General features: G+C 36.4%; 5 protein-coding genes and 3 long non-coding RNA genes across 8 annotated transcripts; 2 read left to right on the forward strand and 6 right to left on the reverse strand.

Moving 5' to 3' along the window:
• Positions 1 to 15,279: 15,279 nt before the first annotated feature.
• LOC110944831 (protein FAR1-RELATED SEQUENCE 5-like) lies at positions 15,280 to 17,597 on the forward strand. The gene is made up of 6 exons (XM_035974175.1): positions 15,280 to 15,478; positions 15,645 to 15,725; positions 16,349 to 16,562; positions 16,644 to 17,150; positions 17,228 to 17,486; positions 17,571 to 17,597. The coding sequence occupies exons 1-6, from the start codon at positions 15,280 to 15,282 to the stop codon at positions 17,595 to 17,597; spliced, it is 1,287 nt and encodes a 428-aa protein (XP_035830068.1).
• An 8-nt stretch (positions 17,598 to 17,605) lies between these two features.
• Positions 17,606 to 18,908, forward strand: LOC110944830 (protein FAR1-RELATED SEQUENCE 5-like). Its single transcript, XM_022186474.2, has 2 exons — positions 17,606 to 18,133; positions 18,246 to 18,908. The coding sequence occupies exons 1-2, from the start codon at positions 17,606 to 17,608 to the stop codon at positions 18,906 to 18,908; spliced, it is 1,191 nt and encodes a 396-aa protein (XP_022042166.1).
• Positions 18,909 to 23,848: 4,940 nt separating this feature from the next.
• Positions 23,849 to 24,506, reverse strand: LOC110864039. Its single transcript, XM_022113184.2, has 2 exons — positions 24,286 to 24,506; positions 23,849 to 24,199 (listed from the first exon to the last, which is right to left on the reverse strand). Exons 1-2 carry the CDS (start codon positions 24,484 to 24,486, stop codon positions 23,888 to 23,890), a joined length of 513 nt encoding a protein of 170 aa, XP_021968876.2. The 5' UTR covers positions 24,487 to 24,506; the 3' UTR covers positions 23,849 to 23,887.
• A 173-nt stretch (positions 24,507 to 24,679) lies between these two features.
• Positions 24,680 to 25,303, reverse strand: LOC110944829. The gene is made up of 3 exons (XM_022186473.2): positions 25,216 to 25,303; positions 24,989 to 25,051; positions 24,680 to 24,893 (listed from the first exon to the last, which is right to left on the reverse strand). Exons 1-3 carry the CDS (start codon positions 25,281 to 25,283, stop codon positions 24,680 to 24,682), a joined length of 345 nt encoding a protein of 114 aa, XP_022042165.1. The 5' UTR covers positions 25,284 to 25,303.
• A 45-nt stretch (positions 25,304 to 25,348) lies between these two features.
• Positions 25,349 to 25,967, reverse strand: LOC110864038. Its single transcript, XR_002549566.2, has 4 exons — positions 25,822 to 25,967; positions 25,623 to 25,703; positions 25,495 to 25,533; positions 25,349 to 25,399 (listed from the first exon to the last, which is right to left on the reverse strand). It is a non-coding gene; the product is annotated as an uncharacterized LOC110864038 (long non-coding RNA).
• Positions 25,968 to 26,250: 283 nt separating this feature from the next.
• LOC118479918 lies at positions 26,251 to 26,610 on the reverse strand. Its single transcript, XR_004861519.1, has 3 exons — positions 26,546 to 26,610; positions 26,393 to 26,455; positions 26,251 to 26,313 (listed from the first exon to the last, which is right to left on the reverse strand). It is a non-coding gene; the product is annotated as an uncharacterized LOC118479918 (long non-coding RNA).
• An 883-nt stretch (positions 26,611 to 27,493) lies between these two features.
• LOC110944828 lies at positions 27,494 to 28,850 on the reverse strand. Its single transcript, XM_022186472.1, has 4 exons — positions 28,798 to 28,850; positions 27,962 to 28,722; positions 27,658 to 27,867; positions 27,494 to 27,571 (listed from the first exon to the last, which is right to left on the reverse strand). The coding sequence occupies exons 2-4, from the start codon at positions 28,697 to 28,699 to the stop codon at positions 27,494 to 27,496; spliced, it is 1,026 nt and encodes a 341-aa protein (XP_022042164.1). The 5' UTR covers positions 28,700 to 28,722; positions 28,798 to 28,850.
• Positions 28,851 to 29,237: 387 nt separating this feature from the next.
• Positions 29,238 to 29,560, reverse strand: LOC110864037. The gene is made up of 3 exons (XR_002549565.2): positions 29,506 to 29,560; positions 29,374 to 29,430; positions 29,238 to 29,285 (listed from the first exon to the last, which is right to left on the reverse strand). It is a non-coding gene; the product is annotated as an uncharacterized LOC110864037 (long non-coding RNA).
• Positions 29,561 to 72,089: the final 42,529 nt, after the last annotated feature.

Raw genomic sequence — 72,089 nt, forward strand, 5'->3', positions numbered from 1 at the left:
ATATAACAGAGTAACCCTCACTCTCAGTCATATCTATAGAGAGAGTTGGGTTTTCAACAAATCTTTGTGATATAGTAATTTTCAATAATGTAGGAAAGATTGTAGTTATAGAACCCGATAAACCAACAAAATCTGAATACTTCAAACATTCTAAACCCTAACTGTGTATGTGTTTGTACTGTAGAAACCGGTGATGAATTTGTGTATCTAAATCAAGTTCTCAAACAAACACTACTAAAGAAGAGTTGGTATTGAACCAACATTCCTTCAACTGAAGGTTCAGTGCACGAAAAGTTTCTTACGAAATGTACGTGACAAAACAAGGATGTTGGGAATTAAACGCATGTACGTGACAAAACAAGGATCGTTCTAATAGATTAAAGAAAATAAACCACGTACAAATCATCTGCTTCCTGAATCTGAATCTGAATGTTAACTTTGATTCATAAACCCTTGAATCCCAATGCTTCTATAAAAAAATTTGTTTCTTTCCTTTTCATGAGGTAAAACCGGTTTCAACATCAAGGGTTGTTTTACACCCTGTGTGAGCATTGGAAGCCCGACAAACAGTCTTGCAATTACGTCTTTGATGAAGACAACATTGTTAATTTTAATGATGATTCGAAACATTCTGAATAACTAGCAGAAGAACCCGACACGTCTTCTATGATGATTCGAAACATTCAAGAACCACAATGGACTCAGACTCATACTACTCACCCTCCCCTGAGAAAAAGTTTTCCCGACGACTCAAGATAAAGCAGTTGGTTTGTGTTCATATCAGCGTTGTTTATCACCCTGTGTGAACATTGGAAGCCCGACCACTAGCAGAAGAACCCGACACGTCTTCTACGATGCAGTTGATGAAACCGAAGCTGTTATTTCAGTTGTTCAGTACTTCCGAGACGATTCAAGTGAATCCTATGAAGCAAGTGTCTGTCTATTCAATTGAGAGGAATCATTGCATTACATCCCCGTTGAAAACAAGTGGTTGTAATGACGGGACCCTTGATTTGAAACGAAATCGTTTGTGACTATGGGAAACACAAGTTTCCTTCAAACATTCTAAACCCTACCTAGAAACAAACCAACAAAATCCTGATAGTGAAAAATATCAGCAACCATTTTTTCTTTTCCTTCAATTTTGAGAACATTATCCCTGTGTATGTGCTTGTGCTATAGAAACTGGTGATGAATTTGTGTACACAACTGAACGTTCATTACTAATCTGGAATTGGAGAACCATTGTGTATTTGCTTACTCTGGAATTGGAGAACCATTGTTTATCTGAATCAGGTTCTCAAACAAACACTACTAAAGATGAGTTGGTATTGAACCAACATTCCTTCAAATATTCTAAACCCTTCCTGGAAACCGGTGTATGTGCTTGTGCTGTAGAAACCAGTGGTGAATTTACGTACACAACTGATTTTAGGTTCAATGCACGAAAATTTTATTACAAAATGTACGTGACAAAACAAGGATGTTGGGAATTAAACGCATGTACATGACAAAACAAGGATTGTTCTAATAGATTAAAGAGAATAAACCAAGTACAAATCATGTGCTTTCTGAATCTGAATCTGAATGTTAACTTTGACTCATAAACCCTTGAATCCCAACGCTTCTCTAAAAAAAATTGTTTCTTTCCTTTTCATGAGGTAAAACCGGTTTCAACATCAAGGGTTGTTTTTCACCCTGTGTGAGCATTGGAAACCCGACAAACAGTCTTGCAATTACGTCTTCAATGAAGACCGCATTGTTAATTTTAATGATGATTCAAAACATTCCGAATAACTAGCAGAAGAACTCGACACGTCTTCTATGATGATTAGAAACATTCACAAACCACAATGGACTCAGACTCATACTACTTACCCTCCCTTAAGGAAAAGTTTTCCCGACGACTCAAGATAAAACAATGGACTCAGACTCATTGTTGCGAATTTGGTTTCTTCGGTACAGGCTGATGAAACCGAAGCTGTTAGTTCGGTTGTTCAGTACTTTCGAGACGATTCAATTGAGACCTATGAAGCAAGTGTCTGTCTATTCAATTGAGAGGGAAACACAAGTTTTCTTTTTGAGCTTGATGGATGTCCGTTATCTCAACACTTCTCCTTACAACTCTCATCAAATACCTCACCCTTCCTTCTATTCTGTAAATATTAAATAAAGAATAACACCATGCCCGTAATCCCGCGTTGATAGCTTCCGTTTTATTACAGTCATACGATGCGACTTTTTGTTCTTCAATCTTTGTTACTTGTTAATGGTTTATTTTTTTTACTTTTAGAAAGGTTTGACCACCTCACGACTGTAAAATGTCTCATGTGATTGGCACCTTAAATCCCTTAAATACTTTGAGAAAAATCTAATTTTCGAAGAATACGGGCCGTATAACAGTATACGGCCCGTATACAGCGTTCGTATACATTGTATATGACCAGGTAAATTATTTACGCATGGTGTATACGGGCCGTATAATGTTATACGGCCCGTATGGAATTAAAAAAACTGACAAAGTCTGCTGGCACAGACTTTGTTAGTTTTTTAAATTCTATACGGGTCGTATAACATTATACAACCCATATACACCATGTGTAAATAAGTTTTTTCCATGTGTTAATATTAGGTCCCTTATTTAAACTAGTAGGGACGAAAGAGAAGATACGATGAAAAGAGCCAAAATATGCATGACACCTTTTCCAAGTGAAAAGTATATGAACATATGAACCTCCTCAAGTCACCCTTCTATTGTTAACACTTTATTCCAACTAAAATAGGAGTGTGAATTTCTGAAACGACCTGAAAACATGACACAAACCTAATATAAAATTCGTGGGTTTAGTTTAGTCTATATAGATTCGGGTCAGATTCAGGTTAAACCCGTTTAGCTAAACGGATTCAAGTCAACCCGATCGGGTTGACCCATTTAGCCCATTTATTATATATATATATATTACAATATGGTTATGTTATAAATTTTAAGTTAGGTGTGTATTTTATACATAACTATAACTTAAAAAGAAAGATTAACATTAAGTTTTATAATTAAAATGCAATTGTATTATATACATTTGTGTTTTTTTTAGTAAAATTTTAATTGTAATACATTAATTTGCGAAAAATTTTTTTTTGAAAATCCGGGTTGAATGGGTCATGTTCGATTCATATGTATGACAAGATTTTCATGTTCGGGTCGGATTTAGGTTCGTATAAATTTTTTGGATTTTGGTCATGTTAGACACGCCAACCCACGAACACGACCCGTGTAGCACCCCTAAACCAAATTCCTCCCTCAGCCTTATATAAGTTTTTATACAAAGTAATAATTTATTTATAAAAACGTGAGAAGCTGGTCCATAAACTTTTTTCAGTGGGTCTTTTTGATAGATTCTCACTATTTTTTTTAAATCATACAAGGTTCTTACAAATTTTTTTTTATTTTTTTCCAAATCAAGTGGGTTCATGTGAACCCACAAAATAGGATTGGACCCGCCACTAAGCTACAGCCTACAAAGAGCCAATACGCGTATATGCTTAAATTTAATGGACGAAGGGTATTAATGAATGATTTCTTTTCTTTTTAAATATTTAATGTGGTTACATGGTTTGAATGGTAAAAATACAATATGTTAAAGAATAAAATAAAAATATGTGATATTAAAATAAAAAAAAAAGTTTTAGCTCTTAAATTTTATATGTGTAACTAAACTTTAAGCTAACTTAAATGTGGTAAAAGAATATTTAAAGGACTAGATACACCTTAATTGAATTTAGATATATAAGTGACATAAAAACTTAATATCTAGTTAAAAAATATTGTAAAAGTTATTTTGGAAGAATTTATAATTGTCATGTTAAAATTCATTTTTTAATGCATATTTTGAGGGTTGTATGTGTTAACAAATTATATTACATTTTAGTCAGTATGAGTACTACACGGGTTTTATAAAAACATAAATTTTTCAAAACGTGTAATACATTGTATTCTAGCCTAATTATATATATATATATATATATAGGAAAAGTGTAAAATACATTACGGTTTAACGTACATCACGTACGACAACGTGCGTGATTATGTGTATAACGTGTGTGATTAATGTTTTCATCATGCGTGATTAATGTTTTCCAACATGCGTGATTTTGGTCTTTTAGTTTATAACATGCGTGATTTTCAAATGAACGTGCGTAATTACCTATCGTACGTGATGTACGTTAAGTCGTATTGTACGTTAACTGGCCTATATATATGGGGGCCGGTAAAATGAAAACCACCCCCAGTTGCGAGAATCGCGAGAACCACTCTCTACCAATCAGATAATGACAACTAAAAGGGTAATATAGTCATTTAATCAGAACCATCAAATCATTTATTTCTCCTTTTTAAAGTCTTTTCAATTTCTCTCTTCACATTTCTCTCTCCTCTTTTTGTTATTTTATAAAAAAGTGTTTGTAAAAAAAAGTTTAAAACCGTAAAAAAAATTCGTAAAAAATGTAAAAAAGTTTAAAAACGTGTGTGTAAAAAAAGGTTTTTGTAAAAAAAAAAGGTTAAAACCAACCAAGGAGCCGCTCAGTGATAAAGGAGGTAGGGGTGCAGAGACAGCCAGGAGGTTTGCCTGCATAGAGGAACTCCCGAACATTTGTCAGATGTGTCGATATCAATGGTGACTATATCCATGCCAACTAATCAAATTCCATTCCTTGTTATTTTTCTCTCATTTTTGAGATTCAGAAATAGTAACCGATTCGATAAATCTATGAAGGTTCCGTAAAGATTTTTGGCATGGGGATAGCTACTCCACCCATTTCAAGTTTTCGTATAAATTTTTGTCTATTGTGAAAAAAGTTTTTATAAAAAATTTGTAAAAAATTTTTGTTAAAAAAGTTTTTGTAAAAAAATGTTTAAAACTGTAAAAAAAGTTTTCGTAAAAAAAAAACGTAAAAAAGTTTAAAAAACGTGTGTAAAAAAAGTTTTTGTAAAAAAAGATTAAAACCGTAAAAAAATTTTCGTATAAATTTTTGTTCTTTGTTAAAAAGTTTTTGTAAAAAAAGTTTTTTTTGTAAAAAAATTTTTTATAAAAAAAAGTTTAAAACCGTAAAAAAAGTTTTCGTAAAAAAAAGTTTAAAACCGTAGAAAAAGTTTAAAAACATGTGTGTAAAAAAACGGCGCGTAAATACGGGGCGTAAAAAGCGTCGCGTAAAAAAACAGCACGTAAAAACGGGGTGTAAAAAACGGCGAGTAAAAACGGGTCGTAAAAAAACCGGGTGATAAAACGACGCGTAAAGACGGGGGCGTAAAACGGCGCGTAAAAACGGGGCGTAAAAAAGGCGCATAAAACGGGGCGTAAAAAATGGTTCGTGAAAAAACCGGCTCGTAAAAACGTTTTTTGTAAAAAAAAAATCCTGATAAAAATTGTTTTTTGTAAAAAAAAATCAGATTTTGAAATGTTTTTAATTAAAAAAATCTGATTTTAATAAAAAACAATTAATTTAATCAGACAAAAAAGTAATAAAAAACAATCTTTACTTTCTATAAAAGAAGAAATCCCAATGACATAAGAAAAGCTGATGTGTCAGCCAGAGAGGCTGTCCAACAATGCTTTTCTTATGTCATTACTGCATCATAAAGCCTAATATATAAAATCATTTTAAAATCTGTCTAAACGTCTGCCTCATCCAAAACCTCTGCCCATATATTTCCTTTGAAGCCAGCGTATAACTTAGCAGATGTTTCCTTTGGCAAACGTATACATTAGCAGATATTTGGAAATTGCCAGTAATTTCAAATTCAAAATGCCTGGGGATATGTAATTTGCAATTAATACATGTCACTCACTCACTTCTGTCAATCATCTTCTTATATAAAGGTTTTTTCTCTCATTTCACTCTTCATATTTATACACTTCCAATGTATCTCTCCCTAAAATCCTTTCTTCTCAATAGTCGACATTTGTTCATAAAGGATAAGAGAAAACGGAAGCTCTCTCTGACCCAATTTCAGAACAAATTTTGGGGATATGTGGTTTGCCTTGATGATGGTAATGTCATATATATAATTATGTTTGCTTTGGTTTTTTATTTTTACTAATTCTTTTTTATCTGAGTTATGACTTAATGATAATTGTGAATGATCTGAGCAGATGATTGTTCTATAGTTGTTTCCGGCATCATTGTTCCAACATCGTTTAAAGTATGTTTTTTTTTTGCTACTCTAATTTTGAAATCTTGAATTTTTAGTTTTAAAGTGATCTACTCTAATTTTCGCTTTATATTTCAGTCTAATCACAGTTGTTTGAAATTCATACAATTATCAGCGGGTTATTTTAGGTTTGTGGATTTTAAACTATTGATATATTCCAGCTCTGTTTTCTTCGAGCGACCAGTGGTAGAAGTATTTATGGAGTCATAATGGTTTTAGAATATGTTAATATGGATATTGATGGAATAAAATTAAACACGAAGAAAGATTATTAAATGTACAGTTAAAATAATTTTTGCTTATGACTAAATGATTATTATAATTGACTTGGGCAGAAGATGATGATGTAGAACCCACAGTGGTTCCTACTAAACGCAAGAAAGGATCTGCTACTGCTGTAAGATAAGATTTTATTTAATAAGATATACAAGTAGATTCAGTTTGTTCCTTCCTGCCTTTTTTTGTATTAAAAGAAGCATAAAGTTTGGAATTTTGATGTATAGAATGTATACACTTCAGCAGGCTCCGATGATTTAAAGCAGCTCTTTATCAAGCAAGTTGATGATTAAGTATATGAGGATAGGGCTACTCTTCAACAGCTGAAGAAGTGTTTTGATGTACAGCATCTTGGTCTGTTCACGAGAGAGCAGGTTTCCAGAAACCTGATGGTGATGCCTTCAATACTTCCGTGGAGTTCATGGCGATTGCTAAAGATATACATTGAGAAGTTCAGTACTCGATAGAGTTGAAGCTAAAAGCATTTAATTTTTGCTGTTAGATTCCTAAATTTCTTGGTGTTGTTGTTAGATTTTAAAGTTTCGTTGTTATACTGCATGATCATCCAACTTGTGATTCTATGTTTGCGGTATTTTTTTTTTAAAAAAAAACATTGTTTTTAGATTAATCTTCCATTTTTTTCTCTTTTTTTACAATTCAGTGGATGTTCGTGTATGGGGTGGATCGACCCACCCATGTGCCCCCATCTGTTATGATTATTCGGGACTGTTGAGGACTATTAACAAGTTACAAGTTGAGGTTAGAGCTCGTGAATATGAAGTTAGAAAGAAGAAAACCATTGAATGGTTTATGATTTATCATTTCCGCTGTTGTAACTTCCACAATGTTGTTTGTACTCCTAGATTGATTTCAAAGTTTGTATCTTTTATATGTAATTTTCCTTTGGCCCATTTTCCTTTATGTTTTACAAAGTACATTGGACATGCAAATTGTGTAACACAATGCAACATCATATGCAACAATTTTTTTACATTATTCTAACACTTTACAAGCTCTCATAGTTTTACCTAACATACTTTTTCTTAAAAGGCTATGAAACAAATTACAACTCATGCACAGTCCATAGTATTTATGCCGACTTTTTGTGTACATTGGGAATGCACAAAAAAAATAGTTCTCACTATGTTTATGGGGCCAAGAAGTTTACATGGTTGATATGATGTAACTGTATGTCTACGTGTTACAGTTTACATGTTTCACTGTGTCCTTTTTTTAGCCACTTTTCGAAAATACCCTTGTCCTAACTTTATTCAGCTTTTAAAAAACAACTAATCACTTTTATATTTTCAAAAATTGGGAGCCATAGATCTTACACAATCAAGGGTTATGATGGAGTTTTCAAGGTTTACTTAACCATATGGGTTTTTTTATGATAGGTCAAGATGAAACCCTCTTGAGTTATGAGAACTCCAACTTTCTGTGCGAGTTTTGCCACTATTTTAGGCACACACATAAATTAAAATGTTACAAACACAGTTGTAAAAAAATCCGAAGCGGTATTCACAGTCTTTTTTACGTTGTTGTAAAAAGCTGCTAGCATTAGCATGAATCTGCATTTACACCAACTGTAAAGGTTTTTTATGATGGTGTAAATCAACAAAAACTATTTTTTTACAACTCTGTGAAGTTTTCTGATATTCATTAAATTACACACACTTTATTCCCCTATTTTACCCCCATTTTACGAGTTTTGGTGTATTTGTGTTTACAGGCCTAAAACAGCGTGCCAAACAAGAAGATGATGAAAACGAGGATTTTTCGGGCGAAACGGCAGAGCTGCGGACTTTCTGTGAAGAATTATGACCTGGGGGAGTTGCACGGTCGTGCAATTGGTGGCACCACTGTGCGGATCCGACAACTGAGCTCATCCCGGCATTGCACAGCCAGTGCGATCAGGAGTGCAAACCCATCTCGGAACCGAACGACCATGCAGTCTGGTGACACTCGTGCGGATTCGATGGCTCACCCCAGCTCGAAAATGCACTTCCCGTTCAGATGTTCGTGCCAGCCTATTCTCGGCAATGCACGCTAATGCAGTCTGTGGAACGACCGTGCGGATACGAAGACCGGACCAAGACTTGATGATGTCACTCGGTATGGTGAACATGATTTTAAAAGTGAACGGTCGTGTATTTTAATGGCACGACCGTGCGATCTAAAAAAGTTATAAAAAATAGACAGCAACATTCTATTCGCAATTCTGGACTTTTGGGAGCTTCACAGGCGATTTTCAGGCTCCGGAGGCTTTGCTTTTTACCCGGATTCAAGCCATCTTGTGCCGTTTAGCTCCGTTATCATCCGGATTCTCAATCTTGTGCTTGTTTATGGTTTGATTCTTCAATCTTTCCATGTTTTTGTTCTTGTTTCAAGCATTTAAGATTGATGATTATGTATTATTGTAAGCCTAAGGGCAAAAACACTAGTATCCCTTGCTTAATTACAACCATTACTATGTTAATTATGTTTGTAATGACACTTTGAAGCATTTTCTATGTTATCCTTGATGATTAGTTTGCAACCTTGTTTATTGATGTTGATTTCTTGATTATAAGTAATTATCTTGGATGATTAGTATATGGTTTAGTTGAGATATTTGTAAGAAGATGCTTAATTAATCATGTATTAGTAGACTTTGAACATGTTTAACTTGTCTAACTTGTTTAAAATGTGTAAACCATGATACTAGAAATGGTTAGTGGTTTAATAAGGGGTAATTATTGTTAATCAAGGAAGCTTTCCCTCACGTAAGGGCCTTAACAGGTTAAATGGTGTTGTTATGAATTCTTGACAGGAATTGTTAGCTTAGTTAGTAGTTTAGGCCAAAATTGCTATCTTGGTGAATTTATGTTCAAGATTTGTAAAATGAACTCGGTTGTGATTTAATCTAGTTTGTGCTTGTCTCGGTGGTTGCATTGTGTTTATCGGTGTCACTTTCCTTGATTAAGTGAGGTTAGAAAACTCCTAACGGATGACTAACTTATTTTTAGGGGATTTTCATAGACATTTATCAATTGCACGTTAAAGAACAATCTTAGATGGTTAAAGTGTGTTTATCGTTTTAGCTTTCCGAATGATTGTCATGTTAGGATTCCCGAAAGGGATACTAATTGTCTTGAAAATGGAAAATTAACCAAATGTTTCAAGTGACAAACCGACTTAGTTTATATACTTTGGTTGTGTAAAAAGCAAGGCTATATACTTATTTTCTTATTTGGAGTCTATTATGTTTTTATAAATATTTGTTTATGCTTATTTTAGTTTTTAGAAAAATCACCCACTTATCTTCCTACCGGTAGTTTAATGAAAAAGGTCTAGTATTATTTCTCTGCCCAAATCCTTGGATCGGCACTTGGTTTTTACCGATACTTTACTACATATATGATAGGGTACACTTTCCCTTTCGTGTGTGTTTTATTGTTGAAGTATAAATCATTTTTATAAATTTAAAACCGAATCCTGTGTTAGATTCTTTGTAAAAACATGTATATACGTGCACACGTCATTTTCATTTTACCCTAACCCTATATATATAGGCTTCAAATCAATATGACCCCCCCCCCCCCCCCGAGTTGTGATTAAGTATACGAGGATAGGGCTACTCTTCAACTGCTGAAGAAGTGTTTTGATGTACTGCATCTTGGTCTGTTCACGAGAGAGCAGGTTTCCAGAAACCTGATGGTGATGCCTTCAATACTTCCGTGGAGTTCATAGAGATTGTCAAAGATATACATTGAGAAGTTCAGTACTCGATGGAGTTGAAGCTAAAAGCACTTAATTTTTGCTGTTAGATTCCTAAGTTTCTTGGTGTTGTTGTTAGATTTTAAAGTTTCGTTGTTCAGTACTCGATGTAATTGTTTATCTTTTAATTCTCATAATTAAATTTTAATCCTATTAATGTGTGTGGAGCATTTTATTTTTGCTAATTTTAAGGTGCATAAGTATTATTATGTAATTTTAAATATCATATGATTATTGCAGATTGATGTAGATGTGAAATTGTCTCTGAGTTTGATTTAGATTATGCTGATGTTGAATTGTGCTTGAACAATTTTTTGAAGAATTGCAAAGAATCAATTTCTGTTACTGTATAGATCTGTCAAAGTTAAATTTTGCCAAAAGAGAACATCTGCTCGAAATCATCATCTGCTGATCTAACTGCTGTTTGACTTGCTACTGTTGTCAACATCTGTTGTTGCCTAACGGTGCTTCTCAACATCCGTGTGCGCTGAAGTGGTAGAAGTATGTGTTTAAGATTATTAAGAGTTTTTTTTTTGTTGTTGTTTTCTTATGCCATAGTTTTGAAATTTTATTATTTTTTTATGATTTGGTAAGTCAACAGTTTTTTGAAGAATTTCCTCCTCTCAATTGCAAATACTCAACATCTGTTACTTTAAATCTCTGTCAAAGGTAAAGTCTGCCTAAAGAGAACATCTATTTAGTTGTAATCCTCTGTTAATCTAACGGTTGTTTGACTTGCTACTGTTACCAACATCTGTTTTTTCCTAACAGAAGTTCTCAACATCCGTGTCTGCTGAAGTTGTAGAAGCATGTGTTTACTATGTAGAGTATTGTTGGTCTTTAAATGAAGAGTACTATTGGCAACATCTGTTGTTGCCTAACAGAGGTTCGCAACAACTGCCCATATCTATCCTTTAAAGCCAGCAGAGGTTGAAAGTCCTTCCTTTGGCAAACGTGTAACTTAGCAGATGTTTTGAAATTGCCGGTAATTTCAAATTCAAAATGCCTGGGTATATGTAATTTGCAATTAATGCATGCACTCACTCACTTCTGTCTTATGGTAAAGGCGTCTTATGGTAAACGCGGAGGTTAAGTGTAATTATGATAACCTTTTTTTTTGAAGGTTTAAAATTTGTCCTTTGGATTTCTTGATATGTAATTTTATACTTTTCCCATGGAAACACAGTATTGAAATGTTTTGCATTAAAAGCCTAACCATCGTCGCATCATATTCTTTACACACTAAGTTAGTTTGACGATGTATTTAATCATAACCGCCTTCATTGGGTATATAAAATACATTGGGAAACTGCTTTCATCATTACCGCTTTCATCCATCTACTCAATCATCTTCAAAGTTTTTTGTTTATCAGTATCTTTACAATTTCTTTGGCTTTCAAACACGCATTTCTTCACTGCAAAATGGAAAACATTATGTTTCAAATTATTGTTGACGAAATTTTCACAAGGCTCCTTGCATAAGATATTGGTCGTTTGAAATGTCTTTCCAAAATTTTTTTATAGGGAACTGTCAAGTCATGCATTTGAGATGATCCATGCTCTCTGAAGTGGAGATTCACTACAAAAGAAACTACTCTCCTTTAAAGACACGTCAATTGTCGTTAACAGCATAGTAGCTGGTAATTTGCATGTCGGGACAAGCAAAACCTTAAGTTTTCATAACAATGTCCACCCTACCTTCTTACGTATTCTATCGTCATTTAATGGATTGATGTTAGTTTGCAATGAAGGGATTTGTTGTGAGCTGATACTTTGGAATCCAACTACTAGGCGCTATAAGTTTTTGTCTGACGACTATTTAAATTATATTCATGATCGAAATTTTGATACAGGTGGAATTTATTTTGATCAATCCAATGATCTGAAAGTGCTTCACATCAGTTGTTACGGTAATGTGGCTACTGCTCGTGTTTACTCACGACGTCGTGAGTCATGGAGAACAATAAATTTCGGTAGCGTAAATAATTATGGTTCAAGCGGTTATTCATGGTCTCCAGGAATTCATGCTGATAAAACCATATATTTCATGGTTTCAAATTATTGGTATCCACTAGGTGAGAGGAACGTCATTGCTTTCGATGTTCTTTCTGAGACTTTCAGAATGCTTCATTTTCCCGAGAGCATTGTAGTGAATCCTTGCCAAGGGAATTTTTTCACCATCGCAAACAGACTGCATTTGATTGTTATTGGAAAGTGTGATGAGCTAACTGTTGGTTTGCTCAGATATGAAGAAGAAGGCTAGATCAAGGTGTTTGCTTTCGATAATCCTTGTGTAGTCGATTATGAAGATAAGCGCCGAAGGACTAATATAATTGAAAACAACAAGTGGCTGATAACAAACATTTGCGGGGATATGGTTGAAGTTGATCTGAACAATGAAGTTTTGAAATACCTCCAACATGTTGACAACTACAATGGTCCGAAAGGAGCTTTATTTACTGTTTCCCTCATTGATTAGAAATTATTATGCTGTATTTTACTGAATGTTGTTTGCTGTTTTGAACTTTGTTTATTATATAGTTACCTCTGTTTGATACTTGTAGTTTTTATATAATTAGTTGTGTTAAAATTATTAACTATGTTTGTTATTTAAATTAATTAAATGAATATTTAGGTTTGAGAGTTTAAAAGCTTGTAAATTGGCAAATGTCTGTTTAAATGATGAAAGCTCTGTTGTTGTGAACAGATATTTGAAAATAAAACAGTGGTTGATGCATAGTCAACAGATGGATGAAAACAGATGTTTGAAACCACTGTTGGGTTAAAGCAGAGTGTTGTGGAGAAAACTGTGGTTGAAACTGCTGTTGGGTTAAAACGGTGGTTTAAAACCGCTGTTGGGTTAAAATAGTGTTTTGTGGAGGTTGAAGGGGATTGAAACGACTGTTGAGTTAAAATATTGTTTTTTGGAGAAGGTACATGCTTGAATACAAATGTTATTTTGTTTACAAAAGATTAATAAGTTGTATATTTTTGTATTTTTCATACTCTAAACGTTAAGTATTTAAGGTTGAAGTTGAAGTTGGGGGGATATGGTTGAAGTTGATCTGAGCAATCAAGTTTTGAAATACCTCCAACATGTTTATAACTACAATGGTCCGAAAGAAGCTTTATTTATCGAGACTACTGTTTCGTCTATTGATTAGAAATTATTATGTTGTATTTTACTGAATGTTGTTTGCTGTTTTGAACTTTGTTTATTATATAGTAATCTCTATTTGACACTTTCATGTTTTATATAATTAGTTGTGTTAAAAATTATTAACCATGTTTGTTATTTAAATTAATTAATGAATATTCGGGTTTGAGGGTTTAAAAGCTTGTAATATTGGAAAAGGTGTGTTTAAATGATGAAAGCTCTGTTGTCGTGGACAGATGTTTGAAAATAAAACAGTGGTTGATACATCTGTTGACTTTGGTCAACAGATGGATGAAAACAGATGTTTGAAACCACTGTTGGGTTAAAGCAGAGTGTTCCGGAGAAAACTGTTGTTAGAACCGCTGTTGGGTTAAAACGATGGTTTAAAACCACTGTTGGGTTAAAACAGTGTTTTGTTGTGGACAGATGTTTGAAAATAAAACAGTTGTTGATACATCTGTTGATTTTGGTCAACAAATGGAAACAGATGTTTGAAACCACTGTTGGGTTAAAGCAGAGTGTTGTGGAGAAAGTTGTTGTTGAAACCGCTGTTGGATTAAAACGGTGGTTTAAAACCACTGTTGGGTTAAAATAGTGTTTTGTGGAGGTTGAAGGGGATTGAAACGACTGCTGATTTAAAATATTGTTTTTTTTTTTGGAGAAGGAACATGAATGAATGCAAATGTTATTTCCTTTACAAAAGATTAATAAATTGTATATTTTTGTATTTTTATACTCTAAACTTTAAGTATTTACCGACTGACTTATCTATTTCTAAGTGTATAAATATAACCATATTCATCATTTATATGTGTTATGCATGGTTTTCTACGAAACCACCCGTGTTTGCACACGAGTCTTACCGCTAGTATATATAATAAGACAAAACAAGCAAATTTACTAACCTGCCCTTTTGACATTAAATATTAAAAACATAATAAGACAAAAAGAATTTAATATTGTTTTTATAACTTTTAATCTCATCCATCCATCTCCAAAGATCAATGGTTGGAAAGTGGTTCTCGTGGTTCTCTTAACTAGGGGTGGTTTTCATTTTAGCGACGCCCGGGTAAGGTTCATGCGAGAACCACCTTTATTGCGAGAACCGCGAGAACCAATGTGAACACAATCAAAAATACCTAAAAAAACCTACCCCCCACCCCCACCCAAGCTAAAATGCGAAAAACTAAACCCCAAAAAAACCCAAAAAAATCTAAAAAAATAAAAAAAAAAACCCAAATTTTTTTTAATGTTTTTTACATTAAAATCGCTACTTTTAGTAGCCAAAAAAAATTTTAAATATTTTTTTTGTAACGAAATCCAACGATTTTTTTATAAAAAAAATTATTAAAAAAAATTGGTGTGTTTTTAGCTATTTTTAGGTATTTTTGGTTGTGTTCACATTGGTTCTCGCAGTTCTCGCAATAAAGGGTGGTTCCTAACTGATCCTTCTCATATATATATATATATATATATATATATATATATATATATATAGGCTAATTATAATGAGAAAACTCAGTCCAGTTGACTAAACCCTGAAAACTCTAATATGTGGCTAGGATTGATCCACGTTTAATTTGTTATTTGAAAGAAGCAAGGGCATGATAGTCATTTTATATGTTTCATTTTTGACATCTATTGATGGGGATGGTGATGTCTGCCCACGCAGACTTCTTCCTTGTTTCTAACCTCCTTCTTGTCATGCTTTTTAATAAATGCTTATAGTACTTGGGAGACTTTCTTCTTCTCTCCCTTGTTACTCTCACAACCTTCCAATATCATATCTTCTCATCAGCTTTTTCATTTCATTTATTCACACCATAGAGAATGTGTTAAAGAGAGAATCCTTACTCACCATTGAAGAGACTTTGCATTTAACATGGCTGATTCGAACAACCAACAACATCTAACTGTTGCCGGCGGTACGGAGGTACCCAACCTCAATGATGATCCCGGTTCACCCTTAAATGTTGTCCCACATAATCTTTCACTTCATTTTGCATTTAATGAAGATGAAGATGCTTTGGGTGAGGGTAGAGTTTCTTCAGATCCTGAACCTATTTCTTCAGAGATTCCACGTGAGTGATGTTATTTTCTGTTTCATTAAATGTACAGCTTTAAATGCTTGTGTAGATTTTCGTTCGATTCATGCTGGTTCCTTTCTTTTTTCTGTTGTGTAAATTAAGGATTTCTTTGTTTAGATGTACATTGGATTCTTGTTGCTTATTTTTTTTTTATGTGTAGCCTCTCTTCTGAATCAAAATGGACAAAATGATGATGAAGATGGTGTTCAAGATTGTACTTTTACTCAGTTGCTATCCACAGGTCATTGTTTTTATCTATAGTTTTATTGTAACACCCCATTTTTTTTAATGTTTGTAGTTTATTATTATTATTATTATTATTATTATTATTATTATTATTATTATTATTATTATTATTATTATTATTATTATTATTATTATTATTATTAAACAGATGATTTTTTTGGGTAGTTTGGTTGAAAATGTGGTATTTTTTTTCCAAGGCAAAAACAAGTGTAACCATTTTTTTTTTAAGAAACAAGCTTTTAGAAAACATGTCGTTACACTTGTATTAAGTTTTTATATTTTTTTGGAAACAAAGGTCTTGAACTTGGTACTATGGTTAGGTTATATATGATAGTATGTATTGAAAAGGGGACACTATCGCATACCATAATAATAATTTAGTAAGGATACGTTAACAAAGTATGACATATGGTCACCATTAAAAAAATGCAATAGCATCTACACTTTTTTCGTCATCAATAAAATGTACTTCCACGTTTTATTTGAATTTTTTGGAAAACGTGTTAATGTTGTATTTTTGGAAACTACAGTATCAGTTTGTTACGTTTTCATGTTACAAGTAAATTTGTTTTTTAACCTATACGTGTTATAATTTATTAATCAATACATTTTTTCTAGGTGTTCATGCGGACGAGGAATTTTATGTTCACCACACACCCAATGGGACTAGAATGTGGTGTCCTAATGTTCCTATTGTTTTAAAGCCTGTTGTTGGTTCTGTTTATGAAACGTGGAAGGATGTGTTCAGTATGTACAAGGACTATGCTGTGTATTCTGGGTTTTCTATTCGTAAGGGTCAAACCAAGAGATGGAAGGGGGTTGTCACTCACCAGTACATAAGGTGTACTAAATATTCAAAACCATAGATTAAGCGTAAAACTGATACTTTGGAGCATTCAAGCTTGACTATTAGGCAAAGTAATTTCACAGTGACAGATTGCAAGGCTAGTATACTGGTTAAGTTTTGTGAAGGCAGCTCTACGTGCACAGTGGTAGGGTTCAATGAGCACCATAATCATCCGTTTGTTGAGCGTTTCAATCGTGACCTAAGTAGGACTTCAAGGAAACTACCATTTGCATCGAAACAGTTTATCCATAACATGAGTTTGAACAGAATTGGTCCGATTGTTTCTCACAGAGTTTTAGTGTCCCTGATGGGTGGACATCACAATGTACGTGGCACGCCAACTGATTTTAAGAACTGGAGCCAGTCGGTTAGGCTTTATATTGGCGATCGTGATGCGCAACTTGTTATAGATCGTCTCAAAGAAAGATCTGAGAGCTTACCAGACTTTTACTATGAGTTTGTTGTTGAGAAAGGGCAATTGAGATCGATTTTTTGGGCAGACGAAATTTCCAAGATAAACTACGAGGTGTTTGGGGATGTGTTAGCTTTTGATGCGACTTATCACACTAACAAGTAAGGTTTTTGATAGTTGCACTTTTTTTCCCTTTAACATATTATTTACCTTTTGTTTTTTTTTCTTTGTCGCACAGGTACAACATGATTTTTGTTCCTTTCACAGGCGTTGATAATCATAAACAATGTGTGACATTCGGTGCTGGCTTGTTATTCAATGAAACCACTGAGTCTTACAAGTGGTTACTTGAATCATTTCTGAAGGCACACAAGAAGCAACCAAAGTTAGTTCTGACGGACCAGGATCCTTCAATGAAAGCTGCCATTTCAGAGGTTTTCACAGACTCTCGGCACCGCCTTTGCATGTGGCATATTATGAAGAAACTTCCCACCAAGGTTTTATTAATTTATGAATCTATTTTGAGAAGTTTTTTTTTTGTTTCATTTATTTTAACAGTTTTTGTGTTTTCATATGTATAGATTGCTTGTTATAAAACTCTGAGCTAAGAGCATTGATGCATCGTTTGGTGTGGAGTATTCACATGAAGCCATCTACATTTGAGACGCGTTGGCAACTTTTGATGGAGGAATATGGGTTACAAGATCACGACTGGTTGAAGGACATGTACTCAATTAGGGACCAATGGGTACCTGCCTACTTCCGTGACATCCCAATGTGTTGTCTGATGAAGACTACATCAAGATGTGAAAGCTCTAACTCAAGCTTCAAGGTCAACTCTTCTAGCGCTAACACACTAGTTCAGTTCATGCTATGTTACGAGACTAGGATAGACAATCAGCGTTACAGGCAACGTGTTGCAGAGTTTAAAACTTCATCTAGTGTATTCATGGACAGTACTGACCTAGCTATTGAGAAGCATGCTTTTGAGTTGTATACACATGCAATTTCTACAGAAGTAAGAAAAGAGATATACAAGGGGAAGCTGTTTTGTTACATTGTAAACACGGAGGATTGTGATGATGGTTGTGTTTACTATGTGAATCAATTGGACAAACGTAACAATGCAACCAACACATTTACGGTAACTTTGCTGGGCTACTTTGCTGTATCCTTATAGTTGCATTTTTTGTTTTAAGCTATTCATTATGCTTTTTTTCATAGAAGCTTAATTATGTGTTTTGGTGTTTTTATAGGTTATACTTGAGTTGAGTAACCAGTCGGTATCTTGTTCATGCAACAACTTCATCCGTATTGGATATCTGTGTAGGCACATTTTTTGTGTTTACCGGGTAAACAATATTGAAAGAATCCCGGCCCAGTATGTTGTTAAGCGTTGGTCTAAGGACGTGCTTCCTAAAAGTTTATTTTCTATTGAGAGTCGATATGGCGTTGACACTCGTCCACAAGCTGCTGCGAGAAGTCAGATTCTTGAGATCGTAACTGAATGTGTGGACGCATTAAGAAGTGATGTTGGAGGACTTTCCTCTTTCACTGAGCAGATAAAGGAACTGAAATGCAAGTTACTAAATGGAGGACCAGTTGATGACGAAGCCAACAATGATAACTATGCTGCTGTTGAAGAATTGCTTGGTGTTTCTTTAGATGGGGACGTAACTCTCGACAATCCAGACGGGATCAGGAACAAAGGACGCGGCAAACGTCGGCGATTGTCTAGAGCACCTCAGGATGCAACGAGCAACTCTGCTGTCAAACCTCCCAAAACACCCAGGCTTTGCCGAACCTGTATGAAGTACGTGACTGGGCATGATTCAAGAAATTGCAAGAAAAAGAAGAACAAGAATAAATCGGGTAACGAGGACGAGGACTCAAGCTCTGCGAGTCAGGAGTCCACTTGATTTGGTATTTTTATGTTGATGTGTGTGATGTGCGTGTTTTGAAAACTTTTATGACGCCAGCTTTTTGGTCTCCATTTTAGTGGAGCGCAAGTAAACTTTGATCACCCCTTTTGGACATGCACATGTTTGCATGTGTAGATTATCTGAAAATCGATGCACATGCATATGTTTGCATGTTAGGATGTATGTGGTTTTGGTATGTCGTATGGTTTTAAGTTTAATGACTATGGTTTAACTGATCAGTTGCATTATGAAATGATATCCCTAATGTTGTGTTAGAAGTAAACGTTGCATTGTTTGTTGAGATTAAGAAATGGGTGGTACTTAGTTGGATTTATCCTTTGTTAGTATGCTAATGATATTTTCGTTAGTATGTACTTGTTGATGTTTCGTTGAAGCTGATACCTTTTTATGCTATGTATTTTTTAGTTTTTTTTTTTTTTTACTATGTTACATTTTTTTTACCATGAGTATTTTTGTAGATTCTTTGCTGTGTTTGAATCTGAGATTTTTCAATCTTATGGATTTTTTGTTTTTTTTATACCATGTTACATATTTTGGTCGTTACATCCATTTTACGTATATAATTAGTTAGAAAATGACCCTTTTCGTTACAAAAGCCAGTAACAAAAAAAAATTATATGCACATAGAGTAGTTTGTGTTTTTTTTTCTGTTTGTATTTTTTTTACAAAACACTAGCCGTAGATACATTTTTACATAATACATACAACAAGATGTATCTTTTTGTTAATTTTTCCTTTTTTTACCTGGCGATACATTTAATTTGTCATTTACTTTCATATCTAATCACCACCATCCTTTTTCATTATAAATAAGTTTCAGCACCCCCCAATGTGTATATCCCCAAAGCATTGTTACCTACTTATCACACACAAAGCATAACAATGCACAAGAGGCCATGTTTGGTTTCCAAAGTTCCGGATGTTGAGGCGATCGATCTCAAGCCTGAAAAAAATGAGTTCATTAATGTTGGCAAGAGACTTCGAAAGTATGCATCGACTCCAGTCGGCGTTGGCGATATTCCTGAAACAACCCCTCTACCCGCTATGCCCATACGTACGCTTAAGGAGATTTTTACCAGTGATGGGCACCCCCGCGGGAAGAGAACTAGTTTTTCGACCCCCAAGGTTGAACCCGATGTGAAGCCTACGTCGCGAGCAATACCGAAAAACGAGCCTACTGTTAACGCTACAGTCAAGATGGAGCCAAGAGTAGTGCCCAAGGGTGAGCCTACAATATACCCAAAAAAAAGAGATGTTGAAGATCCCACAACCAGCGATTGGGTTGATGATGTCTCATGGATGAGTGAAATTGAGTGGGATTCATATTTCCCAATAAACATATCAGTTTCCCCTGTGCCAGCAAACCCATGCAAGTGCAAAAAATGGTTCACATGAACAAGCTCAAGTAGAAATTAGGTGTTGTTGGTGTGTTTTATTAATTATGTTGTTTTTTAAGATGTATGTATGTTTTTAGGTTAATAAGAAATTAGGTGTAGTATCAGGTGTATCAGGTTATCAACATTATCTAAGGAGTAATTTATGTGTCTAATGTTTTTGTAATCTTTTTATGGTGTAATATCTAATGGAAAAAAAAAACTATCTAGTTTGTGTGTTGTTACTTTCTTTGTTGGGATGTATTATTATTTTTTTTATTATGTTTTGGTTTATTCAAGTAGATATGTGGTAAACTTTTTCCTAGGGGGGGGGGGGGTAAGCCCCATTTGTTAAAAAAAGTAATGAAAAGTAAAAAAAGTAGGAAGTACATGGACGTGAGTAATGACAAAAGGATATATTTACAATGGGACCCACAAATGGTTGGTTCATATCTTTATATTAGATCCATCATTTCAACTACAAGCTTCCAACTATCTCCATCTCCAACTACCCAAACTATATTTAAATATATGATTTTCTCATCTCTCATTTTCGTATACAATTCATCTATCTCTCAAAAAAGATGAAAAGGTGTTCATGTGGGAGGATTGCTGTTATCCGGACATCATGGACCGACGATAACCCAGGAAGAAGGTTCTATTCATGTCCATTTAAGGTAAAAAATTCGAACCCTGGTTTTAATAAGTAAACGTGTGTTCTAATCGTGTTTTTTGCCCATTATTTTTAATGTAGCCTAGCAACTGCCCTTTCATTGGTTGGGTCGACCCACCGATGTGCTTACGGTCAACTAGGATCATACCAGGTCTTTTGAGGAACATCAACAACCTGCAAGCTGAACTGTTTACCCGCGAACAAGAAATTCGGAAGAAGAATAGGGTTATATGGTTACTGATATTAGCGTTAGTGTTTGGCAGCTTACTTGTTAGGATTGTTTGTTATGATTAAGAATTAGTTAGTACTTAGTTGGATTATGCTTATTAGTATGTTTAATGACATTTTCTAGTATGTACTTGTTGATGTTTGGTTGAATCTGAGATTTTTCTATGTTATGGGTTTTTGGGTTTTGTTTTTACCATATTACATTTTTCCCCCCTAAGATTTTATGTAGACTTTTGATGTTTTGAATCTGAGAATTTTTTATGTTGTTTTTTTGGTTTGTCTTTACCATGTTACATTTTTTTTTGCCTCTGATTTTTGTACTTTTTTGGTGTATCCGAGATACATTTTTTTTCAGCGAGATTTTTTTGTACATTTTTGTTCTATGTGTGTTTGATCATGTGCCTTTGTTTGAACGTTCCTTGAATATATTTTTTTCCCCAACAACGTTGTATGTTTTTTTAGATTTGATCACGTGACTCTTTTTTATTTATTTATTTTTTTCCCTAAAGTGTGTAACCTATGTATGTCCCTTTTTTAAGATATCATTTTTTTTTAAATCATATAATAATGACACGAATTATTGAATAAGATACACTGGAAAAAACATAGATTTATCTCAATAGTTGAGTACATAATAACTTCAACACTAGATATGGTAAACAACATAGGATAAGTAAAGTAGCCCCTATATTGCACGAGAGAGGGAAAATTGGGGCACATTTTTTTTCACACCGATAATAGCAACTTGATGTAAACACCACTATTTAGTCAAGAAACGATCTTGGTGTGCCATACTCAATTTCAGTGCTAAGTGGTTCTGGGCTAAGCTCACTCTCCCACGGGTTGTGGTTGGCCCACGAGATAAGGGTGTTTTGAGAGTAACAAGAGTAATCATCATCTATAGGATCATCTTCAGGATCATCGATAGTTTTTTGATCAACTGCCGGTGAGGTCTCCTGGGTGCCGTTGACTGGTTTTGGTTGGTCTGCGAGCACCACAGATGAAGATTTTTTGACGGGGGTAACTTGTGTGGTGAAGTAAAATGATCCCCAGTCAACATCCAAAAGTTCATCATCTGGCGACATCTCATCATGTGTTGTTACTTCAGGTTTAGTGTTAGTAAGGAGATCACTTATAAGCTTAGCATCGATATCCAGATTTTCTTCAACAGTGTGCGGCGTTGACGGAATGGAAGGGGTTTTTGTGATTTGAGAACACTCTGGGTTGCAATCCGATTTTGGAGTTTGGAGTTCGAATGAAAGAGTTCTCCGTAATCGTTTGGTAACCCGTTTTGAGTTCGCCGGTGATGATGGACTAGACATAATAAGCTGTTTTTTTTAGTTCTTTATGGTGAACAAGTGATGAAACTAATGTTTACATTTCACCTTATTTTATAGACAATCAAATGATGTTAGGTGGAAAAATTAATTAGATTGTTTACATCAGTTTACATCAACATTAAATGTACTACACTGACCAACATAGAAGATAATTATTTTTTTTTTTATTTAAGGAGTTACAATTTTCTTTAAAGATTTGAACTTTTGATTTTTCCATCGTTTTTTGTTTACCCAAATGTGATAGGTGTATATATATATTTTATATTTTTATTATTACACGCAAAGAGTCAATTTGGAATTTATTAGATGTGTGTACTATAGTTATGAAATCATGACAGAGATACATTAACAATGAATATAGTTAGAGATAGAAGTAGTGATTTATAGTGATTTATTCCTTTTTTAATTGGACATAAGATAGAGATAGAAGTACACATATTTTTCCTTTTTATTATTTATGCCTTTTCATTGGTGTAAGTTTTCTTTTTGTCCAATTTAGATTCCCCATAATGGGGCAATTTATGAGACTGTACTTTTATATATTTCTTGGATATAGTGTTCGATATGTATGTACTTCTTATACAGATTAGTCACTTCCAAGTTGGCACAACTACTTTGTAAGACTTCACTTTTTTTTCTTTATAAAAATACTATAATAGTATTACAATTGAGATAAGATATAAGTACAACGTTTCCCATAAGTACAATTTGAGAACTATCCTGGCTTTTTGTCCATCTTAGATTCCCCATAACAACTACTTTGTAAGACTTCACTTTTTGTTTCTTTATAAAAATACTATAAGAGTATTCCCCATAACGTGGCATTTATATGAGATTGTACTTTATATATATTATTATAATAATGGGTACTATCATATATTTCTTGGATATGGTTTGGGTACATGCGTGTACTTTTTTTTGCAGATTTGACAATTCAAAGCTGGCATTTATGAAAATATATTATAATGAGTAGTTAGGTTTGCATAGCAGGTAACTCGCCCCTCAATTTAATATATCTTGTGACATTATTTTTTGGTACTGTTTGTTGTACAAAGAAAGGTATTTTTTTGTAACAAAGCAATTTGTAATGATAGTTATTGCCGCTTGACTAACGCTAATTATTATAGCAAAGAACACACATATTGATAGTTATGGTCGCTTGTCAAACTTTCCAGTAGTTTACTTATGCTTCCCCAAAATGTTTAAGATGTCCGGATCAACGACAGACATTAATAGTTAGATACATATAGGCAACTGACAAAGTACGAGTTTAAATTGTTTAAGTTGTACACCATAGTCCCATCCAAAAAAAAACATAACATTACCATACGGAGCAGCAACTTACACTGATAATGCAGCATCACGAACCTTTCCCTTCATCACATTCACATCACAGAGTAGTATGCGTGTAGCGAATTTTTTTCGGAGGGTAAGAATCTGTTTTTGCTTTTGCTTCCAGTTGCTACTAAAACCACATTCAAAGTATTTACCAACGCCGTTAAAATTCTGCATGTGGTACATAAGGAATACTGCACTATCCATTGGATGTGCACTTGTCGCCCAATGGATATCACACCTCTTAATCTTGGCTGGTGCAATTTTATCCTTTAACGGATGTTTGCAATGCTCCAAATAATTGTCCAGCATATGCTTCTGTAAAAAAAAAGATAAACTAATCAGTTTTTGTATGAGTTCTTGTTTTTCATCCTAATGTTTTATGGGAAAAGAAAATGACTAACCACTTTGTATGGTGTATCTTTTTTGTAGTAGTCTTGATGATCCCTAATGCCAGCTAAGGGTGTGCGATCAGGCTTGTGGTCTATGACGGTTATTTCACCGTTTTCCAGATCGAAAACAAGCATGTAATATTCATCATTCTCGAGGATTGGAAAGAAACCCATTTTGATCCCAATGAAATCATATGCGCCGCCTACGACCATCCTTTCGCCGAACGTTTGCATACGTTCATCATCATCACAAGTAGAATCCATCAAAAGCCAGCTGTCCTGTTTTTTTTCCAAATAAGTTGTGTCAATAAGGTGGTGCAAGCCCCGAATTACCATAATTCAAAAGATGCATTTAGATAGACATACTTACAACGTTCCCAAAGACTTAATAAATCCAAAATCACAGTCAAAGATCAAGTAATATAGTATGAATACTTACTATCACAGTTGTGCTAAAATAAACCCGCGTCGGGCAGCCGTCGGTTCTGTCAAGTTCTTCAAAATTCATCACATCTACCCAAGCATCAACTACATCAGAGCAGACCTTCACTTCCTCCCTCAAAGTGCGCATCAGCGTTTTTGTGAGTTCTAAGCCGTATATACTCTCGAAGATAACATCTCTGCGCAAGACAATGTTAGATATGTAAATTAGATTCTGGATATCAAGAAACTAGGACTATTATGTTTTATGTATATCTTTTATAGCTGAACTTACCCAGCAGATTGACCAAATTTTTTTGTTACCCCGCTAGACAAGGAGATGACCATTCCCCGTGTCCTGTTTTGTGAAAAATCATATGCAGTTATACATTTAAAACATAATAGACTATTTAAAAAAAAAACATACTATTTGGAGCAAAAACATTCCATAATCTATCATAGGACCAAAGTTTTGCATAATGTAACAAGTAATATTTTTAATATTTTTAAACTGAAGCTTACATTGAGTACTTCACATCGAATAGAAAATCCCAAATACGCTGTTCTTCCGTTGTAATGTCTATTCCCATTTCGTGTTCATGGTCATCACATGAGCGGTTGAACCTACCAACTGGTTTTCTTCGTCTTGATTCAAATTCCTTTATCCAAGCATTACGTGTGATATCATTTTCAGCCGTTCCCTTCCCTGCTCAATTTTAGTTTTTGTTTGTTATTATTTAATAAAAAAATGCCAAGTTTATTATAATCTTCGAAAGAAGTAAAAAAACATGTAGAACTCACCTTCTTGATTTTTGTCATGCGTATCATCGACATCATCACCTGCAATTTTTTTTCGTTTTGATAAGTCGGATTATCCGTTGTGTACAGAAATAACACATGTTCATTTTTTTGGGGGAATCATGAGTCACCTAATTCGGTGTCTTGTGTGAGCAGGTGAAAGGTAGGCGCATCAAACAATCCTTGCATGTTTTGTGTTTCGTTGTTCTTGTCTATTTATATTCATTCACATGTACACAGACACATATGTGTTAGTTTGTTTTGTGTATGATTTGGTTTTCTTGATTTTTCTACACTTGTGACGGGTTATATGTAAGATGTAAAACTTACTTGTTGTAGTTATCGTCTCTTGATCTTTTGCCTCATTTTCTTTGTTGCCTATGTCTCCACATGTAGCATTTTTTTTGTAGTGGCATCTCCGCACCTTTCTCCATCTATCATCTCTGGTGTTTTGTCAGCCTTACCCCGATCTATTTATTTTTATGTGGCCACATACACACATGTTACGCTTAGTTTGCAATTTTAGGACATACATTTGGTGGTTTACTTTATTGTTAGTTAAACATTTTACATTTTTTCATCTGTAGAGAAATGTAACATTGATGTCATTATTTTTTTTATTATTTTTCTATGTACAATTACTGCACGTGTATGTTGTCGTGTAGGAAATTAAAGTGGAGTTTCTATTTCAAATAAAGAAATTAAAGTTAGCTTTTCCTCACATAACGTTTTTGTTAGGATTGTCATCACTAAAGTTACCTTTTGCCGACACATCATTCTTCATTTGCTTACCATCGCCATTCCCCCGATCATTGCCAGATGCTATATACGTTTAAAAAAAATAGTATCAGTTTATTATCACACAAGACGTTTTTGTTAGGATTGTCATCACTAAAGTTACCTTTTGCCGACACATCATTCTTCATTCGCTTACCATCGCCATTCCCCCGATCATTGCCAGATGCTATATACGTTTAAAAAAATAGTATCAGTTTATTATTGTTAGCTTTTCCTCACATAACGTTTTTGTTAGGATTGTCATCACTAAAGTTACCTTTTGCCGACACATCATTCTTCATTCGCTTACCATCGCCATTCCCCCGATCATTGCCAGATGCTATATACGTTTTAAAAAAATAGTATCAGTTTATTATCACACGCGCGTGTATTATATTTTTTTTGCACCTTAGCTTTTTTCAGTAAATTATCAGTCGCTGCACTGCGTTTTTTATTTCGCACATCCACATGATTCTGTTTATTCGAATCTGTCAATTATCATTATTTTTGTGTTAGAAATGATTGGGTTTAAAGAGTCAGTACATGACCACGATACATTAAATGTACCCTAAGTTTTTGAACTACTATACATAGGCGTTTTTAATGGTACTGTTATTTTTTTCGGGAAAATGTAATCAAAATGGAGCTTGTTAATCCATCTTTTAAATAAATTTTTAACGTGTAGGAGTAAATTGATTGTACGAAGAACGTAAAAAGCAGTTTATGGCTCAACGAATCTGAACGAAGTACGATAAGTATATTCTTGTTCCAGTAAGTCTTACCAAAAAAGTTATCTCGCACTCTATTTTTTTTGAGCTACAAATACATATGAATACTTTTTTCGTGTAAACGATTATTTGCAAATAAAAAAAGATAAATATGTTTTGTAAAAAAGGTCATACCATTGATCTTTGCCACTGCAGCCGCGTTTAGCACATCATCTTCAGGGTCTGCATTTAAAAAAAATATTCAAATTAGTAACAGCTTGTAGAAAAAACTGAGTACATATTCAATGAAGTGATATATATCCGTTTTCCCGTTGTACCTTCTGTGTAATCATTATCTGGGTTTTGGACTGTCTTGTTAAGAGACATGAGGACCCCAGCAATTTTTTTCCTTGGGGAATCAGGCCACAGCGATATCCTTGTTTTTTTTGAGTGTACAATTTTCTCAAATCGTTGTATCAATTTTTTAACTTGCTCGTTGTCTGGATGAGCATTGAACACTACTTCCAATTTTTTTCCACCGTAACTCTTTTCGCCTCCATCACGTCCGAATGTTTTTCTATCAATGCAATCTCATTCTACAAACAAAGTTATAAAATACATTTTTAACTAATTTTCGAAAGAACATAATTATTTTGTAATTGGTTATAATTATTAATCTTACACTCAGAACTTCATCATTAGCATGTAACTCTGTTTTTCTTGGATCCCGTCTAACCACACCAACTTCATGCAAATCCTCTCCACCAAAGCCACCTCTTTTTATCTCAAACCGTTCTCTTTTTTTCAGTTCGTATTTGTTCCAGAATACGATTGGGTATATTGTCCGGTCAACTGGAAATCCTGTGCATTTAACTCTGTCGACATATAGCAACTGTGTAACGGCGAAAAAAAAACAAGCGGTAAGATAACAAAACAAATGTTGTATGCCTATATTGTTAGTAAGTTTTGTTAAACAGGACACTTACAGCTAAAAGTGTGAGTGGTCTAGAAAATGGAGATTCAGGATCACAACTCTTCCAGCCATCTTTACATGATTTGATTTTTTGGATCAGATAGGCACACCAATTGATTTTACTGAAATCCGTGTCTCCAGTAAAAGTTTTCAAAATCCACTCTTTCATTCGCCCATTTTTGTTACACTCAACCATGACGGTTAAGAATAACATCAGGAAGTCCAGTCGGAAATGAAAACTGTTGGCTTCATCACTTGTGAGTATAGATCGTGCCAGGTTCGTTGGTGCCACAAATCGTTTACGATATCGTTTTCTCCATGCTTCAACAGCAACATCAAGCTTTGAATATGTTCGTACATTTTGCATGTCTATGCCCTTCTTAGGAATCCCTAGAAGGTCATGGACAGACTCAACATCAACATCTATTGACCCACATGGCATTTCAATAGCCATTTCTTCTGGGTTAAAGTGGTCCACAACATAGTGGGCAATTTTTAGAGGTATCCCACTGATGTTGAATGACAACATTTTTCCAAAACCCATCCTATTAACGTCTTCTTGTTGGTTCCTCGTTAGAGACTTGATGCATTTGAACAACTGCATAGGTGACGAACGTGTTTTTAATTTAGGCCACTTATGCGTCGTTTTTGCGTGTTTGCCACTTCGGGTTTCCACCCGATCATGTTTTACTTTTTTTGTTTTTTTTACAGCAATTGCATCCTGTTTTGGTAGAGCTGTATCTGCAGTCATCTGTGAGTCACCATCTGCTGAAACTAAGATAACAACTTTTGGTTACGATTTTCATATTTCATAAAGAAGGAAAGTAGTAGTGGGGTGTGTTTACGTACTTATTAGTTTCCTTTTGACATTTTTCTTTGGTTTGCTATCCTCACGCCATCGCTGAGCTGTAAATATACATTTTTTTGTAAACAATTAGCATTAAAGTACCTAAGCCAAGTATTGAAACATATATTCATTTTATTTAGACTCTCAAAGATCATGTCTAGTACAGTTTTGTACCTCCTCTTGTACGTGTTGCCGGCCCGTCCTGATCGCCCTCGCCTTACAAATGTTTTACAAAGTCATGTACACATAAATATTAGATTCAAGAAGAATGTAACCAAAGCTTTCCATACATTAAAAAATGTACCTTTATTTCTTTTCTCAATGTTTTCCATCGGAGTGTCCAAGTCACTGTCTGGTAAAACTGTGGCACCATATTTGTTTTATTATTTATATAAAGCATTACTATTAGACAATGGAAAGAAAAAAAATGCTTTTTACGTACTTATTAGCTTTCTTCTGCGTACCTTCTCCTCACAATGTGCTTCCTTAACTGCATTTGTACAAGTTTTATATAGATCACGAACTACTAACAACCTTTACCAAAATATTTATTAAAAAAATAAAGACTAAATTTAAACCTTTTTTAGCCCCCCTTGTCCGCATTGCTGGTCCGCATGTATTAGTATCCGGTGTCACTGTTTTTAGAAAGCTTATGGAAATTAGACATAACATGACAACAAACATGTAATGAATTAAAAGTAGTTACGTACATATTTGTTGCCTGTTTTTGCGCTTCTCAAGCACCGGGGTATCACGAACCTTTTTAGCTGCATTTTTTATTTGTAGTCAACATCAATAAAGACAAAATGGTTTTTAATCTGTAAGCATAATTGATCATAGTTTTTGTAATTTATAAGCACCTGTGGTCATTTTTTTGGTTGGATTTGTTTTGCTATTCTTAGCTGTTACAACGCATTCCTACAAAAGTATGAGATAAAGAGGCAGTCAATATATGGACCACATGACTTTTCTAACAGACACATATCACCAGTAGATAACAAATATAGGACTCCAATTAACAGTAGATCACTATGGCCCAGATCAGTTTATAGCAAGCAGAGTTTTGTTTCCTTAGAATGAACAAGTACACACTATCAGTGTATTTTTTTTTTCTGAATCAAAATTAACCCACAAACCACACCCCCCACCCCCCCCCCCAAATTGATCATGTGTTCATCCCCAAAAACCCCTAAAGTTACCCCTGTCATTAACAGAAAACCAGATGTATGAAGAAACCGAGCACTTTGAAAACTGTTTAATAGTTTATATTTTTTATTTTCATAACTACCTAAATTTTTCAACTTTCTTTTTTAACAAGTGAGATTATTTAAAACCAACAAAAACCCCTAATGGTACCTGTAATTAAGAAAAACCCAAATGGGTATAAAGCAATCCAGCATTTTCAAAAGTCATAAAAAACCCTATAATCTCTATTATAAAACACCCTAATTCTGAATAGCTAAAACAAAGTTGATGATTTCAGTCAACCAAGAGAGCGACGCACCTGAACCCCTCTCGTTTTTAGCCTGATTTTTTTCTTCCGGTGACCGTTGAAATTCTACGGTGATTTGTTGAATATCTTCGTCGATGAAGTTATACGCTTGATGAAGATGATGAGAGAGGGTGACTCTCCGGTGATTTTGGGGTTAATTTGAGAGGGGTTGTTGAAGAGTATGAGAGAGTTATGTGAGTCTCTGGTAATATTTTGTGGTTTTTGAAATTGTAGACTGATGTAGGTTTTTTAGGATTAGGGGTGTAATGATGCAGCTGTTTGATGTTTGATGTAAAGCTTCTTACACTCATGCAGACTTTTGTCTGTTCTACGAGAGTATATTAAGCTTTTCCCATATTGCCCCTCTAGGTACATGATTTATATTAAAAAATAGTCACAAAGGAATTCATATTTCACTGGTGCCCAAAATGAATCTCAACCATCCATCAAGCTTAATCAATGGTGGTTAATGGGTTTTCAGGGTTTAGTCAACTCAACCGGGTTTTCGATTTATCCTTGCCCTATATATATATATATATATATATATATATATATATATATATATATAGGGTCAAGATTTAGAGAAAACGGTAGAAAGTGTGAGAACGGTGAGAACGCTTATGGATCGTCCGATCAAAACAATCTAAGGACTAGATTGGCGCGGTGGCATTTTCGTAAATAACATCAATTTTATTACGTGGACGCGCTTCATTAAGGGTAAAAAAAGTAAAACATCATTTCTCACATAAAACGCCATTGAAAAATAAAACGCCAAATAAATACAAAACCCCAATTTTATCACTGCGTACTTTTTTCTGTATTTTTATTTAAACTCTCTGGCTACAAAAACGCCACAAAATATGAAACGCCATAATATATAACGCCAAACCTTACATCCGGATAAATGTTAATGACATTTTTTGTTATAAAAATAATACCCCGCCTAAACTACGCGCCAAAAAAATTTTATAAATAGAAACTTCTCACCACCTTCCGTTTATCACACCAAAAAAACCCACAAAAAACACAGTGGTTCCTAAAAAAATACAACTCAATGTAAAACGCCAAAAAATACAACGATGGCAAACATCTTTTCTTTGATACTCAGTAATGTTCTGCATGAAGTTTCACTGAATGATTTGCTACGTGAGTGTAGTAAGATTTTTGCTGCATGAGATGGACAAAATTCAAAAAAGAGGGACTGATGACACCCATATGTCATTCTCTCATCTTTGTTTTTGAAGAAGGTTTGGATGATAAGAAGAGACCTATACCAGTGTAAATGCAACTTTGGACTCGATAATTATAATGAAGACGGCGGGCAGATAGCATCCACCCACAAAGGGTTGATCTATATCTCCAACATCCACAAAGACACTTCAACACATGAACAAAGAAAATAAACAGCGCCAAAACCAAAACGCCATTTATTTGTCACAGTTATCATAGTTTCAAAAGAAAAAAGAGACTGATGACACTGAAGATTTAAATCATAAATTGCTTCTACTTTGTTTTTTTTTTAATTTTCTTTATCTGTTGTTTGTTTTGTAATTTCAGTTAATAAACAACAAAAGTACATTAATACTATAATGAAATATATAATAAAATGCCAAAATGAGCAATTGCTTGTAAAACGCCATGATGCCATAAAAACGCCCCCAAAAAACTACCAAACTATAATAAAATTACTTTGAACAACTATTATTATAAAAAAAAGCGTGAAACAATGTGCAAAGAATATAAAACAAAAAAAAGTCCAATCGTTATCTAACCGCCGTTGGAAAACAAAACGCCATAATTACAGCCGTCAAGATTAGACGTTATAACAACCCTCCTAAATTTTTCGACACCTAAAAATATTTAACATACCCCAATATGTCCTAAAATACACCCCATACACGAAAACGGACCCCGAATATCTTTATTTTTATTAAAATTAAATAAAAACGAAATTTGAGGGGTTGTCGCGGGGCGCGTAGCCCTTGGCTACTTCTTACGCGGGGCGCGACAGCCAGTCATCGAGACGCAGCCCTGAGCTGCCATGTGGCAGCAACGTGTTGGACCTATACTCGTGACCGGAAAAGGCTACGGCCTAGACACCCTATGTCGCGGGCCGCGTAAGACTCCCTCTAAGTCTACGAGGGCCGCGAGAGACCCCAAATCTGCTCCTATAAATTGGGAGCTCAGGCCTTCAGTTCTGATCGCTCATTTCCTTTTACTCTCTCGAATTTCTTAAGTGTAGAAGCTATTCTCAGGTATAATACCCCCCTAAATAACGAAGTTCTGCTCCGTTGTAAGTATCATAACCCCGGTTACGTATTAGATACGCTGCCCGATTGATCCAGGGTTCCATAACGGCTGTCGTGGTTCTGCCCGACGTAGTCGTTGGAATGCCGTCTCGGGGAGGGTATTACTGATGTAAATATTAAGGGTTATTATACTAACACGTGTGCATTTGTGTAAATTATAGATAATCTCCAGGAAACCCTTAAAGAAAACCTAAGACAGCAATGTGAGTAATCTCGTTTTTACAAATTGTTTTACAAAAACTTAAATCTTTTACAATGTGATTAAGCAGTGATTGAGTCTTTCTAATTCTTCAATTACTGCCGGTATTATGGGGTTTTGTATACATTACTTGATAATCTTCACAATTGGACAACGGGTTAGCCAATGTGTGATATGACCATAGCCACAGATACGGTCGAGGGGGAAGTACTAAATGAGTAATTATGTAGATATAAACATTGTAATCGCTCTCAATACTGCAAATCAATAAAACTCTTCTTGATTAAACTGGATTCACTCACCGGTATTTCCCACTGACAAAATGTTTTTAAACACGTTTCAGGTAATAAAATGTGAAAGCCAAATAGAAGCCAGATGGACAGCACTGAAGGTTTGGAAAAGTGGCTATAAAAGTTACCTAAATAAAGGAGATGTTTTATTTTAATAAATGGGATTTATTCCTATAAATCAGTTTGTAATGAAAACTTGGATTTTATCCCAATATGTTTATTTATATAAAATATGGTGTTTTACTCTGATAAAATATTTCCTAACTACGGTCCTGATGTAATTTCCGCTGCCAAATTGATAAACACCGATACCATCGAAACTGAGTCTCGCGGCCGCCCGTTCCCGGGATAGATAGGGGCGGGGGTTGCGACAGAAGGTGCCATCCAACACATAGTGGCACAAGGAATTATAGACGCAATGCCATTTATTATCCAAACAGTTAGGGAAGCGGATAATAAAAGTAAACATAGCAGTAAACGACCAACTGAACTTGAACACAGCGTAAACAATGGACCTTTACTTCAAGTGCCCATTCCTAAAAGAAGAAGAACCATATCTTATGGTTGTTCTTATAAAGAATTCTGGTTCTGCAAACCAATAGAATTCTCGGGCAATGAAGGACCCATTGCAGCTCTACGCTGGATAGAAAAGACTGAGGTAGTCTTAAAAATAAGCAAATGTGTAGAAGAGGATAAGATAATGTTTACTTCCAATCAGTTTAAGAACTCAGCACTAGAATGGTGGAACACTATCCTCCAGTCAAGGGGAAGTGACAGGGTGTATAATATGGAATGGGAAGAATTTAAGAATATAGTAGAAAGGAAATTGTGTCCTCCCAATGAAAAAGAACAGATAGCAAATAAATTCCTGAACCTTAGAATGATTGGAGTGGATAGTAAGGGTTATACTACTACGTTCTTTGAATATGCTAGAATAGTGCCAACCCTTGCATCACCTGAACCAGTATTAATCTCCCGTTACATCTGGGGATTAATCGGGGAAATTAGACATGTAGTCAAGGCAACTAGACCTCAAACCATAGAAGAAGCTGTAGAACTAGCAAATACCTTGACAGATGAATTAGTGCGTACACGGAAAGAGGATCAAAGGAAGAATCTAGCTCAAAGGCTTACCCAAGAATTTCGATCTGGAAATTCCAATCGGGGGAAAAATATAGGTTCTACCTCTGCACCTTATTGCAAATATTGCAAAAGGAAGCATTCTGGAAGATGCTCCATATACTGCAATTTTTGAAAAATATCTGGGCACAAGGAAGAAGACTGCAGGAAGAAACTTAACAACAGGATATGCTACAACTGCAGAGAACAAGGCCACATCAAGCCAAACTGTCTGAAACTAGCTCCAGCTACAAACAACAAGAACACTAAAAATGCTAGAGCATTTGTTCTGACTGTAGTTGAAGCTAAAATGATTCCAGACGTGATAGCCGGTACGTTTTTAGTTAATGATGTTTTTGCTAAAGTATTATTTGACTCTGGTGCGAACCAAAGTTTTATTAATACTTCGTTTTGCAAACTTCTTAATCAATCATTAACTAAACTCCCACAAGAATGTTTAGTAGAAACAGCGAATGGGGAAACCGTTAGGATTTATGAAATCTTGCAGGAAGCAAGAATAGAAATTTTAAACCAAAAGTTTATTGCAACCCTTTATCCAATGAATCTGGCAGGATTCGATGTTGTATTAGGAATGGATTGGTTAATAGTCAATAAAGCCAGTATTTTATGTGATCAAAAGTCAATCCAAGTAAACTCACCAAGGGGTGAAAAGATCACAATTAAAGGAGACAAGCCATCTAAATCCACAAAATTCATCTCTGTGATGAAAACAGCAAGCTATATAAGAAAAAGATCTTTAGTATATTTGATTTCTATAATCACTAACACTAAAGGATTAGAATTAAAAGATATTCCAGTAGTATCTCAGTTTCCAGACGTGTTTCCAGAAGAATTACCAGGACTACCGCCAGCCAGAGAAGTTGAATTCAGAATCCATCAGCTACCAGGGACAGCAGCAATTGCCAAAGCACCTTACCGTTTGGCACCCGCCGAAATGCAGGAGTTGAAGAAACAATTAGACGAATTATTGGAGAAAGGATTCATACAGCCCAGTTCATCACCGTGGTGAGCACCGATTTTATTCGTTAAAAAGAAAGACGGATCGATGCTTATGTGCATTGACTACCGTGAATTGAACAAGGTCACGATTAAGAATCTGTATCCATTACCAAGAATCGATGATCTGTTCGATCAATTGCAAGGAGCTCGATTTTTCTCTAAAATCGATTTAGTATCATGATATCATCAACTAAAGGTACAATAAGAGGACATTCCTAAGACTGCATTCAGAACAAGGTATGGCCATTATGAATTTACTGTCATGCCATTTGGTTTAATCAATGCCCCAGCTGCATTTATGGACATGATGAACCGAATAAGTAAGCCATATTTGGATAAATTCATAATCGATTTTATAGATGATATTCTCATTTACTCTAAGAGTAAAGAGGAACATGCAAAGCATTTGCACTCACTTTTAAGTTTACTAAGAAAGGAAAAGCTTTATGCTAAGTTTTCAAAGTGCGAATTCTGGTTAGAACAAGTACAGTTTCTTGGACATTTAGTCAATCATGAAGGAATTCATGTGGATCCTACCAATATCGAGGCGATTACCAAATGGAAAACCCCTGAGTCACCAACCGAGGTTAGAAGTTTCTTAGGATTGGCCGGTTATTATAGAAGATTTATTCGAGATTTTTCCAGAATAGCCATTCCCTTAACTAAGCTAACCTGTAATCTGTTAAGTTTGAATGGGGACAAAAACAAGAAGAAGCCTTTAGAATTCTTAAGCAAAGATTAACCAACGCACCCATACTAGCGTTACCAGAAGGAACTGAAGATTTTGTAGTCTATTGTGACGCTTCTAAGTTAGGTTATGGATGTGTGTTAATGCAACGCCAACAGGTTATAGCTTACGCATCTAGATAACTTAAGAATCATGAAGAGAATTATTCAACCCATGATTTAGAATTAGGAGCCATAATTTTTGCCCTAAATATTTGGAGACATTACCTTTGTGGTAGTAAGTTTACCATTTTCACAGACCATAAGAGTTTAAGGTATGTTTTCGGGTAAAAAGAGTTGAATATGAGGCAAAGACGCTGGATGGAAATACTTAGTGATTATGATTGTAATATCCAGTATCATGCAGGAAAGGCAAATATAGTGGCTAATGCTTTAAGCCGAAAGTATCATGAAAAGACAAAAAGGGTACGTTCTCTTAAATTAAATCTGCAAGTAGATTTAAATGAGCAAATTAGAAAAGCACAAGAATCAGTTATCAAGGATGATACTGAAAAATTAAAAGGAATGATCAAGGAATTAGAACAAGGAACAGATGGAATTTGGAGATTCCATAAGAAAAGAATGTGGATACCTAAATTAGGAAACCTACGCCACCGTATATTAGAAGAAGCCCATAAGTCTAAGCATACGATGCATCCTGGAAGTGATAAGATGTATCAGGATTTAAGAAAGAATTTTTGGTGGATAGGAATGAAGAAGGATATAGCAGCTTATGTTTCTAAATGTTTAACCTGTTCACAAGTTAAAGCTGAACACCAGAAACCCTCAGGTTTGCTGCTGCAATTAGAAATGCTAGTTTGGAAATGGGAATTAATAACAATGGATTTTGTTACTAAATTACCCAAAACAAGGAAAGGTAATGATACAATCTGGGTGATTGTAGACAGGCTAACTAAGTCAGCTCATTTCCTACCAATGAAGGAAACTTTCAATATGGAACAGTTAGTTAAGTTGTATGTAAATGAAATAGTTTACATGGAATTCCATTATCGATTGTTTCTGATAGGGATAACTGTTTTACCTCTCATTTTTGGACAAGTTTCCAAAAAGCAATGGGAACCAAGTTATATCTAAGCACAGCTTATCATCCTCAAACGGACGGACAAAGTGAAAGGACAATCCAAACAATGGAAGACATGCTTAGAGCTTGTGTAATTGATTTCATAGGTAATTGGGACGATCACTTACCATTAATTAAATTTTCTTATAATAACAGTTATCACACAAGTATCAATGCTGCATCATTCGAAGCACTTTATGGACGAAAGTGCCGAACCCCAGTTGGGCATAAATTGGGGAAAAGCAACTATCTGGACCTGAGATAGTGCAAGAAACGACCAACAAGATTTTTCAAGTCAAAGAACGATTGAAAGCAGCATGTGATTGACAAAAGAGTTATGCTGATAACAGACGCAAGCCGTAATAATTTTAGGTAGGTGATAAGGCATTATTGAAAGTTTCTCCTTGGAAGGGAGTGGTACGATTCATAAAAAAGGGAAAGCTAAGCCCCGGGTATGTCGGACCTTTTAAGATTATAAGAAGAATAGGAACTGTAGCCTATCAGCTACAACTGCCAGAGGAAATGGCAGGAATACATGATATATTTCATGTATCTAATCTCAAGAAATGCTTAGCTGAAGAATCACTGGTAGTACCTCTTAAGTACATAGAGGTAAATGAACAGTTAAAATTTGTAGAGAGGCCTCTACAGATTGAAGACAGGAAAGTTAAGAACCTCAAGCACAAGAGATTAGTTCTGGTCAAAGTGAAGTGGGACTCCAAAAGAGGACCAAAGTACACATGGGAGCTTGAATCAGAAATGCAAAGGAAATATCCACACTTATTCCAGTAGATCTCGAGGACGAGCTCTAAAACAAGGCGGGGAGGATATAACAACCCTCCTAAATTTTTCGACACCCTAAAAATATTTAACATACCCTAATATGTCCTAAAATACACCCCATACGCGAAAACATACCCGAATATCTTTATTTTTATTCAAATTAATTAAAAACGAAATTTGAGGGGTTGTCGCGGGGCGCGTAGCCCTTGGCTACTTCTTACGCGGGGCGCAACAGTCAGTCATCGAGACGCAGCCCTGAGCTGCCACGTGGCAGCAACGTGTTGGACCTATACTCGTGACCGGACAAGGCTACGCCCTAGACACCCTATGTCGCGGGTCGCGTAAGACTCCCTCCAAGTCTACACGGGCCGAGAGAGACCCCAAATCTGCTCCTATAAATTGGGAGCTTAGGCCTTCAGTTCCGATCGCTCATTTCCTTTTTCTCTCTCGAATTTCTTAAGTGTAGAAGCTATTCTCGAGTATAATACCCCCCTAAATAACGAAGTTCTGCTCCGTTGTAAGTATCATAACCCCGGTTACGTATTAGATACGCTGCCCGATTGATCCAGGGTTCCGTAACGGCTGTCGTGGTTCGTCCGACGTAGTCGTTGGAATGCCGTCTCGGGGAGGGTATTACTAATGTAAATATTAAGGGTTATTATACTAACACGTGTGCATTTGTGTAAATTATAGATAATCTCCAGGAAACCCTTAAAGAAAACCTAAGACAGCAATGTGAGTAATCTCCTTTTTACAAATTGTTTTACAAAACCTTAAATCTTTTACAATGTGATTAAGCAGTGATTGAGTCTTTGTAATTCTTCAATTACTGCCGGTATTATGGGGTTTCGTATACATTACTTGATAATCTTCACAATTGGACAACGGGTTAGCCAATGTGTGATATGACCATAGCCACATATACGGTCGAGTGGCAAGTACTGAATGAATAATTGTGTAGATATAAACATTGTAATCGCTCTCAATACTGCAAATCAAAAAACTCTTCTTGATTAAACTGGGATTCACTCACCAGTATTTCCCACTGACAAAATGTTTTTAAACGCGTTTCAGGTAACAAAATGTGAAAGTCAAATAGAAGCCAGCGGGACAGCACTGAAGGCTTGGAAAAGTGGCTATAAAAGTTACCTAAATAAATGTGATGTTTTATTTAAATAAAATGGAATTTATTCCTATAAATCAGTTTGTAATGAAAACTTGGATTTTATCCCAATATGTTTATTTATATAAAATATGGTGTTTTACTCTGATAAAATATTTCCTAACTACGGTCCTGATGTAATTTCCGCTGCCAAATTGATAAACACCGATACCACCGAAACTGAGTCTCGCGGCCGCCCGTTCCCGTACAGATAGGGGGCGGGGGTTGCGACAGACATGTTACATCATAAAAACAGTTGAGTCTGAAAACAAAACACGGTAATTGCAAAAAATAGTAAAATGAAACGAGAGAAAACATAATTACTAACATTTATTATATTGAAAGCAAAATACTTGGGGAATTAAATTTATTTATCTTTTTCAAAACGCCATAATTACCTGTCATACGCGGGAAAAAAAGTCAATATAAAAGAAGACCATGAGAACACAGGCTCAAACACGCCAAAAACATTGACTAAAAGGCCACATATTGTCCAAAATGCCAAAAACTATAAAAATGTCTAAGGTTATTGCATGGAGGTTTGAAAGGAAAGAGAAACAATTCATCATAAAGTTCTCTGATAGGAGAAGGTAAAGGTAAGGACAATCAAAGCCATGCTTGGAACGAACAAAGGGGTTCATAGGGATATCCTGGCCCTTGGGGTTCCAATGGCCAACGATAGTGAAAGAACCCGAACTGTAATAAACAGACTGAAGAGAAAATTTCCGGCAGAAGATGATGAAGATGATGATGATATTGACGATACTCCTCTACCAAAACTTAGCAATTAGGTGATGCATGAGGAAGAAGGAACGCTTGAAGTGACTTATAAAAACGGGGTGCAATATTCATTGCCAATGGAAGAAATGTTGAAGACAGGGTTGCTATCTATCATTGAACAACTCTGTGATTTAGCACCTTCAAACTGTCCAAAATCCAAGGATGCAGTGATATTCAAGAATAGGCTACAGCAAAAAAGAGAAGAGCTAATGGCGTTATACGCAAATCTAAAATTTGATGATGATGACTCTGAAGAAAGTGATGAACAAAGCGATGGGTACATCTCTGTTGTAATCCCACCCACAGAAGACTATTAGTTTATTATGATTTCGTATTATTGTAATTTTATAAAATATTAATCTATGGTAATCAATTATTAACAAAAAGTCCCAAAACGCCAAAAAATGACATGGGAAAAGCCATAACGCCAAATTATTAACTATGTGACACAAAAAGAATTAATTCAATGAGAAGAAATCTGAGAAAAACAGTAAAACGCCAAGTAATTAATGATTCTAGACAACGCCAAAATTATCTTGCACGCAAAAAAAAAAACAACATGTCAAACGCGAAAATAGGGAAAGGAGAAGAATACTAAAAAGACAAAAAAAACCCCTCGGACCCTGATCATGTCCCCCGCCACATGTTGGGCCAGGATGCGTTCTCACCGTTCTCACACTTTTTGCCGTTTTCTCCTGAACCCGTTTATATATATATATATATATATATATATATATATATATATATATATATATATATATATATATATATATATATATATATATATATATAGGATTAGGTTCAAACGTGAACAAATTTCCTAGCGTGAACTGATCTGAACCATTGATTTCATATACATTTGACAAGGGTAAGATTGTAACTTTATATAAATATTCAATTTAAATTATTTTGTTATTAATTTCAAAATCTTAACAACAAAGAAATAATCAGTTTCACAATCTCTACAACAATTGTCGACAATTTTGACAATTTCAAAATCATAACTTATTTTTAATTTATTAAGCAAATCTTAACATATTTTATATTTATCAACATTATCTTTCATAATATCTTCAACAAACCTCCATATCTTCTTCATATTGGATCCACAATTCTCGTCTTAACAAGTTTTCAATTCCAGAAGTTTGAACTTCCGTCGTTCATCACGTCCCGCCATTCATCAGTTACCTCGTTCATCCAGTTTTCAAAACCTGAAAATTATCTCGCCGGATATATGTTGTTGTCTTTAACATTGCCGTCGCCATCAGCCGCCGGACTTTGAAAGTTAAGCCGGACTAACATTCCGGCGAATATTTATTGTATTACATTGGTTGCTTTTTGCCGCTCATTGATCATCGTAGTGACTGTTTTCTGCTGCTGATTAATCATTGTAGCCCAGGTTGTATAATTAAATAGTTATTCATTTTTTGAGTGTGTTCCAATTTCAACTTTAATATTCTCTTAGAACTTGATTTTTTGTGTTTTAACGGTATGACTTTGTATTATATCGATGAAAAAAAGGTCCACAAAGAAATAATAAACATTCCTGTTTATTGTAAAAATCTGAAAACGGATACCGTACATTAGTGTACTTATCTTGCAAGTACGTCTGTACACCTGTGTACTTGGATGTTTACATCACAAATACTCATGTGTAACTACTATACTAAGTGATAACTATGCTCATTAATATATTATGAAAACGTTTAATTCAATTAAATACACAACACCTACATTACGTACATAAACAACCTGTGTAGTAGTTTGAAATACATAAAATCCATACTAATACCATTTTAACGGTATGACTTTGTATTATATCGATGATAAAAGGTCCACAAAAAAATAAACAACATTCCTGTTTATTGTAAAAACCTGAAAACGGATACCGTACATTAGCGTACTTATCTGCTAGTATGTCTGTACACCGGTGTACTTGGATGTAACAACTGTCACTAAAATCAATAATTAGAACAATAATTAGTCAATAAGAAAACCCTAATTGAGACACCCAATTAATTCTGCACTAGCCCTAAAATTTTCAGAACAATCGGAATTAGGATCAGGACCCCTAAAACTCAAGGGGGGCAAACCCTAGTTGAATAATTATCTAAATAAAACGTTGCAAAGTTCTGATTTGTCCAAATTGTTGATTCACCCAAGCTATACCCGAGCTAGGCAGCCTATGAATTAGACTGCTTAGCTTACGGACCGCAAGGGAAAGGGCTTACGGTCCGTAAGCATGTCCCCAAAATTACTATAAATAGCAGACATTGGGACTTGCACAGAGGAGTTGAAACGACGTAAATAGCTTCTGTGTACGTCGAGTTAAGGCTGTTATATCACAATTAAACACACACGATCACGAGGTGCTGCCGCAATCAGGGTAATAACTCGATCACTATTACGATTCAACGTCCGATCGATTATAACTATCCAACGATTGTCCGAGTGCTGCTCAAATTGAGCTTATACTTTGTTATTCATTGTGATTTCGACTTGAATGTTTGAGTGCTGTTCGAATTCGGACTATGCTCTGTCATTCGTTGTGAATCCATTGAATTGTTAAGTATCGCACTTGATAATAGTTGTGAGGGTATAATCTCGTGAATTGACGTAACTGCTGAATTAGTTACTAATCCCGTTTGTGTGTGCATTGTTATTTAAATTAGGTTAGAAGGCTAATCAGTAAAGCTTATACTCTGCTCGTAAATCTGCAATGTGAGTCATTCTCTTTTTATCAACTGTTTTACAAAACTCCAAATTATTTTCCAAAGTTATAATTACAGGGATTAAGTCTATGTAATCACCAAATTACAGCCGGTATGTGGGGTTTTGTATACATTACTTGATAACCGTCACTATTGGACAACGAGTTAGCCAATGAGTGATATGACCATAGTCACAGACACCATCGGGCAAAGAGGCTACCGATGGATGTTCGAGTGACAAGTACTGTGGGTAGTTGGTTTGATATCAGAAACATTGTAATCGCTCTTGATACTGTAATTTATAACAAATGTGTCGTTTCAGTAAAATGAATGATTCACTCAGTATTTCCCCGCTGACAAAACCTTTTTCAAACATGTTTCAGGTGACATGTTGTGAGCAAAGAAAGAGAAGTGCCATGAAGCACTCCCAGCTTAGAAAAGTGGCTCAGTGTAAATAAATAAAAGAAGCATGTTTTGAAAATAAAAGATTTCCCGGAGAAATCATATTATTGTAAATTATGGGGTTTATCCCTCAGCAATAAAACGGGCAGTTTGAATTATTAAAAGATCATGTTTTAAAAAGACTTCCGCTGTCGCCTAAATTAAATACCACGGGATTCCTGTCCCGCGGCTCCTGTAACGGGTCAAACCGGGTCGGGGGCCGTGACAGGAAAAAGGTGGTATCAGAGCCACTGTTTTAAGCTTACTGATTAAGCTCACTGTTCTAATTGATGCAATCCTATTGAAAAACAATTAGGAAAATTTTATTTGTCATTCTGTGAATATATGCTTATTAACTGATTAATTGTTAAAATTACAGTATGGGTAAACAAAAGATTTCTGCTATCTACCACAAATTGGATAGTACACCTAAAGAACTAGGAACCTCTTCCTCCAAATCTCCCACCAATTTAGAAGAAGGAATCTTTGTCCGTAAGGCAAATTATGAAAACCCTCTTACTCCGGAGAAAAGGAATTCAATTCTTAGAAAGGGTCAAGAGAAAAAGAAACCCCAAGCCAAGAGAGTGAGGTTTAATCCAGAAGTCCAGGAATTAGACAATTTAGATGAAAAATGGGCAAACCTGTATATGCTAGCTACTGTAGCAGAACATGCAAATCTTTAAAACCCTAAGTTTAGTAACAACACTTCCCAGTAAATAAATAAATAAATCTGAGTGTGTTCTCCTTCCTGTTATGTTGTACAAATTAATGTGCAATAAAAATGTTTATTTGTTAAGCTTTGTTCCAAAGTTTTAACTTAACATTTTGTGCTTGCATATATGCTACACAGCATGAGTGAGCTATCCGAGGCGTTTCAGAACCTCAACCTCTATCCTGTGCCAATTGAAGTCTCCCACAACTTCACTGGTTACATTGCTGACATAGAGGAACCTCTGGAATTCCAAGCTCCACCGCTGGAAAAAGCAAAACCTAAAAAGAGGAGAAGATATGTAGGATGGCCAAAAGTGCGCAGAAGGAAACCTAGGAGACTCCCTAAAATAGAAAATCCTGTAAGTGTGAGCAAGGGAAAAGAAATAGAAACCGGAGAAAGTTCCAAACCAGCAGGGACAGAAATAGGGATAGACCTAAAGCAAAAGGGAATAGAGATCGGAGAAAGCTCTAAACAGCCTGAAGAAATCACATTCCAGGACTAAATAGACCGCCTACTGGATAATTGTGATATACTAGAGCCTATCAACGATAATCTCTTCTCTTACCCCGTTACAGCTCAATTCCCAATAAACCTAGAACCAGCTATTCCAGACCCACTAGTCCACACACGACCGTTAGGCCAAATGGAGGAATGGTGGACCAATGACTGGCAATTCCAAAATATAGTCAATAGTCCCTATAGTTTTCTCCCACAATTTGATCCAGAACCTATCCCTAATCCGCCAATGAGCTATGAAAATTTAGCTGAACTGCGTCAGTTCGGTGAAGAACTGATAGGCACCGGGAATAGGATCCGGGAAATGGGGGAACAAATTTCCTGGAAAGTACGACGAGAGGGAGCGTCGTTACTGAAACTGCCAGTGAACTGAAAGATAGGAAGGGTTTGGAGAAGTTTGTTTGTATTATAACTAATATAGTAAAACTAACTCTGTAAAATGGGCAATAAAACAATGTAAGATAAACAGTGTGTATTGAAGCAGGTATAATATATAAAACAAAACAAAAGTCGAGGCATCGACAATTTTGGCTATGCTTGCATGTTATAATGATTTATGTGTTTATCTGTGATTTTATTATCAATAATTAGACACTAATAATTCCTACTAATTAGCAGATGAAAAACGCTAATAGTGAACCAATTAATGAAGTAAATCAGTCTGAGCAAAATCAGGAAGATCAATATATAACTAGACAAGATATTGAGAACTTTATTGCTCGAGGAATAGCCAATGCTATTCCAGAAATTGTGGCTGCTGTCCAAAAACCTGCCGAACCACAACAATTAATTCCTAGTAAACGTACCCCGGAAGATAATGGCAGTAACAGCATAAATGGAGGCGGTAATCATGACGATCATGATCCGCAACAGGCCCCACTCCTTAAAAGAATGAAAGCTGCAACACCTGGTTGCACTTACAAAGAGTTTCTTGCCTGTAAACCCGCAGAATTTGCAGGTAATGAAGGGGCAACTGCAACACTGCGATGGTTAGAGAAAACCGAAGCAGTAATTGCAATAAGTAAATGTGCTGAAGAAGATCAAGTGATGTATGCTTCGAATCTATTCAAAGAAGGGGCACTAGAATGGTGGAATACGGTGCTACAAGCACAAGGAAGAAAGGTAGCCTATGCAATGAATTGGGAAGAATTTAAGAGTCTTGTAGAAAGAAAATTCTGTGCCGAATATGAAAAGGAACAAATGGCCAACAAGTTCCTGAGCCATCGTATGATAGGAGTAGACTGTCGAGGATATACTTCGACATTCTTCGAATATGCGAGAGTGGTACCTTCCCTGGCTTCGCCAGAACTGGTACTCATTTCCCGTTATATCTGGGGATTAATCGGAGAAATCCGTAACATCGTTAAGGCCGCAAGACCACACACTATTGACGATGTTGTGGAGTTAGCAAATACCTTAACCGATGAACTAGTACGCACAAGGGAAGAAGATCGAAAGAAGGAATTGGCCCAGAAGATTACCCAAGGATTTCGTATGGGTAATACTAAGAAAAGAGGAACAGGGCAATCATCGTCACCTCCTTTCTGCAGAAATTGTAGAAAGAAACATTTTGGAAAATGCAACGTGACCTGCAATTTTTGCAAAATGATAGGACATCGTGAGGAAGATTGTAGGAGAAAGACCAGGGTCTGTTATAACTGCGGAGAAGCAGGACATTTCAAACCCGACTGCCCTAAATTGGTTAAACCAGCAGATAATAAAGGCAAACCAACTGAAGGGACAACCAAGAGGAATGCTCGCGCATTCCAACTGACCACTCAAGAAGCCGAACTCATTCCAGACGTGATAGCGGGTACGTTCTTAGTACATAACGTCTATGCAAAAGTATTATTTGACTCTGGTGCAAACCAAAGTTTTATTAATACTTCATTCTGCCAAGCTCTTAACTTACCTCTAACTACCCTTAGGCAGATCTTTACTGTTGAAACGGCAGATGGAAATTCTGTCAACATAGACAAGGTTTTGCAAGAAGGAAAGATAGAATTGTTAGGTCATAAGTTTTCTACAAACCTATTACCTATGAAATTAGCCGGATTCGATGTGGTGTTAGGAATGGATTGGTTAATAGCCAACCATGCTCGAATCATTTGTGATAAGAATTCCGTAGAAATCCGTACCCCCACAGGAGAAGTAATTCTAATTATAGGAGATAGACCTCGAAAGCCACTGAAATTTATTTCAGTAATGAAATTGGCTAGTTATTCAAGGAAACAAGAAATGGTGTATATGATTTCTGTAATCATTAACACTAAAAGTAAGGAACTCCAGGACATCCCTATAGTTTCAGAATACCCAGATGTCTTTCCAGAAGAATTACCTGGGTTACCACCGGATAGGGAAGTAGAGTTTAGAATTCATCTAATTCCAGGTACTACACCAATGGCTAAAGCACCTTATCGATTAGCACCTACTGAAATGCTAGAATTGAAAAAGCAATTAGATGAATTACTAAGCAAAGGATTTATACAACCTAGTTCATCCCCTTGGGGTGCACCAGTGTTGTTTGTGAAAAAGAAAGACGGGTCGATGAGAATGTGTATCGATTATAGGGAATTAAATAAGGCTACAAATAAGAATCGATACCCACTACCTAGGATTGATGATCTTTTTGATCAATTGCAAGGAGCTAGGTATTTCTCTAAGATAGACTTAAGATCTGGATATCACCAGTTGAAAGTACAAGAGGAAGACATACCTAAAACTGCTTTCAGAACTAGGTATGGACATTATGAGTTTACAGTCATGCCCTTTGGACTAACAAATGCTCCAGCCGCATTTATGGACATGATGAATAGGATCTGTAAACCATACTTGGATAAATTTGTGATCGTTTTCATTGACGATATACTTATTTATTCTAAAAGCCAGGAAGAACATTGTGAGCACTTGCATGCACTCTTAACTTTGTTAAGGAAGGAAAAGCTTTATGCCAAATTCTCGAAATGTGAATTCTGGCTGCAGGAAGTACAATTTTTAGGGCATATGGTAAACCACGAAGGAATTCACGTAGATCCTGCTAAAATAGAAGCAATCACAAATTGGAAGGTTCCGCAAACAGCTATGGAAATTAGAAGTTTTCTAGGCTTAGCTGGATACTATAGACGATTTATTAAGAACTTCTCTAGGATAGTTGTACCTTTAACTAAGCTGACCTGTAAAGCCGTTAAGTTTGAATGGGACCTAGACAAGAGGAAGCTTTTAAGATTCTAAAACACCAATTGACAAATGCTCCAATTTTAGCTTTACCCGAAGGAACAGAAGACTTTGAAGTCTACTGTGATGCTTCAAAATTAGGATACGGATGTGTGTTGATGCAACGCAAAAAGGTAATTGCGTATGCCTCTAGGCAATTGAAAAAGCACGAGGAAAATTACACGACTCATGACCTAGAATTAGGAGCCATAATTTTTGCCCTTAAAATTTGGAGACATTATTTGTATGGAAGTAAGTTTACCATCTATACGGATCATAAGAGTTTAAGGTATATATTTGGGCAAAAAGAGTTAAACATGAGGCAAAGAAGGTGGATGGAAATCCTAAGTGATTACGACTGTGATATTCAATATCACGAAGGAAAAGCGAACGTAGTTGCAGACGCCTTAAGTCGTAAGTATTATGAAAAGCAAAGACGAGTCCGTGCTCTTAGATTAAATCTACAATTAGATTTAATGGAACAATTGAAGAAAATTCAGGAAACGGCAATCAAGGACGATGCCGAAGGAATGAAAGGTTACCTAAAGGAACTAGAACAAGGAAAGGATGGAATATGGAGATTCCACAAGAAACGAATTTGGATACCTAAACAAGGAGAATTAAGAAATAAGATTTTAGAAGAATCTCATAAATCAAGGTATACTGTACATCCAGGAAATAATAAGATGTACCAAGATTTAAGAAATAATTTTTGGTGGATAGGAATGAAAAAGGATATAGCCGAATACGTATCTAAGTGTTTAACCTGTTCACAAGTTAAAGCCGAACATCAGAAACCTTCAGGACTACTACAACAGCTAGAAATGCCTGTATGGAAATGGGAACTCATAACAATGGACTTTGTTACTAAGTTACCCAAAACCAGAAAAGGTAATGATGCTATTTGGGTAATTGTGGATCGATTAACCAAATCAGCTCATTTTCTACCAATGAAGGAAACCTTTAACATGGAAAGGTTAGCCAAGTTGTATGTAGATGAAGTAGTATCCTTACATGGAGTCCCACTCTCCATTGTATCGGATCGAGATAGTCGTTTCACTTCTCGTTTCTGGACAAGTTTCCAGGAGGCAATGGGAACTCGACTTAATTTAAGTACTGCATATCATCCTCAAACGGACGGACAAAGTGAAAGAACGATACAAACCTTGGAAGACATGCTCCGAGCATGTGTAATTGATTTTGGTGGTAATTGGGATAGCCATTTGCCATTAATTGAATTCTCCTATAACAATAGTTATCATTCAAGCATCGAAGCTGCTCCATTCGAAGCACTGTATGGACGCAAGTGCAGAACTTCCGTTTGTTGGGCAGAGATAGGAGAAAGTCAGTTATCAGGTCCAGAGATTGTACAAGAGACCACAGACAAAATAACTCAAATCAAGGAAAGACTGAAGACTGCTAGAGATCGCCAGAAAAACTATGCGGACAATCGCCGCAAGCCATTAGAATTTCAAGTCGGAGACAAAGTACTTTTGAAAGTATCTCCTTGGAAAGGAGTAGTACGATTTGGTAAGAAAGGAAAACTGAGTCCAAGATATGTTAGACCATTCCCAGTGATCCAACGAATAGGACCAGTAGCTTATCGTTTACGACTACCAGAAGAGTTAGCTGGAGTACATGATGTGTTTCATGTATCCAATCTCAAGAAATGTCTATCAGACGAATCCCTGGTAGTACCTCTTCAAGATATAGAGGTAAATGAAAAGCTGAAATTCATAGAGAAACCCCTACAAATAGAAGACCGGAAGATCAAGTTTCTCAAACACAAACGACTAGTACTAGTGAAAGTCAAATGGGAATCCAAGAGAGGACAAGAATACACTTGGGAACTGGAATCAGAAATGAAGCGAAAGTACCCTCATCTATTTCAGTAAATCTCGAGGACGAGATTTTTCTCAAGGTGGGGAGGATGTAACAACTATCACTAAAATCAATAATTAGAACAATAATTAGTCAATAAGAAAACCCTAATTGAGACACCCAATTAATTCTGCACTAGCCCTAAAATTTTCAGAACAATCGGAATTAGGATCAGGACCCCTAAAACTCAAGGGGGGCAAACCCTAGTTGAATAATTATCTAAATAAAACGTTGCAAAGTTCTGATTTGTCCAAATTGTTGATTCACCCAAGCTATACCCGAGCTAGGCAGCCTATGAATTAGACTGCTTAGCTTACGGACCGCAAGGGAAAGGGCTTACGGTCCGTAAGCATGTCCCGAAAGTTACTATAAATAGCAGACATTGGGACTTGCACAGAGGAGTTGAAACGACGTAAATAGCTTCTGTGTACGTCGAGTTAAGGCTGTTATATCACAATTAAACACACACGATCACGAGGTGCTGCCGCAATCAGGGTAATAACTCGATCACTATTACGATTCAACGTCCGATCGATTATAACTATCCAACGATTGTCCGAGTGCTGCTCAAATTGAGCTTATACTTTGTTATTCATTGTGATTTCGACTTGAATGTTTGAGTGCTGTTCGAATTCGGACTATGCTCTGTCATTCGTTGTGAATCCATTGAATTGTTAAGTATCGCACTTGATAATAGTTGTGAGGGTTTAATCTCGTGAATTGAGGTAACTGCTGAATTAGTTACTAATCCCGTTTGTGTGTACATTGTTATTTAAATTAGGTTAGAAGGCTAATCAGTAAAGCTTATACTCTGCTCGTAAATCTGCAATGTGAGTCATTCTCTTTTTATCAACTGTTTTACAAAACTCCAAATTATTTTCCAAAGTTATAATTACAAGGATTAAGTCTATGTAATCACCAAATTACAGCCGGTATGTGGGGTTTTGTATACATTACTTGATAACCGTCACTATTGGACAACGAGTTAGCCAATGAGTGATATGACCATAGTCACAGACACCATCGGGCAAAGAGGCTACCGATGGATGTTCGAGTGACAAGTACTGTGGGTAGTTGGTTTGATATCAGAAACATTGTAATCGCTCTTGATACTGTAATTTATAATAAATGTGTCGTTTCAGTAAAATGAATGATTCACTCAGTATTTCCCCGCTGACAAAACCTTTTTCAAACATGTTTCAGGTGATATGTTGTGAGCAAAGAAAGAGAAGTGCCATGAAGCACTCCCAGCTTAGAAAAGTGGCTCAGTGTAAATAAATAAAAGAAGCATGTTTTGAAAATAAAAGATTTCCCGGAGAAATCATATTATTGTAAATTATGGGGTTTATCCCTCAGCAATAAAACGGGCAGTTTGAATTATTAAAAGATCCTGTTTTAAAAAGACTTTCGCTGTCACCTAAATTAAATACCACGGGATTCCTGTCCCGCGGCTCCTGAAACGGGTCAAACCGGGTCGGGGGCCGTGACATTGGATGTTTACATCACAAATACTCATGTGTACCTACTTTACTATGTGATAACTATGCTCATTTAATATACTGTGAAAACGTTTAATTCAATTAAATACACAACACCTACATTACGTACATAAATAAACTGTGTAGTAGTTTGAAATACATAAAAACCATACTAATACCCATTCAACTTTTATTCCACTGTTTCAAAACAGAACAAAATACCCAAACCATCAACTGCTTCTAGTATGACAATCACCACATTTGGTGCTAAACACTACATACGAAAAATTCAAACCAAAAAACGTTAACTATTGTCAACCAATATAGACGTACTAAACACAACCAAATCCGTTCGCCTTTTCATGTTGGGATGCTTCAGCCAATACGCGACTACGGTGCATGTTGGCCCCTGATTTAACTAGCTTTATTGCGTACTTTTTCCTCAAACGTGTCAAGCATGCCTTCTTGTCCTTATGCCCAAGTGGGAATCCACTATCCCACTTATCGGCTGTTACCCCGAACCATGTCTCCATATGCCTCACGACAAACACTCTGCAATCCACGGTGTTGTTGACTGTCTTCCATTCAAACTCCAACCTTACCACGTCCGCAATCTCAGTTTCCGCACTCTTAGGATGATTCACAATCTTCAAATACTTACAAAAAATGTCTTTCTGAAATTAAAACATCATGTAATAACCAGTCACAATGCGTTCACTAACAACTGACCTAATTTATGTATTTTAAATGATACATACCACTTTGTAAGGCGTAGTCTTTTTGAAGAAGTTGTCGTCGTTGATTAGGTGAATGGGGCTTTCTGCAAAAAAAAGACAGTATAATTAAAAAAATCAAATCGTACGCATGTGTACAACCCAACGCCGTTTACAGTTTAGTTAAGTACACATGTGTATGCTGTACATAAGTCATATCGTACACATGTGTACGTCGTATAACCAGACCTGTTCTTCAATATAAATTGATTAAAATCCCATTTCCTCAAATATACCAGGTATACACATGTGTACATTGAATCATACTAGAAATTTACGAAAAACGAAAATGATCCTTACGCATTTTTTGTAAAACAGTATACATGTGTACTTCGAAAACCTACTACTAGATAACTCAACAAACAGACTTGCCTAAAATCACTAAAAAAACATGCCATAAATCCTTATTTGTGATTAACCAAACTTTATATCCAACATAATAAACAAACATAACATATATCATCTGGTTACCACTATGTACACCGGTGTACATCAAGAATTAAACAACATCATCATCCGATTTTGCAAACATACATAGGTGTACTGATGGGTTATATATTATCTACAACAAACCATCATATATACAATCAGATAACACAAGAACAACATCTCAACATTCAAGCCCCTAATTCCGATTGGTGTTCTTAGTTAATTAATAAAAGGAACGGAACATGCAAAAACTTTCAGAAACATATAAAGATTAACACTTTCAATGTGTACCTTTGATTGTTAAAGACGAAGCTCTGTTTCACCGGCGATTAAAAAGGATCTGTCGCCGTTCTAGGGTTTTACTCCGCGGGTCGCCGATTGAGTTTAGAGACAGAGGGGAATACGTTTTTGATTTTCTTTTAAAGTGATATGAAAGGATTTGACAAACAAAATACTAGATATTTACGGGATATTATCTTTAATTATGGAAATAATCTTCCATTTTGTTTTAAATGACTATTTAAGCTAATTACACTATTACCCTTTTGCTTTTAATAAAACATTAAAATCTAACCTATTAATTACAATCATGCCACCCCTTTCAAATATCAAGATCATATTAATCAACGGTCCAGATTTGTTCACGCAGTTCACTCTTGAGAGGTTGTTCACGCTGGAACCTCACCCTATATATATATATATATAGTAGGAGTTGGGTGGAAAGTGGGTTTTTCCTAGAAACTCTAGAAAGCAATCAGAATGCGACATGTGGCATTGAAGATTTTTAACTAGAAGGGCAATTGTGTACTTTCACATTCTGTTTTTATTTTTGGAATTTATCTTCATTAACTAACTATCCATGTCCATATTTTGTAACCGTTTTTCTCCATGATTTTCTGAATAATTTGTTTTCGAAATCTAAACCAATCGCATATTCCATTGTTCAGAAGATTACTGGAAATTATCAGCATGTTCTTGGTGCTGTGTTTTAATAGTTTACAGGGCTAAAGTCAATTTTTTATAGATCCCACAATATAAAGATGGTAAAACACAGGGTATGAATCCGCTTGCTGTTAAAACACAACCGTATGAATCTGAATGCTATAACACAATTATATGAATCTGCTTGCTGTTAAAACACAACTGTATGAATCTGAATGCTAAAACACAACTGTATGAATCTGCTTGCTGTTAAAACACAACTGTATGAATCTGCTTGATGTTAAAACACAACTGTATGAATCTGAATGCTAAAACACAACTATATGAATCTGCTTGCTCTTAAAACACAACTGTATGAATCTGAATGCTAAAACACAACTGTATGAATCTGCTTGCTGTTAAAACAAAACTGTATGAATCTGAATGCTAAAACACAACTGTAATGAATCTGCTTGCTATTAAAACACAATTGTATGAATCTGAATGCTAAAACACAACTGTATGAATCTGCTTGCTGTTAAAACACAACTGTATGAATCTGCTTGCTGTTAAAACACAACTGTATGAATCTGAATGCTAAAACACAAATGTATGAATCTGCTTCCTGTTAAAACACAACTATATGAATCTGAATGCTAAAACACAACTGTATGAATCTGCTTGCTGCTAAAACACAGCTGTATTAATTTGCTTGCTGTTAAAACACATCGTCAAGAAAACGGAGATGATAAGAACAGTATTTGAATGGTGATGATGAACTCGGAGATGGTGGAGATGGAGAAGTGTTTTAATTTGATCCGGTGCTCTCCATCATTTCTAAAGTTATCTTCTTCCATGATTGTAGTTATTTTTGGTAGGGATTGGGGTTTCGAAGATGGGTTTGGAGAGAGAGAGGGAAAATCGCATGAAATTAGGGATTGGGTTTGACTGACGGTTATCTAATTAATTTAAAACACGATATATTGACAAAATTGCCCCTAGTCTTTTAAAACAATGAATTAAATAAACTAAAAAATTACAAGATTGCCATTGACTTCATCTTAACCATTAAACACACCCATTGGATGGCCTAGATCGCTTCCTAGACTTTCTAGGAAAAACACACTTTCCGCAAGATCCCTACTATATATATATATATAGTGAAAGTGTATTGTACATTTTGCCCTAACGTACGAGCGTACGTAATGGCAAGTTCGCACGTTATAAGCCCATAAAGGAAATCTCGCATGTTGAAAAAACCAAAGGTCGCATGTTCAAAAAAAAGTCGCATGTTGTTCCAAAAAACCAAAGTCGCATGTTCAAAAAAAAATTGCATGTTGTAAGGGCATCTTGTACGCAGCGTACATTAAGGCAAACTGTACGTTAACCAACCCCTGTATATATGTATATATATATATATATAGGGTTGAGTTCATTTCAGAACTCTAGATAACTATAGAACTTTCAGAACTCCTAATAAACAATCATTTTATATATAAGTTTTTGTATTTAGGATCTTTTTATCATCTATTATATGTATTTCTTTGATTACATACATGTTAAAAGTAGTTTACATATGTTTAATTGCCAAAATTATATATATGTGTCATAACTAATTACATATATGTAAAAAAAACTAGTTTACACATGTGTAATTATAAAATTACATATAAAAATGATAAAATTACTCTTAACATGTATATAATCGTAAAAATACACATAATAAATGATAAAATTATCCTAAACATAAAATATATAAATAAAAAGATTGTTTATTACGAGTTCTGCGAGTTCTGTAAATATTTATGGTTCTGAAATGAACAAGTCCCTATATATATATATATATATATATATATATATATATATATATATATATATATATATATATATATATATATATATATGTAGAGGATCCTGTAAAAAGTGGGACTTTTGTGAGAAGTGTGAGAAATAATTTGGGAATGACAAGTGTCCTTTATCCTAATTAATTCAAAAGGGTATATTAGTAATTTGCCATTTTATCATTTAATTGATTTCCAAGAATAACTGCCAAAAAAAAAAAATTGGCGATGAGTTTTTTATGGTTTGAATCGAATTTTGAATTAGGAGAAATTTTAGGAAACATTATACATCTGATTGTTTTATATTCTTCATCATCTTTTAATCGCAACATCTTTTAATCATACATTGTTCATGGCGTGGTGTTTTAAACATCTGGATACATTGTTCATGGCGTGGTGTTTTAAAAATCTAGAGACATTGACTATGATTCAAGTCATGGTGTTTTATCTGGAGACATTGTTCATGGCGTGGTGTTTTAAACATCTGGGGACATTGACTATGATTCAAGTCATGGTGTTTTATCTGACTTGAACTCCAGATAAAACACCATGACTTGAATCATAGTCAATGTCTCCATATGTTTAAAACACCACGCCATGAACAATGTCTCCAGATAAAACACCATGACTTGAATCATAGTCATGGTGTTTTAAAATCTGGGAATGTTTTGTATTGATTGTCCAGATAAAACACCATGACTTGAATCATAGTCATGGTGTTTTAAAATCTGGGAATGTTTTGTATTGAATCATAGTCATGTTTTGTATTGAACAATGTCTCCAGATAAAACACTATGATTCAAGTCATGGTGTTTTCTGGATTCCATATAAAACACCATGACTTGAATCATAGTCAATTTATCCAGATGTTTTAAAACACCACGCCATGAATCTGATTACAGTTCTTCTAAACGTAAAACACCACGCCTTGAATCTTATATAAAACACAGAGGCTTCCGATTTAGATATTGATTATTAATTCCGATTTTTAAGGAAAAAGGAGTGAATGTAGGTGTTTTTGGTTGTGTAGGATACGGTTACCATATTTGAAACATTGAAAAAGACACTATTACCCTTCAATTTTACATAAGGTCCCTCTAATTAAAACACAATTTACATTTTTATACCCTATTGATCTCAACCATTAGATCAAATATCCAATGGTTTAAAACACTTCTTACCCTTCTTACATTTTAGACACTTTCTACCATATCCCTACCCTATATATATATATATATATATATATATATATGGTAAGGTTGATTTGAGAACCACTCTTATTGTGAAAACCATGAGAAACAATGTGAACACAAAAAAATAAAGTCACCCCACCACCACCCAAAACCTAAAAAAACTATATCTCACCAAAAAACCTAACCCCCGCTCCCCACAAAAGTCTAAAAAAACCTAACCCCCTGATGTGGAAAAAGTAGTTCAACTAATTAAACTAAAATTACCCTAAATTAAGACTCAAGTAATAAAAATCTAGACTCTTTAACCTGACTAAACTTCTCACCGGCAAGTGTACCGGTCGACTCTAGCACAGAAAAGTAAGTCCGGATGTCGAACCCACAAGGACTCTAATGAATTACGTTAACGACTCTATTTAGACTAGACACTGACACGACTTAGTAATTGTTGTGTTTTAAGGGGGGGTTTTTACTAAAATCCTAAAATTGCACTTAAAATGAAATTAAACTAAAGTACGAACGAAGACTAGGGTTTTACTTCAGATGAGATTAAGGACTACCTAGACTTGAATCCAGTTTAACTATGAATGGACTTCTAACGGTTTTATTGTTGTATGGAGCCGGGATCGTAAAATACTAAACCTTAAGGTATTTCAATGCTAAGACTTCCCGACCCTTCTCAGGAAGAAACCTAGGAAACCCTACAAGGCTGTTATGAATACCGACTGTTAGATTTCCTCTCAATCCTCTAACGACTCTAAAAGTGCCCTAATACGACTATCTACCTCTCAGCGCGATAATCTAAGGCAATTCTAGGTTCTGACTTGGTTTACTAGACACAAATGCAATTAGGGAACTAACGTCGACTTCTCTCAAAATCTAAATTAGCTATATACTGCACCGAGACCTAATAACTAACTCGAGCCTCTCAGCGACAAGTTAAGCAGAATACTTACTTCTAATTATATTTTAATTACTGTTTCTAAGGCTATCGGCCGATTTACCCAAAGATCACCCGAACCCGCAAGGATGCAAATAATCAACACAGATCTATTATGTGAAAGACATCCACCAAAATCTATGTGAAACAGTAAATAATCAACAACCAAAAGTAAATACGCATACGCAGCAAATCAGAAATTCTAGAACACTTTACTTTCAGAAATCAATCCATAATCAATCAATAAAAACCATTAAAAGATCCAAACATGAATTAAACCATCATCTTGTCTAGGTAGTATTTAGGGTTTAGCCAAGAAACATGATGTCTAATACTAACAAATCAAGTTCAAAACAAGAATTCATTGGAAAAGATCGAAAACACGAAATTAAAGAAAACCGGGAGATAAAACCCGAACAATCTTCACTTCCACGCTCCAAGCTTCAACCGGATGATTCCCGCTAGCCAAAACACTCCGAAAACCTTAAAATATGCTCCAAAAGGTCGCCTAGGGTTTCTTGGTTCGTAATTCAGAGTTCTGTGGAAGTTTATGAAGTATATATATGTTTGGAATAAAGATCCAGCAACAAAAATCATTTTTTTCCGGAAATTACCCCTAGGTGTCACGCGACGGGGTCTTCAGCATATCCTCCATGCTACACCTAGCCCCAAAACTCAGCAAATCCTTCCCACGGGTCTAGGTGTTGCATGTAGCTCCTTGCTTGAGGGGGAGGTGTAGCACCTAGGCCTCATTTTCACAGAAAGTTACGAATTTTCACAAGCTTCAACATCCCCAAAAATCCAGAAATTATTCTAACTCTTTTTTTACTTGTTCCAAGACTTAACGTTTCAGCAACATAGCTCGTTTCCACTCAATTTTCATCAACTTTTAGCATCAAGACCTGGAAAACGCGAATATGATCAATAGCACGTAGTTCTAAATAAAACTAAACTATAAATAACGATAATTTATACAAACTATACACGAATAAAGGATGTATTTTACAATACATGAAATATCCCCACACTTACTCTTTTTTCGTCCTCGAAAAAGAATTATGCAACGGAATCATAGACACAAAATCACTCGGACCGAAAATCATATATATACTTAATTAAAACCAAAGCTTGCGTTAGCTGCGATTGCGAATATATCTATCCACTTTAAACCCGAATCTAATCCTAAACCCTTATCATGTAAATTTAATTTAAGTACTGTCAGTTTACCTAGGGTCTCACACTAGAATCAACAGTCCACCTACTCCCGCCTCAAGCTTATAGGACTAAAAGAACGATCATTTGACCAATTCCCAACCGTCTTATATCAAAACCAAAAGAGTTTACAATCAAACTTTTATTTTTATTTTTTTACTTTCGTGAGACTAGACGGTGCTTTCCCTAGCCAAGAGGCAATCCGGCTGTAGAGTCGCTATCCCCAACCACAGATTACTTAGGTTTCGGTACTTATTTATTCATTCTTTTTTTTAGCACGGTCGATTTCACACACCCTAGAGGTAATTCGGCTGTAGAGTCGCTATCCCCAACCACAAACTACATAGGAATGCATTACTTTCATTTCGTTTCTAGCTCACTTTTTATTCTATTTTTTTTATGATCAAAAACTCTAACGGTTTTAACTTATAACGGTGCCCCTTATACTATTATTGGCGGTTTTAGTTTCCCATATCTCCCAGACGAAAACCCACTAGTAAACCGACAATTAAGGTATATTAGATCAAAGGGACTTAAAACCAAACCCGGGCCTATCCACATATCCCTAACTAGACGCAAGCTCGATTTATTATATTCTCATATTATTATTATTTAACCCAAGCAAAAATTCTCCTTTTCTATCATTTTCCGTTTTATTTTGCAAACTTCTTTATATCGAAGGACATTTTCTGATTTTTCAATTTTTTTTTGAATTTTCAATTTTTGAATTTTTTTTTCAATAAGACTCGATTATTTACATGTATCCCATCCCCACACTTGAAGATTGCATTGTCCCTAATGCAAGAATGGAAATACGACTCACTAACTACCAAAAAACTAAAAACAAAAACTAAAGACGAACTAACTAAATAAATAACGAAAGAATACAAGGGAAACGACTTAGCTGATTAATAACAACGCATATGCTCCAAATCTCTCGTCCCATCCTGCTCGATCGTATAGCATTTTGGTCGCGATCGGCTTTGACTCAGACACTGGTACGCTTGATAAATGCATTATATTCGAATAGCAGCTCCAAACTCACCCGAATGGAGATTGTGTACGGGTGGTACATATTCAAATCTGCATAATCAAAAAGAAGCACAAACCAAAGCAATACCGATTCTAAAAAAACGACTCAAGAACCACTAATTTAGACTCATGGTACAAAATAAACGACTTAATAACCAAGTAAACACGAAAACACAAAACACGAAAAAGAACTAAACTACGATAAAGACTCAAAATCTACAAACTCTACAAGTGTGCTATCAACTTTTCTAACACTCACGGAGGATCATGTAGACACAACTCACCTCCATACCAAACCTCACGGGCTGTAGCACCATCATAACCATTATTATCCGAATCTATCCGACCACCCGCATACCTGTCACAACCTCTCAAACCATCACCGGGCGGTTTAAACTTATACATTTCAAATCGAAATTTATCCCCACTCTGAGCCTTGCTCAGCGCTTCTATCTTAGATTCTACGCACTTCACCCTTTTTCCAAGATCATCTACTCTCCGATCGGGTGGATCCCCACACTTGGGTCCTATCGCTTCCTCTAGACTAGGACCACTTATCATCTCTTTCTCACTTCTCTCATCTTCTAACTTCGATGAGATGATAACCGGTAGCTCGGAACCCTCTCCTAGAAAAGCATACTCTAAGTGGGATGGGAGAACTTTGAGTTCTAGTGGGGCGGGTTTCTCTAATGGTGTACTCTCAACCTCACTTTTTACCTCACTCAACTCTAGCACTTCGGGGACCCACTCGCCCTCTTCTACTTCCTCACCCTCACTCACAACCTCCTCTACCTTATCAACTACCTCATCTAACTTACTCTTAACTAAATCGGCTCCACTAATATAGTCAAAGCAATGGTAAACACATGATAAGAAAGACTCTATGAAATAGACCGAATGACAAGGACTACTAAGATCATCAGAACCACTAGGATGGTCCATAGAGCGTGCTATCTCGAAAGTAACTCTCTCCTCGCCGACTTGGAGTGTGATTTTTCCTTCGAAGACATCGATGATAGCCTTGGCGGTACACAAGAATGGGCGTCCTAGAATGATAGGAACCTTCTCGTCGGCTTCCATATCAAGAACGACAAAGTCTACGGGGAAGACGAACTTATCCACTTTCACTAGAAGGTTTTCAATAATGCCACGTGGATACTTAACGGATCTATCGGCTAGCGACAAAGACATGCGTGTAGGTGACAACTCTCCTAGACCTAACCTCTCATACAAAGAATATGGCATTAGGTTTATACTCGCTCCTAGGTCGGCTAGGGCCCTACACTCGGTATCACTCCCAAACAAGCACGGGATGGTAAAAAGGCCCGGATCCGTCAATTTTTCCGGGACCTTGTTCAACACTATGGTGGAACACCCTCCACTAAGGGGGATATTAGAAACCTCTCCTAACCTATCCTTACGTTTTAGAAGGTCTTTTAGGAACTTTGCATATTTCGGCATCGATTGGAGAGCTTCTATGAAAGGAAGGTTGATCCTAAGCTGCTTAAAGATCTCTAAGAATTTCCCGTACTCTTTGGAATAAGTTTGATTTTTAAGGCGGGAGGGAAACGGAGCACGGGAAATATCAATGTTGGGTGATGGAACAACTTGAATGGGTCTCTTTCCTAAACTCTTCTCACTTGAAGTACCCCCGGTGTGTGCGGTACTTTCTGGGATTAACCTAGGTTGCACTTTACCGGGCGCCTCCATTTCAATCTCCTCATCTACGGGGTCCTCATCTTCTATCTTAACACTCTCGGGTCTCACTACCTCTCCTAAGGTCCTACCACTATGGGTCGAAATTGCCTTCAACGAGCCAGATGGGTTGGGCTTTGTGTTGCCCGAGAATTGACCGGGAGGTCGTTCTTGCAACTGGCGTGCAATATCCCCAACTTGCCTCTGAAGGTCTAAGAAACTTGAATGATTATTCTTTAGGAGCGTAGCATGGTCCTCTAAGGTACGTTGGGTAGCCTGGTCCTTAACCAATAATTGGGAAAGAAGGTCCTCTATCCTAGACAAACTACCATTTGACCCCTCATTCTTAGGTTGAACCTCTTGGTTTGACCCCTCACCTCTGAACTGCCCGCCTGAACCTGAACTAGCAAATGGACCTATTTGACCCGACCCCCCACTAGAATAAAAACCTGGCCCCCTGCTTTGATATTGACCTGATGGAAAACCAGGGGGTTTCCCGATGAGCGATAATTGTTAGCACACCAATTAGAGTTACTATTGTTGAATGGGTTAGTTGGACCCCTATTTTGACCTGCTATATACTCGACCTGCTCTAGGGTAAGGGTTGGGCAATCTATGGTGTCATGTCCACCTCTACAAACCTCGCATCTATCTACCTTCTTCTTAATTTCTAGCAACTCTTTGGTGATATAGTCAAGCTGAGATATTACCTTTGAGTCTGAAACGACTTGGTTCACTCCTCGAGAAGATGAGGAAGTAATCACAGGATTGGAATTCCTGCCGGTAGCACTATGATCTATATCAGCATGAGCGAAGCTCTCAAAGAGGTCGTTGCAGTCGGCCACAGTTTTCTTTCCCATTAGGTGGCCTCCTGCGGATGTGTCGAATCGGGCCTTGCACTCAGGGGTAAGACCATTATAAAATTTTTCTACCAAGGCCCAATCCGACAGTCCATGTTGGGAACAACGCGAGAGCAATGTTTGAAACCTCTCCCATGCTAAGTGATAAGGTTCGTCAGGCTCCATTCTGAAGGAATGGATTTGATCTCGAAGGCGAGAGGCCTTCGCAGGTGGAAAATACTTAGCAAGGAATGCATCTCTAAGTCCAGCCCAAGTAGTGTAAGTACCTGCTGGTTGAGAGTCGAGCCATGTGGCTGCACGGCCAGCAAGCGAAAAGGGGAAGACTTGGAGATAGCGGGCATCAAGATTCACACCTTCGATGCCGAAGGTGCTACACAGACGGGTGAGACGGTTGATATGTGCTGGCGCGTCCTCATCATCACGACCATGAAACTGACAAGAGTTGTTAATGGCAGTCATGATGTATGAAGGAATTTGCCAAGACTTATCATTGGTGATTTCAGGAAGGGTGATGGGTGAGTTTGCGGTAAAACCCGCGGTTGAACGCTGGTGGACAGTTTGGTTTTCGGCCATTTGGTGAACTGGTGGTGGACTAGGGTGACGGGAGGGTGGTGGGGAATTATGGGGTGATGACTTCGGGGTGAAGTCGTAGTTCGGTGGTTTAGATGGAAGTGTAGAGTCAGAAAGGGCTGAAGATGAAGTTGGGGGTTTTCGAACCTGAGGGATTGGTGTGGAGAAGGAAGACTTGTCAATTGGTGGCTTCACTGGTCCCTGCGAACGCGTGTGGGGCATGAACTGCAAAACCAAGAATAAACAAGTAAGTCAACTCCAACAAAAAAAAATCAAAGAAATACGAAAAAGACACTAAAATTACCTGGACTCCTACGACTCACAAACACACAAAAAGCACGTAACGAAATCAGTTAAAATCCAAACAAAGCAGTTAACGCAATTGCAAAGAGTCCCCGGCAGCGGCGCCAAAAACTTGATGTGGAAAAAGTAGTTCAACTAATTAAACTAAAATTACCCTAAATTAAGACTCAAGTAATAAAAATCTAGACTCTTTAACCTGACTAAACTACTCACCGGCAAGTGTACCGGTCGACTCTAGCACAGAAAAGTAAGTCCGGATGTCGAACCCACAAGGACTCTAATGAATTACGTTAACGACTCTATTTAGACTAGACACTGACACGACTTAGTAATTGTTGTGTTTTAAGGGGGGGTTTTTAATAAAATCCTAAAATTGCACTTAAAATGAAATTAAACTAAAGTACGAACGAAGACTAGGGTTTTACTTCAGATGAGATTAAGGACTACCTAGACTTGAATCCAGTTTAACTATGAATGGACTTCTAACGGTTTTATTGTTGTATGGAGCCGGGATCGTAAAATACTAAACCTTAAGGTATTTCAATGCTAAGACTTCCCGACCCTTCTCAGGAAGAAACCTAGGAAACCCTACAAGGCTGTTATGAATACCGACTGTTAGATTTCCTCTCAGACCTCTAACGACTCTAAAAGTGCCCTAATACGACTATCTACCTCTCAGCGCGATAATCTAAGGCAATTCTAGGTTCTGACTTGGTTTACTAGACACAAATGCAATTAGGGAACTAACGTCGACTTCTCTCAAAATCTAAATTAGCTATATACTGCACCGAGACCTAATAACTAACTCGAGCCTCTCAGCGACAAGTTAAGCAGAATACTTACTTCTAATTATATTTTAATTACTGTTTCTAAGGCTATCGGCCGATTTACCCAAAGATCACCCGAACCCGCAAGGATGCAAATAATCAACACAGATCTATTATGTGAAAGACATCCACCAAAATCTATGTGAAACAGTAAATAATCAACAACCAAAAGTAAATACGCATACGCAGCAAATCAGAAATTCTAGAACACTTTACTTTCAGAAATCAATCCATAATCAATCAATAAAAACCATTAAAAGATCCAAACATGAATTAAACCATCATCTTGTCTAGGTAGTATTTAGGGTTTAGCCAAGAAACATGATGTCTAATACTAACAAATCAAGTTCAAAACAAGAATTCATTGGAAAAGATCGAAAACACGAAATTAAAGAAAACCGGGAGATAAAACCCGAACAATCTTCACTTCCACGCTCCAAGCTTCAACCGGATGATTCCCGCTAGCCAAAACACTCCGAAAACCTTAAAATATGCTCCAAAAGGTCGCCTAGGGTTTCTTGGTTCGTAATTCAGAGTTCTGTGGAAGTTTATGATGTATATATATGTTTGGAATAAAGATCCAGCAACAAAAATCATTTTTTTCCGGAAATTACCCCTAGGTGTCACGCGACGGGGTCTTCAGCATATCCTCCATGCTACACCTAGCCCCAAAACTCAGCAAATCCTTCCCACGGGTCTAGGTGTTGCATGTAGCTCCTTGCTTGAGGGGGAGGTGTAGCACCTAGGCCTCATTTTCACAGAAAGTTACGAATTTTCACAAGCTTCAACATCCCCAAAAATCCAGAAATTATTCTAACTCTTTTTTTACTTGTTCCAAGACTTAACGTTTCAGCAACATAGCTCGTTTCCACTCAATTTTCATCAACTTTTAGCATCAAGACCTGGAAAACGCGAATATGATCAATAGCACGTAGTTCTAAATAAAACTAAACTATAAATAACGATAATTTATACAAACTATACACGAATAAAGGATGTATTTTACAATACATCAAATATCCCCACACTTACTCTTTTTTCGTCCTCGAAAAAGAATTATGCAACGGAATCATAGACACAAAATCACTCGGACCGAAAATCATATATATACTTAATTAAAACCAAAGCTTGCGTTAGCTGCGATTGCGAATATATCTATCCACTTTAAACCCGGATCTAATCCTAAACCCTTATCATGTAAATTTAATTTAAGTACTGTCAGTTTACCTAGGGTCTCACACTAGAATCAACAGTCCACCTACTCCCGCCTCAAGCTTATAGGACTAAAAGAACGATCATTTGACCAATTCCCAACCGTCTTATATCAAAACCAAAAGAGTTTACAATCAAACTTTTCTTTTATTTTTTTACTTTCGTGAGACTAGACGGTGCTTTCCCTAGCCAAGAGGCAATCCGGCTGTAGAGTCGCTATCCCCAACCACAGATTACTTAGGTTTCGGTACTTATTTATTCATTCTTTTTTTTAGCACGGTCGATTTCACACACCCTAGAGGTAATTCGGCTGTAGAGTCGCTATCCCCAACCACAAACTACATAGGAATGCATTACTTTCATTTCGTTTCTAGCTCACTTTTTATTCTATTTTTTTATGATCAAAAACTCTAACGGTTTTAACTTATAACGGTGCCCCTTATACTATTATTGGCGGTTTTAGTTTCCCATATCTCCCAGACGAAAACCCACTAGTAAACCGACAATTAAGGTATATTAGATCAAAGGGACTTAAAACCAAACCCGGGCCTATCCACATATCCCTAACTAGACGCAAGCTCGATTTATTATATTCTCATATTATTATTATTTAACCCAAGCAAAAATTCTCCTTTTCTATCATTTTCCGTTTTATTTTGCAAACTTCTTTATATCGAAGGACATTTTCTGATTTTTCAATTTTTTTTTGAATTTTCAATTTTTTAATTTTTTTTTCAATAAGACTCGATTATTTACATGTATCCCATCCCCACACTTGAAGATTGCATTGTCCCTAATGCAAGAATGGAAATACGACTCACTAACTACCAAAAAACTAAAAACAAAAACTAAAGACGAACTAACTAAATAAATAACGAAAGAATACAAGGGAAACGACTTAGCTGATTAATAACAACGCATATGCTCCAAATCTCTCGTCCCATCCTGCTCGATCGTATAGCATTTTGGTCGCGATCGGCTTTGACTCAGACACTGGTACGCTTGATAAATGCATTATATTCGAATAGCAGCTCCAAACTCACCCGAATGGAGATTGTGTACGGGTGGTACATATTCAAATCTGCATAATCAAAAAGAAGCACACCAAAGCAATACCGATTCTAAAAAAACGACTCAAGAACCACTAATTTAGACTCATGGTACAAAATAAACGACTTAATAACCAAGTAAACACGAAAACACAAAACACGAAAAAGAACTAAACTACGATAAAGACTCAAAATCTACAAACTCTACAAGTGTGCTATCAACTTTTCTAACACTCACGGAGGATCATGTAGACACAACTCACCTCCATACCAAACCTCACGGGCTGTAGCACCATCATAACCATTATTATCCGAATCTATCCGACCACCCGCATACCTGTCACAACCTCTCAAACCATCACCGGGCGGTTTAAACTTATACATTTCAAATCGAAATCTATCCCCACTCTGAGCCTTGCTCAGCGCTTCTATCCTAGATTCTACGCACTTCACCCTTTTTCCAAGATCATCTACTCTCCGATCGGGTGGATCCCCACACTTGGGTCCTATCGCTTCCTCTAGACTAGGACCACTTATCATCTCTTTCTCACTTCTCTCATCTTCTAACTTCGATGAGATGATAACCGGTAGCTCGAAACCCTCTCCTACAAAAGCATACTCTAAGTGGGATGGGAGAACTTTGAGTTCTAATGGGGCGGGTTTCTCTAATGGTGTACTCTCAACCTCACTTTTTACCTCACTCAACTCTAGCACTTCGGGGACCCACTCGTCCTCTTCTACTTCCTCACCCTCACTCACAACCTCCTCTACCTTATCAACTACCTCATCTAACTTACTCTTAACTAAATCGGCTCCACTAATATAGTCAAAGCAATGGTCGACACATGATAAGAAAGACTCTATGAAATAGACCGAATGACAAGGACTACTAAGATCATCAGAACCACTAGGATGGTCCATAGAGCGTGCTATCTCGAAAGTAACTCTCTCCTCGCCGACTTGGAGTGTGATTTTTCCTTCGAAGACATCGATGATAGCCTTGGCGGTACACAAGAATGGGCGTCCTAGAATGATAGGAACCTTCTCGTCGGCTTCCATATCAAGAACGACAAAGTCTGCGGGGAAGACGAACTTATCCACTTTCACTAGAAGGTTTTCAATAATGCCACGTGGATACTTAACGGATCTATCGGCTAGCGACAAAGACATGCGTGTAGGTGACAACTCTCCTAGACCTAACCTCTCATACAAAGAATATGGCATTAGGTTTATACTCGCTCCTAGGTCGGCTAGGGCCCTACACTCGGTATCACTCCCAAACAAGCACGGGATGGTAAAAAGGCCCGGATCCGTCAATTTTTCCGGGACCTTGTTCAACACTACGGCGGAACACCCTCCACTAAGGGGGATATTAGAAACCTCTCCTAACCTATCCTTACGTTTTAGAAGGTCTTTTAGGAACTTTGCATATTTCGGCATCGATTGGAGAGCTTCTATGAAAGGAAGGTTGATCCTAAGCTGCTTAAAGATCTCTAAGAATTTCCCGTACTCTTTGGAATAAGTTTGATTTTTAAGGCGGGAGGGAAACGGAGCACGGGAAATATCAACATTGGGTGATGGAACAACTTGAATGGGTCTCTTTCCTAAACTCTTCTCACTTGAAGTACCCCCGGTGTGTGCGGTACTTTCTGGGATTAACCTAGGTTGCACTTTACCGGGCGCCTCCATTTCAATCTCCTCATCTACGGGGTCCTCATCTTCTATCTCAACACTCTCGGGTCTCACTACCTCTCCTAAGGTCCTACCACTATGGGTCGAAATTGCCTTCAACGAGCCAGATGGGTTGGGCTTTGTGTTGCCTGAGAATTGACCGGGAGGTCGTTCTTGCAACTGGCGTGCAATATCCCCAACTTGCCTCTGAAGGTCTAAGAAACTTGAATGATTATTCTTTAGGAGCGTAGCATGGTCCTCTAAGGTACGTTGGGTAGCCTGGTCCTTAACCAATAATTGGGAAAGAAGGTCCTCTATCCTAGACAAACTACCATTTGACCCTTCATTCTTAGGTTGAACCTCTTGGTTTGACCCCTCACCTCTGAACTGCCCGCCTGAACCTGAACTAGCAAATGGACCTGTTTGACCCGACCCCCCACTAGAATAAAAACCTGGCCCCCTGCTTTGATATTGACCTGATGGAAAACCATGGGGTTTCCTGATGAGCGATAATTGTTAGCACACCAATTAGAGTTACTATTGTTGAACGGGTTAGTTGGACCCCTATTTTGACCTGCTATATACTCGACCTGCTCTAGGGTAAGGGTTGGGCAATCTATGGTGTCATGTCCACCTCTACAAACCTCGCATCTATCTACCTTCTTCTTAATTTCTAGCAACTCTTTGGTGATATAGTCAAGCTGAGATATTACCTTTGAGTCTGAAACGACTTGGTTCACTCCTCGAGAAGATGAGGAAGTAATCACAGGATTGGAATTCCTGCCGGTAGCACTATGATCTATATCAGCATGAGCGAAGCTCTCAAAGAGGTCGTTGCAGTCGGCCACAGTTTTCTTTCCCATTAGGTGGCCTCCTGCGGATGTGTCGAATCGGGCCTTGCACTCAGGGGTAAGACCATTATAAAATTTTTCTACCAAGGCCCAATCCGACAGTCCATGTTGGGAACAACGCGAGAGCAATGTTTGAAACCTCTCCCATGCTAAGTGATAAGGTTCGTCAGGCTCCATTCTGAAGGAATGGATCTGATCTCGAAGGCGAGAGGCCTTCGCAGGTGGAAAATACTTAGCAAGGAATGCATCTCTAAGTCCAGCCCAAGTAGTGTAAGTACCTGCTGGTTGAGAGTAGAGCCATGTGGCTGCGCGGCCAGCAAGCGAAAAGGGGAAGACCTGGAGATAGCGGGCATCAAGATTCACACCTTCGATGCCGAAGGTGCTACACAGACGGGTGAGACGGTTGATATGTGCTGGCGCGTCCTCATCATCACGACAATGAAACTGACAAGAGTTGTTAATGGCAGTCATGATGTATGAAGGAATTTGCCAAGACTTATCATTGGTGATTTCAGGAAGGGTGATGGGTGAGTTTGCGGTAAAACCCGCGGTTGAACGCTGGTGGACAGTTTGGTTTTCGGCCATTTGGTGAACTGGTGGTGGACTAGGGTGACGGGAGGGTGGTGGGGAATTATGGGGTGATGACTTCGGGGTGAAGTCGTAGTTCGGTGGTTTAGATGGAAGTGTAGAGTCAGAAAGGGCTGAAGATGAAGTTGGGGGTTTTCGAACCTGAGGGATTGTTGTGGAGAAGGAAGACTTGTCAATTGGTGGCTTCACTGGTCCCTGCGAACGCGTGTGGGGCATGAACTGCAAAACCAAGAATAAAACAAGTAAGTCAACTCCAACAAAAAAAATCAAAGAAATACGAAAAAGACACTAAAATTACCTGGACTCCTACGACTCACAAACACACAAAAAGCACGTAACGAAATCAGTTGAAATCCAAACAAAGCAGTTAACGCAATTGCCAAGAGTCCCCGGCAGCGGCGCCAAAAACTTGATGTGGAAAAAGTAGTTCAACTAATTAAACTAAAATTACCCTAAATTAAGACTCAAGTAATAAAAATCTAGACTCTTTAACCTGACTAAACTACTCACCGGCAAGTGTACCGGTCGACTCTAGCACAGAAAAGTAAGTCCGGATGTCGAACACAAGGACTCTAATGAATTACGTTAACGACTCTATTTAGACTAGACACTGACACGGCTTAGTAATTGTTGTGTTTTAAGGGGGGGGGTTTTACTAAAATCCTAAAATTGCACTTAAAATGAAATTAAACTAAAGTACGAACGAAGACTAGGGTTTTACTTCAGATGAGATTAAGGACTACCTAGACTTGAATCCAGTTTAACTATGAATGGACTTCTAACGGTTTTATTGTTGTATGGAGCCGGGATCGTAAAATACTAAACCTTAAGGTATTTCAATGCTAAGACTTCCCGACCCTTCTCAGGAAGAAACCTAGGAAACCCTACAAGGCTGTTATGAATACCGACTGTTAGATTTCCTCTCAATCCTCTAACGACTCTAAAAGTGCCCTAATACGACTATCTACCTCTCAGCGCGATAATCTAAGGCAATTCTAGGTTCTGACTTGGTTTACTAGACACAAATGCAATTAGGGAACTAACGTCGACTTCTCTCAAAATCTAAATTAGCTATATACTGCACCGAGACCTAATAACTAACTCGAGCCTCTCAGCGACAAGTTAAGCAGAATACTTACTTCTAATTATATTTTAATTACTGTTTCTAAGGCTATCGGCCGATTTACCCAAAGATCACCCGAACCCGCAAGGATGCAAATAATCAACACAGATCTATTATGTGAAAGACATCCACCAAAATCTATGTGAAACAGTAAATAATCAACAACCAAAAGTAAATACGCATACGCAGCAAATCAGAAATTCTAGAACACTTTACTTTCAGAAATCAATCCATAATCAATCAATAAAAACCATTAAAAGATCCAAACATGAATTAAACCATCATCTTGTCTAGGTAGTATTTAGGGTTTAGCCAAGAAACATGATGTCTAATACTAACAAATCAAGTTCAAAACAAGAATTCATTGGAAAAGATCGAAAACACGAAATTAAAGAAAACCGGGAGATAAAACCCGAACAATCTTCACTTCCACGCTCCAAGCTTCAACCGGATGATTCCCGCTAGCCAAAACACTCCGAAAACCTTAAAATATGCTCCAAAAGGTCGCCTAGGGTTTCTTGGTTCGTAATTCAGAGTTCTGTGGAAGTTTATGAAGTATATATATGTTTGGAATAAAGATCCAGCAACAAAAATCATTTTTTTCCGGAAATTACCCCTAGGTGTCACGCGACGGGGTCTTCAGCATATCCTCCATGCTACACCTAGCCCCAAAACTCAGCAAATCCTTCCCACGGGTCTAGGTGTTGCATGTAGCTCCTTGCTTGAGGGGGAGGTGTAGCACCTAGGCCTCATTTTCACAGAAAGTTACGAATTTTCACAAGCTTCAACATCCCCAAAAATCCAGAAATTATTCTAACTCTTTTTTTACTTGTTCCAAGACTTAACGTTTCAGCAACATAGCTCGTTTCCACTCAATTTTCATCAACTTTTAGCATCAAGACCTGGAAAACGCGAATATGATCAATAGCACGTAGTTCTAAATAAAACTAAACTATAAATAACGATAATTTATACAAACTATACACGAATAAAGGATGTATTTTACAATACATCACCCCCCACCCACAAAAACCTAAACACCCCCCCCCAACCTCCCACCCACAAAAACCTAAAAAAAACTAACCCCCCACCCATAGAAAACCTAAACCCCCCACCCACCCCAGCTAACCTAAATGCTAAAAACTAAACCATAAATTAAAACCCCATAACTAAATCCTAATAAAGTTTTTTTAATTAAAAATTACTACATTTCGTCCCTAATTTTTTTTGTGTGTTTTTAATTTTTTAGGTATTTTTTATTGTGTTCACACTGATTCTCGTAGTTTTCGTAATAAAAGGTAGTTCCTAACAGTTTTTTATTCTATATATATAAATATATACGTGTGTGCATGTGCACGCGCACACACAAGCTAATGTGTTTAATACATATTTATATTGCTTTAAATGTAATATATCAATCACAATTACACAAAAGTCTTTGTTTCTCTTTACCATCCTTTAATTAGCTATGCAATTCAAATAGAGTGAATTTCAAGTATTGTCCTTTATCTTTATACCCATTTTCAGGCGTTGTCCTTTATGTTTAAAATTGACGAGTTTTGTCCTTTATGTTTTCATATCATACACGTTTTGTCCTTTAGACCAAACCCAGTTAGTTTTTCCAGTTAAATTTGGTTATGTGCTTTGCACATGAGGGCATTTTTGTCAATTCAAAGGTTGCAGAAGCTTTGAGCTGTAAATCTATCGTTGAACTTACCTTTGAATTGACAAAAATGCCCTCATGTGCAAAGCATATGACCAAATTTAACTGAAAAACTAACTGGGTTAGGCCTAAAGGACAAAACGTGTATGATATGAAAACATAAAGGACAAAACTCGTCAATTTTGAACATAAAGGACAGCGCCTGAAAATTGTTATAAAGATAAAGGACAATTCTTGAAATTCACTCAATTCAAATATTAAACCGATCTACGAATCAGTATAAAGGTAGAGTGTTTTTATCTTTCATAATCTTTTACCAATTTTTTTTATATAGTAAGCTATAACGAGTGTTAATACTGGTGACAAACTATACTGATAACGTCCCATCAATATTGATACTACGCCGATTCCGACCAAACAACAAAGATACCAGTGTCGTACTATTGAAACTGTTACTAATATTTGTTATTATGATTTTCAAACAATGTAAAACACTTTTCGTTATCCTTCTGAGCACATCACAATTTTATTTTTTGAATTTTATATTTCAATTGCGATATCAAATGTAAGTGTTGTATCGATATCGTACGAACCGATACCAATCAAATTTCCGCTGTAACACATAAAGGAA

The sequence above is a fragment of the Helianthus annuus genome, chromosome 6 (assembly GCF_002127325.2).
Source record: "Helianthus annuus cultivar XRQ/B chromosome 6, HanXRQr2.0-SUNRISE, whole genome shotgun sequence".
In the NCBI taxonomy this organism is placed as follows: domain Eukaryota; kingdom Viridiplantae; phylum Streptophyta; class Magnoliopsida; order Asterales; family Asteraceae; genus Helianthus; species Helianthus annuus.

Bases quoted from the DNA above. Each gene is read 5' to 3' on its own strand.
- LOC110944831 (XM_035974175.1), top strand. From the start codon at position 15,280: ATGGCTGATTCGAACAACCAACAACATCTAACTGTTGCCGGCGGTACG. The intron at 17,151-17,227 runs GTAAGGTTTTTG...TTTGTCGCACAG, and splicing joins GCGACTTATCACACTAACAA to GTACAACATGATTTTTGTTC. The intron at 17,487-17,570 runs GTTTTATTAATT...TCATATGTATAG, and splicing joins TGAAGAAACTTCCCACCAAG to ATTGCTTGTTATAAAACTCT.
- LOC110944830 (XM_022186474.2), top strand. From the start codon at position 17,606: ATGCATCGTTTGGTGTGGAGTATTCACATGAAGCCATCTACATTTGAG. The intron at 18,134-18,245 runs GTAACTTTGCTG...GTGTTTTTATAG, and splicing joins ATGCAACCAACACATTTACG to GTTATACTTGAGTTGAGTAA.
- LOC110864039 (XM_022113184.2), bottom strand. From the start codon at position 24,486: ATGGTCGTAGGCGGCGCATATGATTTCATTGGGATCAAAATGGGTTTC. The intron at 24,200-24,285 runs GTTAGTCATTTT...TTTTTTTTACAG, and splicing joins AAGATACACCATACAAAGTG to AAGCATATGCTGGACAATTA.
- LOC110944829 (XM_022186473.2), bottom strand. From the start codon at position 25,283: ATGGGAATAGACATTACAACGGAAGAACAGCGTATTTGGGATTTTCTA. The intron at 25,052-25,215 runs GTAAGCTTCAGT...TTCACAAAACAG, and splicing joins TTCGATGTGAAGTACTCAAT to GACACGGGGAATGGTCATCT. The intron at 24,894-24,988 runs GTAAGTTCAGCT...TGTCTTGCGCAG, and splicing joins AAATTTGGTCAATCTGCTGG to AGATGTTATCTTCGAGAGTA.
- LOC110944828 (XM_022186472.1), bottom strand. From the start codon at position 28,699: ATGACTGCAGATACAGCTCTACCAAAACAGGATGCAATTGCTGTAAAA. The intron at 27,868-27,961 runs GTAAGTGTCCTG...GCCGTTACACAG, and splicing joins GACCACTCACACTTTTAGCT to TTGCTATATGTCGACAGAGT. The intron at 27,572-27,657 runs GTAAGATTAATA...CTTTGTTTGTAG, and splicing joins CTAATGATGAAGTTCTGAGT to AATGAGATTGCATTGATAGA.